At 42.5% G+C, this 72,089-nt stretch overlaps 1 protein-coding gene across 1 annotated transcript; it reads right to left on the reverse strand.

Moving 5' to 3' along the window:
- Positions 1-1,760: 1,760 nt before the first annotated feature.
- LOC111950051 (calmodulin regulator protein PCP4-like) lies at positions 1,761-35,823 on the reverse strand. Its single transcript, XM_023967382.2, has 3 exons — positions 35,647-35,823; positions 10,195-10,243; positions 1,761-2,919 (listed from the first exon to the last, which is right to left on the reverse strand). Exons 1-3 carry the CDS (start codon positions 35,653-35,655, stop codon positions 2,780-2,782), a joined length of 198 nt encoding a protein of 65 aa, XP_023823150.1. The 5' UTR covers positions 35,656-35,823; the 3' UTR covers positions 1,761-2,779.
- Positions 35,824-72,089: the final 36,266 nt, after the last annotated feature.

Raw genomic sequence — 72,089 nt, forward strand, 5'->3', positions numbered from 1 at the left:
AGCAGGGCAGAAATTTGACGAACTGACTTGTTGGAATGTTGGCATCCTATGACTGTGCTACGTTGAAAGTCATTGAGCTGTTCAGTAAGGCCATTCTACTGCCAATGTCTGTCTATGAGGATGTCATGGCTGTGTGCTTTATTTTATAAACCTGCCAGCAAAGGGTGTGGTAGAAATAGCTGAACCCGCTAATTTGAAGGGGTGTCCACATACTTCAGAAAGTATTCGGACCCCTTCAGTTTTTCCACATTTTGTTACGTTACACCCTTATTCTAAAATTGATTAAATAAAAAAAGGTTTGAAAGGTTTGCAAATGTATTGCAAATAATAAACTGAAATACCTTATTGACATAAGTATTCAGACCCTTTGCTATGAGACTCGGAATTGAGCTCAGGTGCATCCTGTTCCAATTGTTCATCCTTGAGATGTTTATACAACTTCCTTGGAGTCCACCTGTGATAAATTCAATTGATTGGACATGATTTGGAAAGGCACACACCTGTTAATATTAGGTCCAACAGTTGACAATGCAGTCCATAGAGCTCTGAGACAGTACTTTGTCGAGGCACAGATCTGGGGAAGGGTACCAAAACATTTCTGCAGTATTGAAGGTCCCCAAGAACCCAGTGTCTTCCATCATCTTTAAATGGAAGAAGTTTGGAACAACCAAGACTCTTCTTAGAGCTGGCTGCCTGGCCAAACAGAGCAATCAGGGGAGAAGGGCCTTGGTCAGGGAGGTGACCAAGAACCCGATGGTCACTCTAACAGAGCTCCAGAGTTCGTCTGTGGAGATGGGAGAACTTTCCAGAACAGCTCTGCAGCACTCCACCAATCAGGCCAATATAGTAGAGCGACCAGACGGAAGCCACTCCTCAGTAATTACCACATGACAGCCCGTTTGGAGTTTGCCAAAAGGATCAGGATCGAGGGAAAGATGATCAGAGCAAAGTACAGAGAGATCCTTGATGAAAACCTGCTCCAGAGCACTCAGGACCTCAGACTGGGGTGAAGGTTCACCTTCCAACAGGACAACGACCCTAAGCACACAGTGAAGACAACGCAGGAATGGCTTCGGGACAAGTCTCTGAATGCCCTTGAGTGACCCAGCCAGAGCCTAGACTTGAAGCCGATCGAACATCTCTGGAGAGACCTGAAAATGGCTGTGAAGCGACGCTCCCCATCCAACCTGACAGAGCTTGAGAGGATCTGCAGAGAATGGGAGAAATTCCCCAAATACAGGTGTGCCAAGCTTGTAGTGTCATACCCAAGAACACTCAAGGCTGTAATCGCTGCCAAATGTGCTTCAACAAAGTACTGAGTAAAGGGTCTGAATACTTATGTCAATGTGATATTTCAGTTATTATTATATATATATTTTTTGCAATAATTTCAAAAAATCTGTTTTTGCTTTGTCATTATGGGGTATTGTGTGTAGATACATTTTAGAATGATGCTGTTACGTAACAAAATGCGGGACAAGTGATGGGGTGTGAATACTTTCCGAATGCTCTGTATATAGTGTACTTTAAAAGTAATTTGAATTTACGTAAGGTCCTAAATCATTTAAAACATGCCTCTCATCTTATCTGGTATTATCTTATCTTACCATAAGGACATGTTGAAAATCCTTTTTTATTCTACAACCGAGTGATRCCAAAAACTCCCAGACACCACATAATCAAACATAACAATAATTAATAGCATGTTAATATGGGACCATAAACAAACACAATATTAAGAAATAACTTCTGACACAATGTTTACCTCTTTGGGATATTTATTAAGTATATATTATTTGAAGGTGTCTACTGAAGGATGATGGTATTGTACAGTATATTCTACTCATTTGGTTTTGAGCAATGACTTCAAAGGAAACAATGGGGAGTCAAATCACAAGATCAATAGAAACACAATCAAAAACAACAATGGTAAAAAAAAGTCAAAAACAGAACAAAAAAAATATTCTATTGACGTTGATGTTAAAGGGAAGCAAGGAAGAAAGAAAAGATCCACAATTTTCACATGAATAATGGAATAAGCCCTAGATTTAGTTGCCAAGTTGCAGAGAGATATCGGAGACATTGGAAAGCAAATTAGACCCATTGATTCAATTCTAAATGCTTCAGTCATAAGGTATGAAAGACAATTGGCGCTGCGCTAGCTGGGAGGGATCAAACAAAACAAGCTGTATTGTCTGGAAACACTCCACAGCGAGAGGTAAACATTAACAGACCTCCTAGGACAATAAAATCTTTCGATTTATGATGCCATAGCTGAAAAGAATGCCAATGCAATCATGACTGGAATCTGACGATCAATCATCACGAATACACGTTCCTCCTGAGGGTGATAAAACCCTAGTTCCAGTTCCTTAATTGCTTTACGAGCGAACCTACTTATTAAGCAGCTTTTTACTGTTCAAATGTGTATATTATAGCATATATGACATGAGAAATGAGAGTACTACTGAGGGTTTGGACTGCTAGAGCAACTGGACAATATAGAGAGTATAACAGTATCAATAAAACACGAAAAAAGCAAAATCATAGGAAAGATCAAGATATATCCAGAACTTAATCATAATTTATGGACACAGCAATTAATAATAAGTTACACATAATAATTTCACAAAGATATCAGTGATCCCTTGATTCTTTAACCCCACCCCCACCGTTGAGTCCATAACAATGTGGTTTGATTGACATGCAAGACCAAGCTCCCAATTGGTGCAGTCCCAGCTTATAGGAGACAGAGCTGCCTGGCCCTGTCCTGCCCACTCTAGGACTTCACTTCCTGCTTCTTCTTGCTCTGGAACTTCCTGAACTGTGATTGGATCGCCACAGCAGCCTTCTCCGTCTCAGGGGCCTTCATGTCGATGTCCGCAAAGTCCTCCTCAGGAGCATCCTTCTTGGAGTCATCTGTAGGAAGGGAGGAAAGATGGTGAGAGACTACGACAGAAAATCAATTCAAATAAAATTGTATTGTCACATGCGCCGAATACAACAGGTGTAAACCTTACCGTGAAATGCTTACTTACAAGCCCTTAACCAACAATGCAGTTCAAGAAATAGAGTTAAGAAAATATTTACTAGATAAACTAAAGTTTTCAAAAATGAACACAAGAAAATTACATAACAATAATGAGGCTATATATAGGGGGTACCGGTACTGAGTCAGTGTGCGGGGGTACAAGTTAGTCGAGGTAATTTGTAAAGTGACTATGTATAGATAATGAACAGTGAGTAGCAGCAGTGTAAAAACAAGGAGGGGGGGATCAATGTAAATAGTCTGGGTTGCCATTAATTGTTCAGCAGTCTTATGGCTTGGGGGTAGAAGCTGTTAAGGAGCCTTTTGGTCCTAGACTTGGTGCTCTGGTACCGCTTGCCGTGCGGTAGCAGAGAGAACAGTCAATGACTTGGGTAACTGGATTCTGACAATCTTTTGGGCCTTCCTCTGACACTGCCTAGTATAGAGGTCCTGGATGTCAGGAAGCTTGGCAGCAATGATGTACTGGACCGTACGCACTACCCTCTGTAGCGCCTTACAGTCAGATGCCGAGCAGTTAACATACCAGGCAGTGATGGAACCGGCCAGGATGCTTCGATGGTGCAGCTGTAGAACTTTGAGGATCTGGGGACCCATGCCAAATCTTGCAGGGGAAAAGGTGGTGTCATGCCCTCTTCACAACTGTCCTGTTGTATTTGGACCATGACAGTTTGTTGGTGATGTGGACACCAAGAATCTTGAAACTCTCGACCCGCTCCACTTCAGCCCTGTCGATGTTAATGGGGGCCTGTTTGGCCCTCCTTTTCCAATAGTCCACGATCAGCTCCTTTGTCTTGCTCAAATTAAGGGAGAGGTTGTTGTCCTGGCACCACACTGCCAGGTCTCTGACCTCCTCTCTATAGGCTGCCTCATCGTTGTCGTTGATCAGGCCTACCACTGTTGTGTCGTCAGCAAACTTAATGATGGTGTTGGAGTCGTGCTTGGCCATGCAGTCGTGGGTGAACAGGGAGAATAGGAGGGTATTTTTTATGTATTATTWTTTTTTTCACCTTTATTTAAACAGGTAGGCCAGTTGAGAACAAGTTCTCATTTACAACTGCGACCTGGCCAAGATAAAGCAAAGCAGTGCGACACGGACAACAACACAGAGTTACACATGGAATAAACAAACGTACAGTCAATACACAATAGAAAAGTCTATATACACTGTGTGCAAATGAAGTGAGATTAGAGAGGTAAGGCAATAAATAGGCCATAGTGGCGAAATAATTACAATTTAGCAATTAAACACTGGAGTGATAGATGTGCAGAAGATGAATGTTCAAGTAGAGATAATGGGGTGCAAAGGGGCAAAAAATATATATCAATGTGGGGATGAGGTAGTTGGGTGGGCTATGTACAGGTGCAATGATCTGTAAGCTGCCCTGACAACTGATGCTTAAAGTTAGGGAAGGAGATATGAGTTTCCAGCTTCTGTGATTTTTGCAATTTGTTCCAGTCATTGGCAGCAGAGAACTGGAAGGAAAGGCGGCCAAAGTAGGAATTGGCTTTGGGAGTGACCAGGGAAATATACCTGCTGGAGCGCGTGCTACGGGTGGGTGTTGCTATGGTGACCAGTGAGCTGAGCTAAGGCGGGGCTTTACCGAGCAAAGACTTAGAGGACCTGGAGCCAGTGGGTTTGGCGACGAATATGAAGTGAGGGCCAGRCAATGAGAGCATACAGGTCTCAGTGGTGGGTAGTATATGGGGCTTTGGTGAGAAAACAAATGGCACTGTGATAGACTGCATCCAATTTGCTGAGTAGAGGCTATTTTGTAAATGACATCGCCGAAGTCGAGGACCGGTAGGATAGTCAGTTTTACGAGGTTATGTTTGGCAGCATGAGTGAAGGATGCTTTGTTGCGAAATAGGAAGCTGATTCTAGATTTAATTTTGGATTGGAGATGCTTAATGTGAGTCTGGAAGGAGCGTTTACAGTCTAACCAGACACCTAGGTATTTGTAGATGTCCACATATTCTAGGTCAGAACCGTCCAGAGTAGTGATGCTAGCAGGTGCGGGCAGTGATCAGTTGAATAGCATGCATTTAGTTTTACTTGCATCTAAGAGCAGTTGGAGGCCACGAAAGGAGTGTTGTATGTTATTGAAGCTTGTTTGGAGGTTTGTTAACACAGTGTCCAAAGAAGGGCCAGAAGTATACAGAATGGTGTTGTCTGCGTAGAGGTGGATCAGAGAATCACCAGCAGCAAGAGCGACATCATTGATGTATACAGAGAAAAAGAGTCGGCCAGCGAATTGAACCCTGTGGCACCCCCATAGAGGCTGCCAGATGTCCGGACAACAGGCCCTCCGATTTGACACAATGAACTCTGTCTGAGAAGTAGTTGGTGAACCAGGCGAGGCAGTCATTTGACAAACCAAGGCTGTTGAGTCTGCCAATAAGAATGCGGTGATTGACCGAGTCGAAAGCCTTGGCCAAGTCAATGAATACGACTGCACAGTATTGTCGATGGCGGTTATGATATTGTTTAGGATTAAGCACCCCTGAGGGGCCCCAGTGTTGAAGATCAGTGTGGCAGATGTGTTGTTGCCTACCCTTACCACCTGGCGGCGGCCCATCAGGAAGTCCAGGATCCAGATGCAGAGGGAGGTGTTTAGTCCCAGGGTCCTTAGCTTAGTGATGAGCTTTGTGGGCAGTATGGTGTTGAATGCTGCGCTGTAGTCAATGAACAGCATTCTCACATAGGTGTTCCTTTTGTCCAGGTGGGAAAGGGCAGTGTGGAGCGCGATTGAGATTGCGTCACCTGTGGATCTGTTGGGGCGGAATGCAAATTGGAGTGGGTCTAGGGTTTCCATAATGATGGTGTTGATGTGAGCCATGACCAGTTTTTCAAAGCACTTCATGGCTACAGACGTGAGTGCTACAGGGCTGTAATCATTTAGGCAGGTTACCTTCGCTTTCTTGGGCACAGGGACAATGGTGGTCTGCTCGAAACATGTAAGTATTACAGACTCGGACAGGGAGAGATTGAAAAGGTCAGTGAAGACACTTGCCAGTTGGTCCGCACATGCTTTGAGTACACGACTTGGTAATCAGTCTGGCCCGCACTTTGTGAATGCTCACATCGGCTAGGGAGAGCGTAATCACACAGTCATCCGGAACAGCTGGTGCTCTCATGCATACTTTAGTGTTGCTTCCTTAAAGCGAGCATAAAAGGCATTTACCTCATCTGGTAGGCTTGTGTCACTTGGCAGCTCGTGGCTGGGTTTCCCTTTGATGTACAGAATATTTTTCAAGCCCTGCCACATCAACGAGCGTCAGAGCCAGTGTAGTAGAATTCAATCTTAGTCCAGTATTGGCGATTTGCCTGTTTGATGGTTTTTCTGAAGCCATAGTGGGATTTCTTGTAAGCTCCTTGAAAGTGGCAGTTCTAGCCTTGAGCTCGGTGTGGATGTTCCCTGTAATCCATGGCTTCTGGTTGGGAAATGTACGTACGGTCACTGTGGGGATGACGTCGTCGATGCACTTGATGAAGCCAGTGACTGAGGTGGTATACTCCTTAATGCCATTGGATGAATCCCGGAACATATTCCAGTCTGTGCTAGCAAAACAGCCCTGTAGGGTAGCATCCGTGTCATCTGACCACTTCCGTAATGAGCGAGTCACTGGTACTTCCTGCTTTTGTTTTTGCTTGTAAGCAGGAATCAGGAGAATAGAATTATGGTCAGAAGTGTCTCATTTAGGGCGAGGGAGAGCTTTGTATGCGTCCCTCGTCTTACCAGACGTAGCTGCTCTGTCCTGCCAATGCACAGAGAAACCAGCCAGCTCTATATTGTCCATGTCGTCGTTCAGCCACGTCTCGTTGAAACATAAGATATTACAGTTTTTAATGTCCCGTTGGTAGGATAGTCTTAATCATAGATAGTCCAGTTTTTTCCCCAATGATTGCACGTTGGCCAATAATATGGCGGGTAGTGGTGGTTTACCTAATCCTCAGTGAGTTCTTACATGGCACCCTGACCTCCTCCCCCTTTTCCTCCGTCTTTTCTTCACGCTGATGGCGGGGATTTGGGCCTTGTCTCGACAAGGCAGTATATCCTTCTCGTTTTACTCATTAAAGTAAAAAACTTTGTCCAGTTCGAGTTGAGTAATCGCTGTTCTAATGTTCAGAAGTGCTTTTCGGTCCAAAGAGACAGTAGCAGCAACATTATGTACAAAATTAGTTTTCAAACAATGCCAAAAAACAAACACAATAGGACAGTTGGTAAGGAGCCCGTAAACGTCAGCCTTCCCCTCCGGCACCGTTACAGCATAGAGCAACTGGGGAGTCAAACTGAATGGGTGTGTCTACCACAATTGGGGTCACTCCATTTCATCCTTGCATCATTTTTTTTTTACAGTTTTCAATTCATGAATTGACTGACATGTTTTTATAAATGGAATTAACTTCACCTCTGGCGTGCACTATTAGTCTTCCTATGAAAGAAACTTAAGACCTGTATCACCAACAGTAAGAATCAGTATCACCAACKGTATTCTGCTGCCTCCCTTAGAACAATGTAGATTATCCCAAGATGTCTGCGAACAGTAGAGCTATCTTATAGTCTGGTGAGGAGGAGGAGTTTTCCGTGTCTGAAATAGACTTCACCATTCATTTTATGGATTCAGGTTCACTCAAACATCGTTTTAAGCATTGTTTTACTATTGACAGTTACAGCTAATTTCAGGATTGTATATCGATTCCCTCTCCTTAAATATTTATCTTTGTTTCATGTAGTTATACAATCAAGAACTAAGAAATTCACTGGAAAGAAACCAGAAAATGATTGATTGATTTGGTGAAAAGTCATGACTGGTTCGAGCTATCGGTCATGTCGTAACAAAACGGTGGCGATGGATATCATTGCTACTTAACACCGATCCAAGTTCAGTTTTGAGATTCATTGGCTTAGGGTTAGCTGGAAGCTTCTGACTGGTCTTAGAAATGTGACCTCTCCCCGCTTGGCTCGATGGGATATGTAGTGATATTGCCAACACAGCCAGATATGTACACAGTCTTGTAACCTTAACCTTTTTTAAATTGACTATCATATTTGTTTATAAAAGCTGACTTTATTAGTAAAATTAGTAATTCAAGAATGTCACAAGTTAATTGACACGAGAAAACAGCAACTCTACAGAGTGCCAATGGCTACAATGAATGGCAGCGTTCCTCCTCGTCACCAGCGGAGCGCATCGGCCATATCCCCAGTGAGTGCGCGTCCTTGGATCAGTACCACTGGAAAGTTTTTTGGGGTGACAATAATTTCCTCCTCCAGGCTAGATGGGCTCCCGAGTGGTGCAGTGGTCTAAGGCACTGCATCATCTTTCCCACTGGGCACAGACGTCAAGTCAACGACTATTCCATGTTGGTTCAATGTAATTTCATTGAAATGACGTTGATTCAACCAGTGTGTGCCCAGTGGGTTGGTTGTCAGTGTCAGCAGAGTAGGCTTCTAATTTGTATCATATTAAAAAATATGTTGCTTATGTCTCCAGTCATATAGCCTAAAATGGATGTCGGCATTTGAAGTCGTCCCTGTTGTGACTTGATAGCGTGTATTATGCATCTATTTCACGCTGCACTGTATGCACCATTCCACAAGTAAATTAGTCAATTTATGATGAAGTTAAGTAGTGGTTGACATTGTATATGCTGTTCCACAGACTTTTAAACCTATGGCTGGAGTCATTATTTGTATTTTTTTTTCTTGTTTGTTTTCGTTGTTTTGTTTGAGTTGTGTAGAAATGCAGTAATTGAGCTTCAATCCTTGCAATTCACATCCCACTTTGCCATAGCCTAAGTTTAGCTGAACTGATGCCACTGGTTGGAGCTGGTGACTGAGATTTATGCTGCTCAGGGACACTGGAACAATGATTGATGAAGGTCTAGTCTCAGAACACCTAGGTGAGAGCATTCAGTATAGAGGGGTATAGCTGCAATCCAGACTACATGAAATCCTCACTACCACATATATAATCCACCAAATTTGATCTAACTTGCAATGGACTACCATAAAACATAGTCAATGTAAATCACTATGGTAAATGTATTGTACATGTGTTCAATCAACTTAAATTTAGGCATTGAAATATGACCATAGTGGGACAATTCTAGTTGCTTAGGTCACRAAAACATTTAAACGGTTAAAACAAAGAAAGTAGAACTTGACAAATGCCAAATAAATGTACTTCACACCTCAATCAAAGTCACACATTCAATTGACTACAACTATGGTAACTGGATAGATTATTCAATCATTAAAGACACTTGGGGCACAGCTGATGGATAGTATGTATGGGACTTCACATACAGTTTATTTATTTCTTTGGAATTTTTCAACCCTATACTCCTATCAGAAAGTTATATATAATATGTATATATATAATATATATATATATGTCAAAAAACAGCAAAAATGTCCAAAAAGATGTATAATATATATATGACTAAATGAATCACATTTATCTAATCTACATTATTGTACATTATTGTAAACATTATTGTAAACTTAAACTTCAGAGGTAATGAGAAAAATGTAAATGATTTGGTCCAAAATCTATTTGAAGTGTGACTTTCAATTCAATTTCTCATCTAGTCACATTCGCTTTACCCGTATAGCTGAATTCTACATTTAATGTCATTTCTGGATATCAGAGTATCCTGCCAAGTATCCTGCAAGCCTAATTTTGCGGTCTCTAACTCCAGGGATTTGAATTACATTATCATGACAACAATACCATGCCCTAGTTTTGACAGTAGTTATTTCTGTGAATCCCAGGCTTGAATGTGCCCACGGTAGATCGAAAGACTTTATTTATTATTTAATTATGGCGTCTTTTCTTTCATTAAAAAACACAAAAGAGAGCTAGTCAAGACATTATCTGTCAAGTTCTGAGAAATCTCTGCTTCTCAGTTTTTGCTGTTTTTGGACATTAAGTTCTCCATGAGTAGAAGTGGAGACTGTGGACTCTCACTCAATGTGTTCATATGTACCAACATGGATGGAGTTTTCAGTCATGAATTTCACAAGACAATTTTTGAAAGCAGGATAGTAGTTATACAGTACAGTAGGTCTACGTGGTGTATGGTTGTACAGTATGTTGTGTATTTTGTCATATTTGTCCTATATAAATCCTTTACCCACCTTGTCCAGAAGGTTTGCTGTTTCCACTCATGGCTCCAGATCCTTGTCTCTGCAAAGAAAAATAAAGAAAGTGATCAATATTCCTCCTTCAATACTTTACATAAAGGGCAAAGRTTTGAAGTAGACCAGTAGCCAGAAGGTAGCTGGTTCAAAAGTGGGAATTGAACACATACATGCATACATGTGCGAGCTTCAACTACCGTACATGAGAAAGAGTGTGTTCTACAGTAGCAGCTGAGCAGCAGAAACTTCTGCTCTGTGGAGAAACACCCTCCCCATCCTGCACATCACTACCTGAATTATTAATCCATGGCTTTCAATGAATTTCAAACACAGCAGCTCAGCTTTGATGTTAGGCAGGCTGCTGAGGAGAGAAAACACAACAAATTTCCTCAGTTCCCGTATAGAAGCCAGAGGAAGGAAAACTAATTTCGAGGCTTTGCCATCTGTCTCACTGTTAGTGTGGGGAAAAAATCACAAAGATTCACTGGGGTGTTGAGATAGCTTCCTTGTTGGGTCTCATCTGTCTGTGTTATATTCTGTCACATGGTCTGAGATTGATACTGTGGCTCACCATAGGCTACTACCACCCTATGGTGATGCTACTAACACCCCCCCTACTCTCTCAATCTCTTGTCCTTTCCCCCTCACTCCATTTCTACCTCTGTTTTCCTCCCCCCCTTCTTTCTCTCTCCACGTTTCTATCTTCCAGTCTCTTCCTGTCTGTAACATGAGCTGCTCAGTTTTGAACGATATRGCGAATAACTGCAAAAATGTTGCTAAGGCTCTCCACTTTCTGGAGGACCGAATTTTGAAATCAGTGGAATGCCCAGTGGAAGCGGAGTATGATAGCTAAGGAGAAAGTTCAGACATTTGATTGCAAATGCTAAGGGAGTCAAAAAGAGAACACAGACTGTTGTATAAAACACCGGTCTCCGGATTACATCTTCAAACTATGGACAACCATGGCATCCATGACAGAGAGGGAGAAGGGTCCATCCATGTATATGGCTAAGAGAGTCTAGCTAAGAGAGTCTAAGTACATTTTCAGATGTTATACATTTCCAATTTAGTCAGAAAGTCGTTATCATTGCAAGTTAAAGCATACTGTTAGCTAGCTAACTTTACATCTATGATATGTAGTAATATTATTCATATCTCCGAGCCATTTGCATTACTATGTATAGCCTAATGTTAGCTAGCTAGCTAACATTGAACCTAGTTGGTTAGTTTTAACATGTAGATTCATGCAGGGTAGTAACGTTATGAGTTGGGATTATGGCTAATTGTTTAGCTAGCTACATGTCTAAAAAGACGCCACTATGCAAGTAACCATTTCACTGTACCGTTTACACCTCCTGTATCCTGTGCATGTGACAAATAAACGTTGATTTTATTTAATATAGTGTGTGTTTATCAGAGACGGTAGTGTGAAGAACAACACCAAAGTCAAATTAGGATATAACGTTAGGCCAACGAGACACTGTCCAAGTTCTCCAGTAGAATGCCCTGCTTTTATTTAGTCACACGCAGAACCAATTAGCTCGCCAATCACTTGTAAATAAGGTTCTTGTTGTGAGTTTATTTTCCTGTAATAATGAATACAAATTAGCTGAAGTTAAGACGTTGTCAGCTATATGATATGGTAATTATTTGAACTGGCTAGCCAACTAACTTAACGTTAGCTAGCTAGCTAACAAGCTAGAATTGCCCCAAATTTTTTTTTAGAAAGTTGCTTTTAGTTGCCTGATTTGCTAGATTGAAAAATGTATACATTCGTTTTTAAACGGATGGGTTTATTGGTGTTAAAATAGACCAGTTATGCTACTTTGGACCAACAAGCTGCTGATTTTTGTGTTTATACTGTTTCATTACCACAATGACAAGTTTGCTGTCGGACGACAATAGAATGTTCATGATGTCACTGCAACAACTGTCTACAGACATGTCGATAGACGTAGTATTAAACCAGCCTTTAGTCTTGAAATCTTTGGTTGTTTAGTACACTACCGTACTCACTGTTTAGCACATGACCTCACATGTGAGTCATTAAAGAGATGGGTGGGGCTAAGGCTTAAGAGGATATGAACCATGATGAATGGGTGTAGCCAAAGAAGAGGTCTCCAGTAGGTGTACCAAATCATTCAAGGGCCATTTTCTCAAAAGCGGGGTAGCAAGTTCATCAAAATTCAAAGCAGAATCACTTTCCCATTGTCTCCTCAACTGTAGTGTATGATACAGTTGAAGGTGGAAGTTTACATACACTTAGGTTGGAGTCATTAAAACTAGTTTTTCAACCACTCCACAAATTTCTTGTTAACAAACTATAGTTTTGGCAAGTCGGTTAGGACATCTACTTTGTGCATGACACAAGTCATTTTCCCAACAATTGTTAACAGATTATTTCACTAAATCACAATTCCAGTGGGTCAGAAGTTTACATACACCAAGTTGAATGTGCCTTTTAACAGCTTGGAAAATTCCAGAAAATGATATCATGGCTTTAGCTTCTGATAGGCTAATTGACATCATTTGAGTCAATTGGAGGTGTACCTGTGGATGTATTTCAAGGCCTACCTTCAAACTCAGTGCCTCTTTGCTTGACATCATGGGAAAATCAAAAGAAATCAGCCAAGAAAAAAAAAAAATTGTAGACCTCCACAAGTCTGGTTCATCCTTGGGAGCAATTTCCAAACGCCTGAAGGTACCACGTTCATCTGTACAAACAATAGTATGCAAGTATAAACACCATGGGACTACGCAGCTGTCATACCGCTCAAGAAGGAGACGCGTTCTGTCTCCTAGAGATGAATGTACTTTGGTGTGAAAAGTGCAAATCAATCCCAGAACAACATCAAAGGACATTGTGAAGATGCTGGACGAAACAGGTACAAAAGTATCTATTTCCACAGTAAAACGAGTCCTATATCGACATAACCTGAAAGGCTGCTCAGCAAGGAAGAAGCCACTGCTCCAAAACCGCCATAAAAAAGCCAGACTACGGTTTGCAACTGCACATGGGGACAAAGATGGTACTTTAAAGATGGTACTTTGTAAACTTCTGACCCACTGGGAATGTGATGAAAGAAATAAAAGCTTAAATAAATAATTCTCTCTAAAAAATATTCTGACATTTCACATTCTTAAAATAAAGTGGTGATCCTAACTGACCTAAGACAGGGAATTTTTACTAGGATTAAATGTCAGGAATTGTGAAAAACTGAGTTTAAATGTATTTGGCTAAAGTGTATGTAAACTTCCGACTTCAACTGTATATAATTTTCTAGCTCTGAGTCTCTACTTTTATCCAATGTAACAAACACAATTTCAAGTTTTGCTACACAAGACCGAATCGAGCCGGTCAGTCACATTTCACAACTGGAGAGGAGAGGATACTTTTATTGCTTTTTCCGCTGGTGCTGTTGTGATTTATAGTAGAGCTGCTCAACACATATAGAGTGGTTACAGAGGTTAATACAGAAACAGTCATCGCTATCTAATCTGCTCTAATCCTGTTGTTGCTCATTGTCATTGGTGACCCTGTAATAGTTTGTTTGTTTTCTCTTTAATCACACGCAACCAGCGGCCAACAGATGTTATAGGGAGCGGCTGTGATGAAAACCATCACCATAAAGGATGGTTTCTCTTACTCTACATCAGTTTGAGGTGAATCCCTGATTCAGGATTGCATCAGCTCTTTGAGCATGCCCCAATCTCTACACCCTCCCTCCCTCCCTTCCTCCCCCTCTATCTGCCTGGATACGGTTAGAACTTACATAACCAGGCTGGTCATAATGTTCAGGAGGATTACTCTGAACAGACTGGCACATTTTCCCCACATTATTCCTCTTTTTTCTATATTTATTTATCTCCAGTGAGGCTCTTATCTCTCTCTCTTTCAGCTCTATTTTTGTTAAACAGCGCCTAATAAATGTGTAAAAAAAAATAAAAAATGTGCATCTAGACGCCATGACTGAATTTCAAATGAAAAATTTGTCACGGCCCCTTCATTTTCACATTCTCATCTCTCACTTCGGCTTAGCTCCTTGATGATTATTGTTCCCTTGCTCATGCCAGCTTTTGTCAAAGTCCTGCCAGCAACATCATCAACAAACCATTCAAATCCTCATTATGTATTCTATATAGTACATAATTATGGATCACATACTCATTGTGTTGTGGCGGCTTTACACACATTACCATTTCATTATACCAAACACAGGCGCAACGAAGTGTGGGCCGCTGTCAGATGAAGGGATGAGTCTGTATCACTCTGTTGTCCAGAATAAATAGGGTTACATGTGGGGCGCAGTCCCTATCTGAGCCACTCTACTACTGTAGGGGTAAACACTGGATTCTGTACCAGGAACCACTACAATCTCTTTAAGTGGGCACACAACAAAATACATCCTCATACACCCTCTGACTTCTTTTCCCTGTTTTTTTTTCTTTGCAGGTCTTGTCCTGGAGGCAGAACTGAGTGTTTTCCCCTTTTATCTCACAAAATGTTAGGCATGATGCAAGATAGGATTCTAAACAGATGTAAATAACAAGTATTGCATATCCAGCAAGCTAGCTAAGTTAACTAGCAATCAGTAAGGATAAACAATCATTTACTGTTGTAAATCTCTGAAACTGAAGCTGGTTTTACTATAAAAAATATTTGCCTAAGCATGCCTGATAGACATGGCTGCAGGTCAATATTGTCTGCCTACCTACCTACCATTTGTACAGTCTGGTCACTGTGCAAAGTTTCAAAGTCATATTTCATTCCATAAGGCTAGATATTGTGACTGTAATCTCTGTGCCTGTGCACATGCATGCATATTCAACTAGTCTACCCTAATATTGATGTTATGCTGGCACAGTTCAACTGTTTTTAAAACTATACAATAGAGTATAATTGTTTATTGTCTTACAGAAAATATAAAGTGCCTGGGCTTCTTCCTGGAGTGGATTCTAGATACAGAAACTGAATCCCTTTGCTTGCGTGTGTCATTGTAGCAGAACTGTATCCCTCTCGAAGGATTATACATTATGCTCGATTTCAAGCAGATGACTCATGAGGAGCTGAATGGCAGTTTGATCATGACAACACTCCCCCCACAGATATACAAATATTCCTTGAATTTACTGTATGTTTCTTTGGAATGGCCATTTCATAATGACCACCTCTCCCATCATCTGCGGATCACCAGTTATTTTAGCAACAGATTGTTACACCAGATAATGTAATTTAACCATATTTAACGTATCCATTACTGGCAGTTACAGGATAGGTACTGTTTGGTGTAACACAGAGAATTTGACCAACCTTAGTGATGCCTTCTTCGTCCTCGATTCAGGGAAACAGGAGTCTCATAAAATGTCTGTCCAGTTGCAGGTGGTCAGTTTGAATTTAGAAAAATCTCTGTTATTACAATAAAACCTTTTTTGGTCCATAAAGTTATCCAACAATATGTGCGCCGCCATCGTGTCTATTTCAAGTCTTCTCACTCATTGATCGAGACAGGTATCTGTCATCATGACATGCAGCACTTTGGGGTGGACACCCACCTGTCTCAATCAATGAGAGAAGACTTGAAATAGACATGATGTCGGCGAAAATCTTTGGGTAAATCACATTATCTGGTGTAACAATCTGTAGCTACAGTTCTCAGCACTTGTGTGTCTCTACACCAGAGACACACTCGGACACTGAACTACACTGTTCATCCAATTGTTTTTGTATGCTACTTTTACCATATAATATTTTTGATGAATACCCAGTTCTCTTGAGTTAGCATTAAATAGTGTACATTCCCCTATATTTTAGAATTTGACAAATAAACAAACATACTTTGGCTATCTGAATGTCTAGCATCTGTTTGATGCTATAGAGCCCTGTACAGCTTATATAAATATATTCAGTGTATCCATAAAGGCAGACAATTTTCAAAGATTGATAGAAAATATCCATATTTATTTTATGGTGGTTATAAATCAGGGCTCTCCAAACCTGTTCCTGGAGAGCTACTGTCCTGTAGGTTCACTCCAACCCTAATCTAACACACCTGATTCTAATTATTAGCTGTATAATAACCTGAACCAGGTTAGTTACAACTGCGATTGGAGCGAAAACCTACAGGAGGGTAGCTCTCCAGGAACCGGGTTAGAAACCCCTGTTCTACCACAGGAGGTTGGTGGCACCTTAATTGAGGAGGACGGGCTTGTGGTAATGGCTGGAGTGGAATTGTATCAAATACATCAAACACGTGGTTTCCATGTGCTAACGTGCAAGCTAGCTGACGTTAGGTTACCTCTAATCTTCTGTTTTGTTGTGAAGGAAACAAATTGATGGTATCGCACACTTCTCAGCTGTCGCCGAAATGGATTTCCCATCAGTTCAGCCTGAAAATCCCTCTGATAATCTTTGGTCACTGCATCATTCTTGATAGCCCAAGCCACCAGCAGAGTTGGGGTGAATCTCTGGTAGGTAGAACGGTGAAAGGTAACAKATTTTCACGCATGTTTGTAATTAGCCCAAGCCAGGCACAGAACACCACATGACATGATGACAAATTACAGAAAAAACAAACCTTTTCAAAAAGAATTGTCTAGAGAAGTTCAGAGATTACTACGTGTTGGTCGTTCTAAGTAAAGAACTCCATTATTCACACCCCCCTCTTCCTAGCGGGAGATATCAGCGGTTGCTATGAATGCCAGACTTTGCTGTTCACTATGAGCAGACGAATACACAGGGAGTTGAAACGTCCCGATTCTATCAGTGAAATTAAAATGTGCGAGTTCTAACTTGTGGTTTGGATAATTGTGATGTTTATGATAAAAATGTAATGTTGTTAATAAAGTATTGACTATATGCCGTGGCAGAGCCAGGGTGAAATTCCCCTTTAACATAAKAACCTGGTCAGTTGGGCTCTTTTGTGGTTGTTTCTTTGTTGTACCTCTGTGAATTGGCATCATTAGTCCACCAATAAACAGGCATGAGAAAAGAGACTGGCAGCCTGAACTTGTAAGCAGGAAAAATGTTTTGTGACATCTTCCATCAAAGTGGAGAGAAAGCAGTGGATCCTGAATATTTGGTGCTTCAGGGTTTGGTAAGACACAAACTGCCTTTTCTTTTTGTGTGAAACTCGTGCAAAATAGCAGCTTTTGCATTTTCTAGCCAAGAATCAAATACCCACACAAATTAATTTGTGACTGGCAAGAGTCTCACCACAATACAAGAGGAGACATTGACATGATCCGTACAAACATTTGAGTGCTATTAGCATTTTGTCTCATGGGGGAGGGCTTAAATTAAAATGTATGTCACAATGTGCACTGGCAGTTTGGTACTGAGGAGAGACCAGCACCTGAAACCCTGTCTCTGTATAACCCCATCATCCACACACACACACACACACACACAACACACACACCAACACACACACACACACACACACACACACACACACACACCACACACACACACCACACACACACACACCACACACACACACACACACACACACACACACACAACACCACACCACACACACACACAAATCTGCTCTCCTCTCCTCCTCTTTTGTCCCTCTACTCCTCCGCTCTCCCTCCTCTCACCTCCACTGTATTTAACTGCATTAAACAACATACCTATCATAAAGAATGACCTTGTCTCCACCTCATCTCATCTTCACTGATAGAGATGTTCATGACATAAAAGCCTAGGACACAGAGAGAGTCATGACTGGAGGACACCCCATCAGAGTAATGAATGAAAGGTGCTACGGTGAAACACTTAGGAATACAGCACCAAGAGCCAGTCTAACAAAGCTTTTACACTACGACACCTTTTGCACATTAAAATGAGAGGACAAATAAAGGTTAAAAGAAGGGGTAGAAAAAGATAAATAGTTAGAGCATGTTTTACTGTATCTACTCTACACTTTTCCCTGTCGCATAAGCTTGGTATATGAATACATTCAGTTGGACAACTGACTAGGTATCCCCTTTCTTTTCCCTATGTGGTCCTAAAAATATTAAATATCAACACTCAGCATCCCTGAAAGGTAGCGGAGCAGAGCAGGGGTGAGGGGGCAGATTTAAAAAAATGCTTAGTGATGCTGAGGCATCAATGTGAACAGTCTTCGCCCGTTCTGGGTTACAGAGGAAGAGCTTGCGGCCAGCTCCTGAACTCAGTGGCCGGGCTTTATATGGTGAACACATGTGGTTGTGGGTCAGACTCCCTGACCATGCAGTGCTGATGGTCATTCAGGAGTGCCATGCAGACACGTTGAGACATCTGTCACAACATTATGTCAGACTCACACTGAACACACCAGCTCGCCATTTATAATTTTACACTGCATGCAGGCAAAGGCATAATATATATATATAAACACAAGCCAAAACAACAACCAAAACAACAGATTCTCCTTCTGGGCCACCAAGCAGCACAGCACAGCCATTTCCAGAAATGCCACTCATTAGGAGATAGAAGAAAGAGGAACAACAACAGCAGCCATGATCCACTGAGACCATAGCATAGAGTCTTTCACCGAGACTCAGGCTGTAACATGGCCAGTTAAACTGAGTGGGCACAGTAACTGCAGGAAGTGAAAAGATAATGAGTCCATGGCATTCATTCAGTTCAGTCAATTCCCAGCTGACAGGCATCATGGGCACAGCTTGGACTGAGGCGCTAAGGCGCTGCTTGTCACGTCACGCTCCCCCCAGAGAAGACAAGATGTTAGCCTGCTCCCAGTCCCATATGTTGGAGCTGGAGAGGGAGATTAACTAATGGGACGACGGTGATGATGGTGATAGTAGTAATGATGTTTTCAGCACATAAGGATTGTTTTTCCTTACATGGTTGAGTCATAGGCTGTAAGCACACAGCTCTCACAGCTGGAAGATAACACAGCATAAAGAGCTGTGGTTCTGGTGTGTCAGTAATCCCCCTGGGCATGCCCAGCCCAGTCGGGTCCTATATCCCCATGTAGAGCTTGGCACACACAACAGCGCAGTGCGTTTAACCTGGTGCCACCCAGATGTCTGCACTCAGCACTCCACAGCCCTTTAGCCTGACTCTTCAGCCTGTATGCCTGCCTGGCATTGCCACCCAAAGTCACGCCAACCTGTGTCCTCTACTCATTGCATTTTACTTTTAGAGTTTATTTTAAAATTGCTTTGTTGATTTTTATAACACTACATGGCCTGGTACCCGAATACATGTCTGATATGCTTTTAAGGTATGTGCCCAGTCGGTCCCTCAGATCTTTTGGCACTGATCTTTAAGTCGTTCTAAATGTCAGAACCAAAACTTTTGGTGAGGCTGCCTTAAGATCCCGGACTGCATCTTTAGCTAATGTATTCATCTCATCTCTCATGATTAAACTGAGTCAGATCTCTGCTATAGTCTAAACATAGATCAGATCATCACTTACTCTTCGATGATAAAGACATGTACTGTATGTTCAATCATTAATATAATTTATATAAAGCACGCTCTCACATCCCACAGTGATGTGATCAAAGGATGCCGTGGTAGTATTAGGGGGGTTGAATTAGCCAAATAAATAAATAATATATCCTRGTGGCCGTTTCTAGGGCTATTTTGGGTGTTTCTGTGAGCTTGGTCTCTCAAGAGGGGCTCCACACTGCACTGAGTGTCTATTAACTATTCAACAAGGAGGAGAGGAGGAGACGCTAGGCGAACTAGGCCACAGACGACAATGTCGGCAACTCAGCCCCAACCAACACGTTACAACGCCTCAGCAACCCCAGCGTGGTGGGGAGTGCAGGGGAAGGGACTCAGGAGCTCAAAGAGAGAGGTGGGAGCAGAAGGGAAGCATGGTGCTGGAAGGATGGAGCCGGCTGCTGAGACAGGGTCACAGGGTGACTCAGACACTGGACCATAACAGCTATAGTTCAGTTGTGTAGCCAAACACGTTCACTCAAGCTTAGTGGGTTTTCTGCTGTCTAGCCCCCATTGTGATTTGGTACTATACATGGACACTGAAATTGTATCCACCTAAGTGTTGTGTGCTCACCTAAGCTTATCTACAGTGCATTCGGAAAGTATTCAGACCCCTTGACTTATTCCACATTTTGCTACGTTACAGCCTTATTCTAAAATGGATTAAATCATTTTTACCCCTCAATCAATCTACACACAATACCCAATAATGACAAAGCAAAAACAGATATAATTTTTTTTTGGTACATTTATTACAAATAAAAAAACGTAAATATCACATTTACATAAGCATTCAGATTCTTTACTCAGTACTTTGTTGAAGCACCTTTAGCAGCGAMTACAGCCTCGAATCTTCTTGGGTATGATGCTATAAGCTTGGCACACCAGTATTTGGGGAGTTTCTCCCATTCTTCTCTGCAGATCCTCTCAAGCTCTGTCAGGTTGCATGTGGAGCGTCGCTGCACAGCTATTTTCAGGTCTTTCCAGAGGTGTTCTATCGGTTCAAGTCTGGGCTCTGGCTTAGGGTCGTTGTCCTGTTGGAACGTGAACCTCCACCCCAGTCTGAGGTCCTGAGCGCTCTGGAGCAGGTTTTCATCAAGGATCTCTCTGTACTTTGCGCCATTCATCTTTCCCTCGATACTGACTGGTCTCCCAGTCCCTGTCGTTGAAAAACATCCCCACAGCATGATGCTGCCACCACCATGCTTCACCGTAGGGATGGTGCCAGGTTTCCTCCAGATGTGACGCTTGTCATTCAGGCCAAAGAGTTCAATCTTGGTTTCATCAGACCAGAGAATCTTGTTTCTCATGGTCTGAGAGTCCTTTAGGTGCTTTTTGGCAAACTCCAAGAGGGCTGTCATGTGCCTTTTACTGGCCACTCTACCATAAAGGCCTGATTGGTGGAGTGCTGCAGAGATGGTTGTCCTTCTGGAAAGTTCTCTCATCTCCACAGAGGAACTCTGGAGCTCTGTCAGAGTCCATCATGTTCTTGGTCACCTCCCTGACCAAGGCCCTTCTCCCCTGATTTCTCAGTTTGGCCGAGTCTTGGTGGTTCCAAACTTCCACTGTTTTCTTGAGAACCTTCAATGCTGCAGAAATGTTTTGGTACCCTTCCCCAAATCTGTGCCTTGACACAATCCTGTCTCAGAGCTCTAAAGAATATTCCTTCGACCTCATGACTTGGTTTTTGCTCTGACATGCGCTGTCAACTGTGGGACCGTATATAGACAGGTGTGTGCCTTTCCAAATCATGTTCAATTAATTTAATTTACCACAGATGGACTCTAATCAAGTTGTAGAAACATCTCAAGGATGATCAATGGAAAGAGGATGCACCTGTGCTCAATTTCAAGTCTCATAGCAAAGGGTCTGTATACTTATGTAAATSATATCCATTTTTGATTTTTAATACATTTCCAAAAATTTCTAAAAGATTGATTTTGCTTTGTCATTATGGGATATTGTGTGTAGATTGATGATAGAAAAAAGGATTTACTCCATTTTAGATTGAGGCTGTAACGTATCAAAATGTGGAAAAAGGGAAGGGGTCTGAATACTTTCCGAATGCACTGTATGTGTTTACCTACATGTTTTCTATTGGCCCCATTGTGATTTGAATTGTTGCTTGGTAAATGAAAACAAGCTATAAACCGACTGATCAGGGGAAACATAGTTATTCAAATGAACCATTTTAACCAGTGACCAATGGAACCCTCAAATTAACCTATGAAGAACTCCTCCCTCACTACATTACCAGGTGTCGAAAGCAATTAGCATACATTAACGTTCTAGACGAGACACAAGAAGAAAGTGTCCTTTGAATTTATGCTTTCAAGTAACAACTTTGAGCTGAGATGGACTTTATTGTCACTATATCAAGCTCTATGGGAGGAAAGGGAGCCAAGGTTGTACTCAGCTCAGCTGCCAACACATTAGATAACTCTGACTTGCATCACCATATCCACCTGTTTACAGCACGATATCTACCTTTAATGGTTCAGGCTTGGCAAAGTTGGATGGAGCAGTGCTAACATTCCTTACATGTGCATCCAGAAAGTATTACATAGCCTACTAGTCTCTGGAATCCTGTCAAGTATCCATCTAACTTGACGAGTAGTGCTACAATACCTGCTCACTCAGCAGACACACATCCGCCAAGTTTAGAGGATAGAGGAAGTCCATGTTGGAATGGGATAGGGTAAAGGAAAATGTCATCCTCTCATGCGTCAAGGCTCTGGTGTTGGATTGCACAGTTAGGGCGTTCAACTTGGTTTGACTTGTCCATCCAGAAGCTGAACCTGACATCGTCATTAATAAAAACAGCCTAGGTCAGTGATGCCCCTGAGAGAAGGAAAGTTAGGGGATGACCTTGGTGGTAGGAGTGACCGTGCAGAAAGACCATTCTGAGATGGCCTCATCTTCGTGACAGTGTTTTATTATTTAGTTGTTTTTGCTAGCTAACTTTAGTTCTCCGGCATTGCATTTAACTGTTTGTTAACATCAGTGTAGAAGTCAACTGTAGAAGTCAACTGAGGAGATTCTTCACTTTAGACATGGCGACGACAGATATGGCAGCTCCTAAGCAACTTTGCAGTATTTCTTTTTTTGTGTGTGTTATTTCTTACATTATTAGCCCAGACATTTTTTTGTGTTATTACATACAGAAAGAAATTACTTTTGGATATCAGAGCATGGGTAACTCACCAGCATTACGACCAGGAATACAACTTTCCCGAATTGGATCCTTTGTTCGTACCCCCCAGGGCAATCAAACTTATTCCAGAGGCTGCCCCAAAACACTGCCGGCGGAGAAGAGGTATTCGGAGTGGACTTCTAGTCTGACTCAGGAGGCGTGCACACCATCCACCGCTTCCGAGTATATTACTCGCTAATGTACAGTATCTGGATAATAAAGTAGACAAGCTCAGGGCGAGGATCTCCTTCCAGAGAAACATCTGAGATTGTAACATATTCTGTTTCACAGAAACATGGCTCTTGGGATATACTGTCCCCGTCCATACAGCCATCTGGGTTCTCAGTACATCGCGCAGACAGGAATAAAGAACTCTCCGGGAATAAGAAAGGTGGGGGTGTATGTTTCATGATTAACTACTCATGGTGTGATTGTGAAAGCATACATAAACTGAAGTCCTTTTGTTCACCAGACCTAAAATACCTCAAACGCCGACCGTATTACCTCCCAGGAGAATTCTCTTCGGTTATAGTCATAGCTGTGTATATTCCCCCTCAAGCCGATACCATGACGGCCCTCAAAGAACTACACTGGACACATTTTTTTTAGATACTACTGCACTGTGGGAGCTAGGAACACAAGCATTTCGCTACACCCGCAATAACATCTGCTAAATATATGTACAGTGGGGCAAAAAAGTATTTAGTCAGCCACCAATTGTGCAAGTTCTCCCACTTAAAAAGATGACAGAGGCCTGTAATTTTCATCATAGGTACACTTCAACTATGACAGACAAAATGAGAAAGAATTTTCCAGAAAATCACATTGTAGGATTTTTTATGAATTTATTTGCAAATTATGGTGGAAAATAAGTATTTGGTCAATAACAAAAGTTTATCTCAATACTTTGTTATATACCCTTTGTTGGCAATGACAGAGGTCAAATGTTTGCTGTTGCTGGTATTTTGGCCCATTCCTCCATGCAGATCTCCTCTAGAGCAGTGATGTTTTGGGGCTGTTGCTGGGCAACACGGACTTTCAACTCCCTCCAAAGATTTTCTATGGGGTTGAGATCTGGAGACTGGCTAGGCCACTCCAGGACCTTGAAATGCTTCTTACGAAGCCACTCCTTCGTTGCCCGGGCGGTGTGTTTGGGATCATTGTCATGCTGAAAGACCCAGCCACGTTTCATCTTCAATGCTCTTGCTGATGGAAGGAGGTTTTCACTCAAAATCTCACGATACATGGCCCCATTCATTCTTTCCTTTACACGGATCAGTCGTCCTGGTCCCTTTGCAGAAAAACAGCCCCAAAGCATGATGTTTCCACCCTCATGCTTCACAGTAGGTATGGTGTTCTTTGGATGCAACTCAGCGTTCTTTGTCCTCCAAACACGACGAGTTGAGTTTTTACCAAAAAGTTATATTTTGGTTTCATCTGACCATATGACATTCTCCCAATCTTCTTCTGGATCATCCAAATGCTCTCTAGCAAACTTCAGACGGGCCTGGACATGTACTGGCTTAAGCAGGGGGACACGTCTGGCACTGCAGGATTTGAGTCCCTGGCGGCGTAGTGTGTTACTGATGGTAGGCTTTGTTACTTTGGTCCCAGCTCTCTGCAGGTCATTCACTAGGTCCCCCCGTGTGGTTCTGGGATTTTTGCTCACCGTTCTTGTGATCATTTTGACCCCACGGGGTGAGATCTTGCGTGGAGCCCCAGATCGAGGGAGATTATCAGTGGTCTTGTATGTCTTCCATTTCCTAATAATTGCTCCCACAGTTGATTTCTTCAAACCAAGCTGCTTACCTATTGCAGATTCAGTCTTCCCAGCCTGGTGCAGGTCTACAATTTTGTTTCTGGTGTCCTTTGACAGCTCTTTGGTCTTGGCCATAGTGGAGTTTGGAGTGTGACTGTTTGAGGTTGTGGACAGGTGTCTTTTATACTGATAACAAGTTCAAACAGGTGCCATTAATACAGGTAACGAGTGGAGGACAGAGGAGCCTCTTAAAGAAGAAGTTACAGGTCTGTGAGAGCCAGAAATCTTGCTTGTTTGTAGGTGACCAAATACTTATTTTCCACCATAATTTGCAAATAAATTCATTAAAAATCCTACAATGTGATTTTCTGGATTTTTTTTCCTAATTTTGTCTGTCATAGTTGAAGTGTACCTATGATGAAAATTACAGGCCTCTCTCATCTTTTTAAGTGGGAGAACTTGCACAATTGGTGGCTGACTAAATACTTTTTTGCCCCACTGTATGTGACCAATAAAATTTGATTTGATTATGTGAGCAGAGTTTTGCCTCTGTTCATTCAGTCTACACACTGATGGAAGATTCCAATGACAATAACAAGGCTTCAGACTGAGGTAATTGTGCATTATACTTCAAAATACTGTCAAACTATAATGTCAGTTCTTTATATTTGTCTTTCCGTCCATACTTGCTGAAAAGGTAATCTCTTGTATTACTGTCTTTGTATAAAGATCATTATCATTCCATGCATTTAGTCAGGTACTTCCATTGACATCCAATCTGCCTTTGATGCCCCTCCATGACATGGTAACAGAACCATCATTCTCTCACTGACGTCTATGTGGTGTTCTAACTACAGTATTCATTATCAGACAGGCTGGCAATAAGTAACAGTTTCTCCCTGCTGGAATAATCTGAGCAAAACTAATGATACAACACAATGGTTTCCTCATAAAACATTAACAAGCATTAGCCAGACTCCAGGGCTCTCAACACATCCAACTAACTTCACTGCATCCTTAAGCAGRACATTTCTGCTCGACATCAGGGCCTGTATTCACAAAGCATCTCAGAGTAGGAGTGCTGTTTTAGGATCAGTTTTGCCTTTTAAATTATAATGAATGGACAGGGGGGACCTGATCCTGCATCCACACTCAGAGACGCTTAATGAATACAGGCCCAGAACACATGAAGGATGTTGTCTACACTGTCATTCTATGAGGATGAGTAATCAACATGAACAGTAAGTCCATACAGTAAATCCTGTCTCTCAGTCCTAGCTCGAGGGCAATATGTAGCTAAATGGTTATTGTACAGTAAGTGAAATCCTTCGGCATCACACGGACTGTGTTACGAAAGCATCATAAAAACAATGGGGTATTAGATGTTTAGGCTTTGTTATACCTAAACATCTAGCCCTATTTTGTGGACCAGGTTATAGGGAGTACACAGCATACAGGCATCAGACAATTTAGCTGGATTACATATTATTTTTGCGTAATCTCTGCTCATTGTGATGGACGATTAGGGTCATTCTTAACCAGGGCCATGTATCACCAGTGTAATGTTGCTAAAAATGCAAGCGGACATCATGTTTCATACACCGTGGAGTATTCCATCACTGAGGACCTGAAATAGTCCCAAAACACGGACACTATGGTGAAGAAGGCACAACAGCGCTTCTTCAACCTCAGGCGGCTGAAGAAATTTGGCATAACCCTCACAAACTTCTACAGATGCACCATTGAGAGCATTCTGTCAGGCAACTCCATGGCTCTCCAGAGGGTGGTGCGGTCTGCCCAACGCATCACCGGGGGCACGCTGCTTGCCCTCCAGGACATTTACAGCACCCGTTGTCAAAGGAAGGCCAAGAAGATCATTAAGGCCCTCAGCCACACGAGCCACGGTTGTTACCATCTAACAGACAAGGACGGTACAGGTGCATCAGAACCGGTACCGATAGAGTGAGAAACAGCTTCTATCACCAGGACCCAGTTTTTTWWAAAGTTATCTGGATTTCGCCTATCGGTTAGGAAAAAATGCATAGAAATAGAATGAATAGTACAGACAAATCACTCCCGTTCTACTCATTTTATTTCTATGCATTTAATCCTATCCAATAAGCGAAATCCAGATACAGTTGAAGTTGGAGGTTTATACACCTTAGCCAAAAACATTTAAACTCAGTTTTTCACAATTCCTGACATTTAATCCTAGTAAAAATTCCCTGTCTTAGGATCACCAGTTCATTTTAAGAATGTGAAATGTCAGAATAATAGGAGAGAGAATTATTTATTTCAGCTTTTATTTCTTTCATCACCCTCAGAAGATTACATACACTCAATTAGTGTTTGGTAGCATTACCTTTAAATTGTTTAACTTGGGTCAAACGATTCAGATAGCCTTCCACCAGCTTCCCACAATAAATTGGGTGAATTTTGGTACATTCCTCCTGACAGAACTGGTGTAACTGAGTCAGGTTTGTCGGCCTCCTTGCTCGCACATGCTTTTTCAGTTCTGCCCCCACATTTTTTCACACAGTATTTATGCTACAGTAGTTTATGTGTCGGGGGGCTAGGGTCAGTCTGTTATATCTGGAGTATTTCTTCTGTCTTATCCGGTGTCCTGTGTGAATTTAAGTTTGCTCTCTCTAATTCTCTCTTTCTCTCTCTCGGAGGACCCGAGCCCTAGGACCATGCCTCAGGACTACCTGGCATGATGACTCCTTGTTGTCCCCAGTCCACCTGGCCGTGCTGCTGCTCCGGTATCAAGTGTTCTGCCTGCGGCTATGGAACCCTGACCTGTTCACCGGACGTGCTACCTTCTCCCAGACCTGCTGTTTTCAACTCTCTAGAGACAGCAGGAGTGGTAGAGATACTCTCAATGATCGGCTATGAAAAGCCAACTGACATTTACTCCTGAGGTGCTGACCTGTTGCACTCTCGACAACTACTGTGATTATTATTATTTGACCATGCTGGTCATTTATGAACATCTTGGCCATGTTCTGTTATAATCTCCACCCGGCACAGCCAGAAGAGGACTGGCCACCCCTCATAGCCTGGTTCCTCTCTAGGTTTCTTCCTAGGTTTTAGCCTTTCTAGGGAGTTTTTCCTAGCCACCGTGCCTCTACACCTGCATTGCTTGCTGTTTGGGGTTTTAGGCTGGGTTTCTGTACAGTACTTTGAGATATCAGCTGATGTAAAAAGGGCTATATAAATACATTTGATTTGATTTTCTATAGGATTGAGGTCAGGGCTTTGTGATGGCCACTCCAATACTTTGACTTTGTTGTCCTTAAGCCATTTTGCCACAACTTTGGAAGTATGCTTGGGGTCATTGTCCATTTGGAAGACCCATTTGCGACCAAGCTTTAACTTCCTGACTGATGTCTTGAGATGTTGCTTAAATATATCCACATCATTTTCATTCCTCATGATGCCATCTATTTTGTGAAGTGCACCAGTCCCTCCTGAGGCAAAGCACCCCCACAACATGATGCGGGCCACCCCCGTGCTTCACGGTTGGGATGGTGTTCTTTGGCTTGCAAGCCTCCCCCTTTTTCGTCCAAACATGACAATGGTCATCATGGCCAAACAATTCTATTTTTGTTTCATCAGACCAGAGGACATATCTCCAAAAAGTACCATCTTTGTCCCCATGTGCAGTTGCAAACCGTAGTCTGGCTTTTTTTTATGGCGGTTTAGGAGCAGTGGCTTCTTCCTTGCTGAGCAGCCTTTCAGGTTATGTCGATATAGGACTRGTTTTACTGTMGATATAGATACTTTTGTACCTGTTTCCTCCAGCATCTTCACGAGGTCCGTTGCTGTTGTTCTGGGATTGATTTACACTTCTTGCACCAAAGTACGTTCATCTCTAGGATACAGAACGCGTCTCCTTCTTGAGCGGTATGACGGCTGCGTGGTCCCATGGTGTTTATACTTGCGTACTATTGTTTGTACAGATGAACGTGGTACCTTCAGGCATTTGGAAATTGCTCCCAAGGATGAACCATATTTGTGGAGGTCTATCAGAAGCTTCTGAAGCCATGACATAATTTTCTGGAATTTTCCAAGCTGTTTAAAGCCACAGTCAACTTAGTGTATGTAAACTTCTGACCCACTGGAATTGTGATACAGTGAATTATAAGTGGAAAATGACTTGTGTCATGCACAAAGTAGATGTCCTAACCAACTTGGCAAAACTATAGTTTGTTAACAAGAAATTTGTGGAGTGGTTGTAAAATTTGTTTTAATGACTCCAACCTAAGTGTATGTAAACTTCCGACTTCAACTGTAGATAACTTTTGAAAAACGGGTCCCAAGCCATCAGACTGTTGAACAGCCATCATTAGCCAGCTACCTGCCCGGTACTCTGCCCTGCACCTTGAGAATAAAGCCCCATGTATATAAAGACATTGAACACTGGTCACTTCATATACGAAAAATCATTATTTAACCTGTCTCCTCCCCTTCATCTACACTGATTGAAGTGGATTTAACAAGTGACATCAATAAGGGATCATAGCTTTCACCTGGATTCACCTGGCCAGTCTATGTCATGGAAAGAGCAGGTTTTCCTAATGTTTTGTACACTCAGTGTAGCTCAGTATTTGTATAATGTATTTTATACAGTCATTATTGCTTATCTTTATCAAGGGTGTCAATAATTTTTGACCCAACTGTATACTTTATTCTCAACATAGCCCATCCTAACTCAGAGGGCTCCCGAATGGCACAGCGGTCTAAGGCACTGCATCACAGTGCTAGAGGCATCACTACAGACCCTGGTTCGATCCTGGGCTGTATCACAACTGGCCGTGATCTGGAGTACCATAAGGCGGTGCACAATTGGTCAGGGCAGGGTTTGGCCGGGATAGGCTGTCATTGTAAATAAGAATTTGTTCGTAACTGATTTGCCTAGTTAAATAAATAAAATATACCTTCTACTGTACATACCATTTTCTTTGCAAAGAATACAGTATACTGTCTACACACACACCACATATTTATGTTCAGGAATATGAAACTACTCACTCTAATATATCTACTTCATATATACTTTGGATTGTGGACTCGTTCTGATATTTCTTGATTTTTAAAATTTTGTTTTTATTATTTGTATATTTGTATTGCATTTACTAGACATTCTACTGCACTATTGGAGATACTAACATAATKATTTTGCTGCACCTGCTATAACACCTGCAAATATGTGTACGCAACCAATCAACTTTTATTTGATTTTGAGAGGATTTTAAAGCCAATTCAAAGATTTAAAAAAATATATTTATGCACTGTCAGTTGGTCACTCAGAAGAGATTACCCCAATTAATATGACATTTCCACTAACATTAAATGTGAAAGATTCTTTGTTCAGGTCAGAGACGAGGCAAAACAACTCAAAATAGAAACGCTAAAACAAAACAAAAAGTTACTTTAGCTCATTTCCTCAGACTTCCATTGACTGAGTTCATCTCCAAATCTGTCCAACAGGCACTTCTGAGCTGAATATAATTTACTCTCGCTGACTTTAATCAGTAGATACAGAGGGTAAAAAGGACACAGAGACACTGCTCATCCTTCTACCACTCTGACCTTTTTACACTAATTGGTAGCAACCCTCTAGTTCTCCTTGTCCATTTGATGTATACTAGAGAGAAACGCTGGAGTGAAACAGAGGGCTCTATGAAGTAGACACCAAAGCCACCGTGAAGTCCCATAAGTTAGTGGTGGCAACACCATATTGGACTCTTCGTCTGATGCATTGCTTTTACTTAAACAGAGCATCAATATGTTAAGATTTTAAAAACACGAATTTCAAAAAAAGGATGGAATGGAATGGATTAAGTTTCTATATCATAGCAATGTAATAAAATGTGAAAATATCAAGTCACAGCAATACACCACTGTTAGTTGAGCAAAGCATGCATGATTGGTGGTTTTTGAACCATTTCCTTATTTTTCTGCATTTACTGTAAACACATCAACATGAATGGCACACTACAGTACTTGTCATCTTAACCTGACATTCCAGCTCATCACCACAACGTTCACACAATGTGGACATGGTTGTGATTGTTTATTCACACTTTGATGATGTTCTTCTATGTCATATATGTTCCCTGTTTTGAAACTCAGGCGTTTCTGTTTCCATCTCTATCCACATGGAAAACAACAAACCACTGGACCATGCTCTCAACGCTAATCAGACAAGGCTGACTGCACCCTGTTTTAAAGCCTGGAGGCGACACTGACTGTACTGCTGTCTGTCTATATATCTATCTATCTGCTTCCCTTCCATTCCCATGTCTCTACATCTACTTTGTCTATATGCCTGCCTGTTCACAATCGACAACTAACTCAGAGACATTGGTTAGGTTAATTTACAGCACGTTTGAGTTACGCGTCTGTTGGTTGGGTCCCTCAAGGCTCTACAGAACAGGGATAGAACCTTCTGCATCATCTACCCATCATCTTAACCACACTGCACCATCACTGTGGAGGCAGTGTCGTATCACAGCATGTTTCATACTGACATAACATCGCGCTTCAGGTACTAAAATGCTTATTTTCCCCCCCAAGATAAACTTGAAGGCAAGAGAACAAACAGGGTTGTGTTGCAGCCATTGTGAAGAGGACAAATTCAATTGAACCCAAGTGTCTCATCAAGAAGACAGATGTCATGGCTGTTGAATGTGTCTGACCTATCTCAATCTGTAAGTGATAGCAGGAGATAGATACATCGCACTACAGACAGATCCAAATATCCACCCAAGCAGTTACATAATCCTGCCTAGCAACAAAAGTATTGAACAAATCTGCATAATATCTGCGTGTTTGACGAGAGCATTCTAATCTAGCCTGCCGACGGAGGGACGGTGGCTGTCTCTAAATGTGGAGATATGTGGATTTTGTGCCCTGGTTCTAATGCTGTCACCGCGGCCTGACACAGATGTGTTTCCCAATAATACACTGGCATATACTTAAGATATTACTGAGCTTCTTTTCAAGACCACATACTCTGTAACTGTTTTAAAGTCGCCATTAGCCACATAGTGAAATCTCTGAGTGGTTTCCTTCCTCTCCAGCAAATGAGTCTGTATCGTTGTAGTGACTAGCTGCATTGATACACAATCCAAAACGTAATTAATAACTTCACCATGCTCAAATGGATATTCAATGTCTGCTTTTTTTTACGTTTACCTATCTACCAATAGGTTCCCTTCTTTGCGATGCATTGGAAAACCTTGGTATTTGTGGTTAAATCTGTGTTTGAAATTCACTGCTTGACTGAGGGACCTTACAGATAATTGTATGTGTGGGGTACAGAGATAAGGTAGTCATTCAAAAAATTATGTAAAAAATTATTATTGCGCAAAACTTATGCAACTTATTTTGTGAGTTGTTAAGCACATTTTTTGTCCTGAATTTATTTAGGCTTTCCATAAGACAGGGGTTGAATACTTATAAACATTTCCGCATTTTATTTTTGATTAAGTTGTAAACATTTCTAAAAACATATTTCCACTTTAACATTATAGGGTATTGTATGTAGGTCAGTGAAAAATATGTTTTTATTCATTTTAAGTTCAGGATGTAACACAACAAAATGTGTAAAAAGTCAAGGGGTGTGAATACTTTCTGAAGGCACTGTAACTGCATCATGGAGATGGGAAGCTAATTAATGTCCTGTATGCTGTAAGATACCACTTTGTACCCTAGAGCACACAGGACATTTGTCTTATTTATAAAATCCTGTTTATGCAGTACCGTAGAAACCTATATAAACCATGAACAGAGAAAATCAATTGTCAGATGTGTGCGCTGTGATATACAGTATGATCTCAAACCTCTGTCACCACAAGTAAATTTTGGTTGATGTTGGAAAATATTACACTAACTAAATACAGGTAACACTTAACTACACAGCCAATCCAAAATAGTGTGTAATGTGTTTTCTATTCAATGTGTTTTAGTGGGTAGGGTTGGCTGGGCAGGTTTCCCTCAGCCATACACCGAGGCAGCCACTGACCAAGCCTCTCCATTGGACCACCTATCCAGGCAGAGCGAGGTGCTAGGAGAGAGAGGGGGCAGCTGTGAAGAAGGGAGGGGGCACTGCTGTAGAGCTAAGAGGACTGGCCCCATCTGTCACTACCACAGCCAGCCCAGTCTGTCTATCTCTCTGCTTCTCTGTCTCTCTCTCTCTCTCTGTATGTCTGTCTGTCTCTGTCTCTCTCTCCGTCTCTCTCTCTGCCTGTACCGGCCTAACAAACAGCAACTGCTGCTGGAATCCATTGACTTTGATGGAAAGGCCAACTGTACTAGCCTATACATCAGGCAAGTGACCAGAAAAGAATGCAGCTCAATTGTTTCCAAGATTGGCCCATTGTTTTGAGGGAAAGAGACAGTGATAAGGTCTCCGATTGGGGGCCTCATTTATTTCCATTCCCACCTGCGCTATGCATGCAGTGACAAAACAGAATGTGTTATTTCAGTGGGTCAGCCTTTAATTATTCAGTGACAGCCAACACTCAGTGCAGTGTTTGCATATAGCGAATTCTGGGATGCTGGTGCTGTTTTTCTCTAGCAGTGTAATAAGCACAGAAACCCATTGCCTTCAGCTAAGACATGATGATTATAAACATGGCTATTATGGCTTAACTGAATTGACTGGTGCATTCAGTTGATTGGCAGACTTTGTGTCTCTAGGTCAATATCACCCCCGCTTCAGCTAACACATAAACTGTTCATGCTAGAATAAACATTAACTTACAAATGTCATGGCTCAACAATCTTGTTTATCAAACGATTCACACACGTAGACTATTCCTGTATGTAGGCTATACTCTCTCTCACACACACATCTTTCTCCTTGTCACTTGTTTTCTCTCTCTTTCTCCATTTCTCCCTCTATACTGCCCAGATCATTACTCAAGCCTAAAATTTAATGTATTCACTATAGTTACTTTTAATTGATGAAGTAGTTCTGCGTAAATCATGTGCAAAATACATTTGCTTCTTATAGTGAAATGAGAAGACTACATGCACAGGCGACTTAATTGAAACATGAAAACAAGTAGGCCATTTCAGTATGACAACAACCGTTAAATAAAGACTGCATAAAACATGTATGTACCGCCATTAGTCTACTTGTTTCCAATTTCCCGGAATATTTGTATTTTGTGCACTGGTTTGTTCTCCTGTGCAGTAGCGGATTTAGGTATAGACGACATGGGCAGCCGCCCAGGGCAGCATCTTGCCGGGGGCGGCACGGGGCGCCCACACAACATTTTTTGGAATGGTGACATTTGCGCGATCAATTTTCTATCGCTCATTTGCACGTCACATCAATGATATCATGTCACCGTGTGGGACTGTGAGTCAATTAACCTTGTCGGAGTGGGCGCCCTGATTCTAGTTTGTGAGGTAGGCAGGCTACTGTCTGGGAAGGTCTCCCACTCAGAAGTACGAGATGGAAGGGGGGCGGGGGTAGGTTGACCCCAGGTCTCCCCACTGGAAGCCCGAGGTAGGGGGGGGCGGGGGAATCTATCAAATAGCGCACCTCTAACTTTGTACAGTACTAATGCAATTAGTAAAATCAGTCACACTATGAAATGTTACCAAATAAACCACAATTCATTCATAATACTGTGAATATATAGTTTCACAGACATATTGCTGCATTTTTTTCTGGTTTGTGCAAAATCTTTAAGAATAATATAAAACCAGTCTGCACACCACCAAGGTGAATTGGTTTAGTCTTGACTCTTGGTTGACAGTGTTGGGGGACGGGTAATGCTTGAGTGCCAAATCAACACAAATTTGTTTCTATTTGTCTTTGTTACTTCTTTTTGATATTTGAGTCTTATTTTTTATATACATTTTTATATTTATATAGTTTTAAATGTTATGATAATTTATTTGTGTTGTTCCAAATGTCTGAATAAAAATTACAGTTAGTGCAGAATGGTGCATTTTTTGTTTGTTGGCGGGGGCGCTGAAGGGGTGGGGTTTGCCCAGGGAGCCATACAAGCTAGAACCGCCACTGCTCCTGTGATTGCTGCCCGATTTAACTGAAGATTAGAGGCCATACAAAACTGTATCCATTCAACAAAAGTCTTCAGTTATGTAACCACGTAAATTAATGTCTTCACTTTTAAGTGTAAAGTTAGACAGATGATTTATGTTTTTTCTAGCGTATTCCTTGTTGCAATACGTTAAAATCATAACGCACCAGAAAACAATGTGGAATTGTCTTTATTTTAACATAACTTTACCCACTGGGCAAAACCTGGTTGAATCAACGTTGTTTCCCCGTCATTTCAACCAAATAAGTCAGTGTGATCACGTTGAATCAACTTGGGAAACTATTTGGATTTGAAAAAAWTTATCAATTTATGGGAATTTCTTATTTTTTCCCCACCCATCTTTTAACCTAAATCCAATAACACGGTGACTTTTTTGTTGTTGATTTCACGTTAGTTGACAACTCAACCAAATATGAGTCAAAACTAGATCTTGAAATGAAGTCTGTACTTAGCGGGTAAGGGTTGCACAATAGCCCATGTCTAGGCTACACAAATAAGCATGCAGGCTACATTTCCAAAGCTATGCTCTCTATAGGCTACTTCCCGTCCATACCAGCAGCATACATCATTGTACAAACCATCTCTACAAAAAAAAACATCTAAGGAAGGATAACAATCACGAATGGAGGGTCAGAGATGACCGTTTGGGGTTGATTGCCCGGTAGTTGGATAGATTAATAAATAATGTTGACCTGCTGGACGCCAGTGATACTTTCTTATATTGTAGCAAATCGTTTCATATCGTTGCCATCGGCGAAACTACACACATTTTAATTTATTTCACGCTTAATGGACTCCTTTGAAACAATTTGTTTGCGCTCCGCTTGAATGCTGGAATTAGCAGTGTTGCAGCAGCAGACTATCCATGGATGCACTTATTAGCCTACCGTATGATGTGAGCGACAATTATACTTCAAAAGAAAGGCTTTTAAAAATAAAGTACACCTACCTCACTCATGATTTATAAGTGTTGTAGTTACGATGATTCCAGTACTTGATGTACACTTGTCACTCGTAAGCAGTCCTCCCGTCCGCGATGCCTGGGTCCGTTATAGAGGGGAGGTTTTATAGTATGTGGAGTAACCCTTTCATTTCCTCACGTTTCCATTAAACCAATAGGAATGTCTTCGGTATATCCCTATCTCAAGTCACCACTCAAGAGCTCAAATATTAATTATAGTCGTACATATAGGCAGGCAGCCTTATCAAGTTATTGCCACAGCTCATTGTTATATTAAACCAACCAATAGCACTTATTCTGCCACAGCACAGTGTAGACTACACACCAACGTGTGCTTTATGTAATGCAAAGCAGCTCCCCACTGGGCACAAACTGGTTGAATCAACGTTGTTTCAACGCCATTTGGAATCTACGTGGAAAATAGCCTAAAATGGATTTGAAAAAAGTTATCAATGTAAACTGTTGTTTTGAGTGTGACATTTCAACCACATGATTGTCACCGTGGTAACCACATTTCAACATAAACAAACCTAGTATAAAATATGTTGAATTTGTACCTTTACAACAAGGTCAGATCTTCCATGTTATATCCACTATCAGAAAAAAAATGTAGGCTGGGCAGGATAATTGGTGTATCTACAGGTACCATTTGGACGCCCATCCATGGTTTTAACGAAGCCCAGCTTAGCTATGATATTTGTCACTGACCATAACCAATGTAATATTGTGAGAATGATTGTTGAGTGATCTCCACTTATAAATTAAATAGATTCACTGTTGCTATTGAAGTCATTCCAAAGGGCAGGTTTACCAAAGCAAATGAAATGTGACCATACTTTATCACTCATATATCATCAATGATGATGATATAGCATTTGCAAGGTCATGATCAGCAATTGTTTCAATTTAAACCACAATTAAACTAAACATAGACAATACCTAGGGTTTCAAACTCTGGTTGATTTCAAATTGAATTATGTGATATTGAATTGTGTTTGATTGTCAACACAACCAATTATCAACGTTTGAAGGAGATATCTTCTGCTTGAATAGTTCCATCAGTACCACTGACTTAGTCTGGCTTTAATTCCAGCTTGTCTACAATTTAATAATTGATATGTGGGATTCACGTCTCCATCTCAACCAAAAAAAATTGTTTAAAGAATAGGACTAAATCAAATCAAACTTTATTTAAAGTGCATTTAAAGTTTGATTTGATTTAGTACTACTCTTTAATGTATATGTTCACAATTGCTATAATAATCTGTGCAGAATCTCAAACTACATTGATCACTTGCACCATGTACTTTTAATGTAAGTTGAACTGTAATACAGGTCATCTGGTTTTGCTATTAGATGAAGTGCAGTGATAAATTATTAATTGGGGTGGCAGGGTAGCCTAGTGGTTAGAGCGTTGGACTAGTTACCGAAAGGTTGCAAGTTCAAATCCTTGAGCTGACAAGGTACAAATCTGTCGTTCTGCTCCTGAACAGGTAGTTAACCCACTGTTCCTAGTCCATAATTGAAAATAAGATTTTGTTCTTAACTGACTTGCCTTGTTAAAGGTAAAATAAWACATTTATTGTAGTAGAAATGTATTGTAGTAGAACAGCCCCCTGCTGTTCATACCTGGGAGAACACTTCTGACAACAATCCTAAAAAAACTGCATGTAAAGTAATCCATTCAATCAAGACCTTCCCTTCACCTACTAGCCCTCACCTACTAGCCCACACCTACTAGCCCTCACCTACTAGCCCTCACCTACTAGCCCTCACCTACTAGCCCACACCTACTAGCCCTCACCTACTAGCCGACACCTACTAGCCCTCACCTACTAGCCCTCACCTACTAGCCCTCACCTACTAGCCCACACCAAATGCATGGCTGAGCTGGGATGAGTTGATACTTGTCTATTCGTAATGTAGTACTAAGCCACAACTTCTGTGTGGCTCAGTTGGTAGTGCATGGTGTGTGCAACACCAGGGTTGTGGGTTTGATTCCCATGGGGGACCAGTATGAACATTTATGCACTCATTACTTTACTGTAAGTCACTCTGGACAAGCGAGTCTGCTAAATGACTAACATGCAGTGGTGGAAAAATAACTAAATTGTCATACTTGAGTATAAATAAAGATACCTTCAGAGAAAAGTGAAAGTCACCCAGTAAAATAATACTTGAGTAAAAGTGTTTGATTTTAAATATACTTAGGTATTAAAAGTCAATGGAATTCCTAAAATGTACTTAAGTATCAAAAGTAAAAGTACAAGTATAAACCAGTCCAAATTCCTTATATTAAGCAAACCAGACAGCACAATTTTCTTATTTTTTATTGACAGATAGCCAGGGGCACACTCCAACACTCAGACATAATTTACAAACGAAGCATTTGTGTTTAGTGAGTTCACCAGATCAGAGGCAGTAGGGATGACCAGGGATGTTCTCTTGATAAGTGTGTGAATTGGACCATTTTCCTGTCAAAATATAAAGAGTACTTTTGGGTGTCAGGGAAAATGTATGGAGTAAAAAGTACCTTATTTTTTTTTAGGAATGTAGTGAAGTAAAAGTAAAACAACTACTTAAGTAGTACTTTAAAGAATTGTTATTTAAGTACTTTACACCATTGCTAAAATGTAAAATTTGTATTCCCATTTTAACATTGCTGTACTTTTAAATGGTTGAAAGCGCAGTCATAGACATTTGGGTGACAACTAAACAAAAATCAGACATTGTTTTTAAATTGGAATATGGCTGTGCTTTTAAAAGGTTGAAAGCAAAGTGATAACACTTTGGAAATTCAATTAACTTTTGGCTCTCTTTTTGAGTAGGTGAACATACTATAGGTTGTAATCTCATTTATCAACATCCCAACCAAATATTACCCAATTATCCAAATATTACCCAATTATCCAAATATTACCCAATTATCCATGTTGAAATGACGTGGTGTGCCCAGTGGGATAATGTCATCCAATGTTAATTGGCACTGCAAGATGAATAGACAATGTACAGTATACAGGGAATTCGGAAAGAATTCAGACCCCTTGATTTTTTCCACATTTTGTTACGTTACAGCCTTATTCTGAAATGGATTAAATAGTTTTATTCCCTCATCAATCTACACACAAAACCCTATAATGACAAAGGAAAACAGGTTTTAAGACATTTTTACAACAAAAAAAACAATACCAGAAAAATAACATTTACATAAGAATTCAGACCCTTTACGCAGTACTTTGTTGAAGCACCTTTGGCAGAGATTACAGCCTTGAGTCTTCTTGGGAATGACGTTACAAGCTTGGCACACCTGTATTTGGGGAGTTCCTCCCATTCTTCTCTGCAGATCCTCTCAAGCTCTGTCAGGTTGGATGGGGAGCGTCGCTGCACAGCTATTTTCAGGTCTCTCCAGAGAAGTTAGATCTGGTTCAAGTCCGGGCTCTGGTTGGGCCACTCAAAGAAATTCAGAGATTTGTCCCAAAGCCACTCCTGCTTCTCTCTCTCTCTCTCTCTCTCTCTCTCTCTCTCTCTTGTAGTGGCAGAATCAGATTTAGCTAAGTAACATAGATAAGATGGTATTTTCATCATATGCTTGTGAGATACTTGTCATTAGAATGGTGCCCTTTGGACTATAGGATTGGCAGTGCATTTTTCCCTTCTGTGATAGGGCTTAGTAACTTGGGGCCAGAGAGGGGAGAGGTCAGGCTTGTCTTCATATGTCAATGTATATGTTAAACAATGTCTGTACACCAGTCAATCCCTACTTTTCTCATAGGGGGAAGGAGTTTGGCAGTGTTTGGAACCATTGTATTTCCCCTCTGAGGTTGCCCTTATCTTGATCTAGTATATGACCTAAGAGGCTCACTGTCTTTTCTGAGCTTATCCAGGAGGGGGTGTATTTGAGATGGGAGTATCTCAAATGACAATTGATATATGCCATTGGATGAGGTAAGGTTTTGGTAGACAGTGAAGTACCAAGAATGAGATTGAAACCTTGTCTTGGGAGACCAAACTGAACGATGATTTATAGCTGATGCTGTCTAGCGATAGGATACTCCTCTTTCGGGTAAAGGATTCTTTGTAAGTTGAGAGGGGTGTATCTTGGATGTAAATTAAACTAAGAATTGTTTTGTAAGCACTCACTCTCAGAGAATTCATTTATAGACACTGAATTGATCTGAGAGTCAAAAAAGGGCTTTTGGTGATTAAAATCTCTCTTCTTCTCTCTCCTCTCCTCTCTCTCTTCTCTCTCTCTCTCTCCTCTCTCTCTTCTCTCTCTCTCTCTCTCTCTCTCCTCCTCTCTCTTCTCTCTCTCTCTCTCTCTCTCTCTCTCTCTCTCTCCTCTCTCTCTCTCTCTCTCTCTCTCTCTCTGCTCTCTCTCTCTCTCTCTCTCTCTTCTCTCTCTCTCTCTCTCTCTCTCTCCTCTCTCTCCTCTCTCTATCTCTCTCTCTCTGCTCTTCTCTCTCTCTCTCTCTCTCTCTTCTCTCTCTCTCTCTCTCTCTCTCTCTTCTCTCTCTCTCTCTCTCTCTCTCTCTCTCTCTCTCTCTCTCTCTCTCTCTCTCTCTCTCAATCTCTCTCTCTCTCTCTCTCTCCTCTTCTCCTCTCTCGCTCTCTCTCTCTCTCTCTCTCTCTCTCTCTCTCTCTTCTCTTCTCTCTCTCTCTCTCCTTCTCTCTCTCTCTCTTCTACTCTCTCTCTCTCTTCTTCTCTCTCTCTCTCTCTCTCTCTCTCTCTCTCTCTCTCAAGAGAGTCCACTGACTGCAGCTGCTCTTGGAGCACATTTAAGTGCAGTTTGAAATCAATCTCATCTTTAATACAAGAGCAGAGTGAAGCTGGTCCACTGTTAGAGTAGTGGCCAGATGTCCATATTTTTTCCTGTTTCAAGAAACACAGTCGAGCTGATTCACTGCAGTAGTACTGGATCACCCACTACCACAAATTAATGCGTTTTGCTGTCTGTGCAGCATGGAATAGTATTGTGGATGATTCCTGTCTCTGAGGGGGTTGAAGTCCCCTGATCTGCTTTGTTGTTTGTTGAGGTCTAGACGTTTATAGCTTCCATAGTGCAGCCATTTTGGCGACTTTGGTTGTCCTTATCTGTAAAATGGGATACAGAATTTATTTTTCCTTGAGAGCTACCAGGAATAATGTTTTTCTTTGCATAYTAGCTCAGTCCATAATCGATTATTCTGATTAAAAGCCACCTCACGTGTGTGTATGTGTTTATACTATAAATTAATCAGGGTATGACTGGCAAACTCTCAATCAGTCACTGTTCCCCATCACAGCCAGTTGGAGCACCCAGATGCATCAGAACCAGCAGACCCACCTTCTCCTTCTGGGCCAGGCAGGGGGAATTGGGGAATAGCACTATATGCTTTGCCTTCCATTGATCATCAGTCACTATGCTCATGGATTTAACTGGATTGCTTATGGACACAGAATACCCAATCTTCCTAGCTCCAGGAATTAAATTAGTAAACCCTACTACTCTACTATTACACACACACACACACACACACACCTGTCTCTTATACACATCTAGATGTGTATAAGAGACAGATGTTACAATTTACGATGTGAGTTCCTGGTGATTAAGTTGCTCCAATGGTGTTTGGTGGGAAGAAGTGGTGCAGGGCTGCATTTTTATCACACATCCAGTTCCCATAGCAGGATACAGAACTCTTTCTACAGCTCTGGCTCTGAAAAGAGCAATGCTCGAGTTCTCACAACCAGGCTGAATTGATGTTTTACCTCATAATATACAGGAAGTTTACTTTGAATTGTTTGTAATATTATTCAAGATCATTGGCAAGCTGCTCACTCCAGTCTCTTGGATGTATCTCTATGAGATCTATGTGGCAGATGCTTGAAATATAAATCATGACATGAAGCAACAAGATCTTTAACTTTAGTTTATAACTGTCATACTGAAGAAGTTAATTCAAGAACAACATCTACGGGGCCTCAAGAGTGGAGCAGCAGTCTAAGGCACTGCATCACAGTGTTTGAGTGGAAACTACACACCCGGGTTCGATCCCAGGCTGTGTTACAGCTGGCCGTGACCGGGAGACCCATGAGGCGGTGCACAATTGGCCCAGCATCGTCCGGGTTTGGGGAGTGTTTGGCCGGTTGGGATGTCCTTGTCCCTTAGCACTTTAGCAACTCCTTGTGGCGGGCCGGGCGCCTGCAGGCTGACTTCGGTCGCCAGCTGGACGGTGTTTCCTCCGTCACATTGGTGTGGCTGGCGTGCGGGTTAAGCGAGTAGCGTGGTGTCAAGAAACAGTGCAGTTTGGCAGGGTCATGTTTCGGACGACGCATGGCTCTTGACCTTCACCTCTCCCGAGTCCATATGGGAGTTGCAGCGATGGGACAAGACTGTAACTACCAATTGGGGAGAAAAATGGGGGGAAGGGGGAAAGAACAACATTTACTCTGCAAAACTACATATGCAGGCAGGATATCATCATTGTGCTCTTGAAACAGCCCGAATTGATAACCTCTAAATATCTTAGTGTGAGGTAAGAGGCAACACGTAAGAGGCAACACGACCGAGAAGATGATGCAAAATAAACCTCTTTGGTGTGGGGAATATTTGAATAGGCTCTCTGATGAAACAAGGCACTAAAATAGCCACCTAAAACCAGTGGTGTAAACAGAGGGAGGATTTACGCCTGATTGGCTGTTTCATTGTACTGTTCTGTATGTCTGTCTGTCTCATGGTGGCTCTGGCCTTTGGAATAGCACAGACAGCTAAAGTCAGGCTGTGAGTCACCACTCTGCTCTCCTTTTTCATGTCACATTATTGCTTTTAATAGAGGTGTCTTAATTGGAGAGGGCAATTAAATAGCACTCTGTGACACCCCCTACTCCTAACCACCTCCCAGCCCAGGCTAGTGACTCCGGGTCTGGCAGTGCAAGGGAGGGTAGACCGTGGTGCTGTCTAGAACGTCTGTCTGTCATCAGTACACTGTTAATGAAGGCTAGGTTTAGTATGCAGCYTGTACATGCATGGCTTTGTATGTGCAGCCAAATGCCAGCTAACTTCACCTCAGCCTTGTTTTAACCTCTACAGGATCAGTGCCCCCCCACAGGATGGTTAAGCTAACGTAGGCTAATGTCATTAGCATGAGGTTGTAAGTAACATGAACATTTCCCAGGACAGACATATCTGATATGGGCAGCTTAAATTCTTGTTAATCTAACTGCACTGTCCGATTTACAGTAGCTATTACAGTGAAAGAATACATGCTATTGTTTGAGGAGAGTGCACAATTATGAACCTGAAAATGTATTAATAAACCAATTAAGCACATTTGGGCAGTGTTGATACAATATTTTGAACAGATATTCAATGGTTCATTGGATCAGTCTAAAACTTTGCACATACACTGATGCCATCTAGTGGCCAACGTCTAAATTGCACCTGGGCTAGAATAATACATTATGGCCTTTCTCTTGCATTTCAAAGATGATGGTACAAAAAAAACATGTTTTTTTGTTTGTATTATCTTTAACCATATCTAATGTGTTATATTCTCCTTGGAAAAAGGGGCGGATCCTTAATTAAAGGCTATTATACTCTGCCAAGCACTGGCCCTCTCCTATGACTCCGCTCACCTCACCTGAGAAAGACACTGTTGGGTTAGTGTGTCTGAGTCCCTGCCCATATTACCAACAGTTGGCCTTCCATTCAGCTCCAGGTCATCTGGCTCTCTACTCTCTCTCTACTCTCTCTCTCTCTCTCTCTCTCTCTCTCTCTCTCTCTCTCTCTCTCTCTCTCTCTCTCTCTCTCTCTCTCTCTCTCTCTCTCTCTCTCTCTCTCTCTCTCTCTCTCTCTCTCTCTCTCTCTCTCTCTCTCGCTCTCTCTCTCTTGTGTTCATTCTCCACACTTACTCACACACTGAGTCTCCTATCGCACTCATACAAACACACCCTAATACTCATGCACACACACAAACACACTCTTACTCTACCTATAACAGAAACACCTATTTCTGTCTGTCCCTGTTTCATTCCCTACATATCAGACTCATAATATCCATATTCTCTCTCCTCTCTCTCCCTCTCTCCCTCCCCTCTCCCCTATCTCTCTCCCCTCTCTCCCTCTCTCTCCCTTCTCTCTCCCCTCTCTCCCTCCCCCTTTATCTTCCTTCCCTTCCCCTCTGTAATGCATTCTGTAAACAGCAGTAAGGGAAATGTCTGAAAGATCCTCTGTGTGTTTTTGTGTGTCAGGCTGGCGACTGGCATCTAATTCTGGTAGTCTCTCCTCTGCCTGTGGCCAGTGTGCAGAGACAGAGACAGCTGCCTGTTGACAGCCTGCCTGCCTGCATGGCTGCCTGCCTAAACGGGGAAAGTCCTCCAGCCAGCCCTGCGTTTTATGGAGTGTTAGGCTGTTGACAGAATCCTATTTCAGGCACTGCTGGTTGTTTGAGGTGCTGCATGACTCCAGGACAAGGAAGCATGCAGGAAAGATCATCACGACCAATACCTCCCGCCACCTGAACAGCTATGGCCCTTTCCAACCGACCACCTGGTCCACGTTGCTCTTCCCACTTATAGACGTTGCACTCTGCATTATTAATCCAAGAACTACGGACCCTGCACTTTCATCCCAGAAAGCACATTGCTCTGTACTGCCTTTGCACTCTGCCATGGACCGACTCCCACATACAGTTGAAGTCGGAAGTTTACATACACTTAGGTTGAAGTCATTTTAAAACTCGTTTTTCAACCACTCCACAAATTTCTTGATAACAAACTATAGTTTTGGCAAGTTGGTTAGGACATCTAATTTGTGCATGACACAAGTACTTGTTCCAACAATTGTTTACAGACAGATTATTTCACTTATAATTCACTGTATCACAACTCCAGTGGGTCAGAAGTTTACATACATTAAGTTGACTGTGGCTTTAAACAGCTTGGAAAATTCCAGAAAATGATGTCATAGCTTTAGAAGCTTCTGATAGGCTAGTTGACATAATTTGAGTCAATTGGAGGTGTACCTGTGGATGTATTTCAAGGCCTACCTTCAATCTCAGTGCCTCTTTGCTTGACATCACGGGAAAATCTAAAGATATCAGCCAAGACCTCAGAAAAAAAATTGTAGACCTCCACAAGTCTGCTTCATCCAAAAAATCGTACTTTTTGGAGAAATGTCCTCTGGTCTGATAAAAAAAAATCTAACTGTTTGGCCATAATGACCATCGTTATGTTTGGAGGAAAAAGGGGGAGGCTGGCAAGCCGAAGAACACCATCCCAACTGTGAAGCACAGGAGTGGCAGCATCATATTGTGGGGGTGCTTTGCTGCAGGAGGGACTGGCACACTTCACAAAATAGATGGCATCATGAAGAATGAAAATTATGTGGATGTATTAAAGCAACATCTCAAGACATCAGTCAGGAAGTTAAAGCTTGGTCGCAAATGGGTCTTCTAAATGGACAATGACCCCAAGCATACTTCCAAAGTTGTGGCAGAATGGCTTAAGGATGGCTTATGGCCCTGATCTCAATCCTATAGAAAATGTGTGGGCAGAACTGAAAAAGCGTGTGTGAGCAAGGAGGCCTACGAAGCTGACTCAGTTACATCAGCTCTGTCAGGAGGAACGGGCCAAAATTCACCCAATTTATTGTGGGAAGCTTGTGGAAGGCTACCTGAAACGTTTGACCCAAGTTAAACAACTTAAAGGCAATGCTATATGTAAACTTCTGACCCACTGGGAATGTGATGAAAGAAATAAAAGCTGAAATAAATCATTCTCTCAACTATTATTCTGACATTTCACATTCTTAAAATAAAGTGGTGATCCTAACTGACCTAAGACAGGGAATCTTTACTAGGATTAAATGTCAGGAATTGTGAAAAAAATGAGTTTAAATGTATTTGGCTAAGGTTTATGTAAACTTCCAGCTTCAACTGTATATATTTACCCCATTGCATATCATCCTGTTAAATTGGTTCTCTTAATTTGTTTTTATTCATCCATCTCTTCACATACAGTTGTAATGTTGCTTATAGTGTTGATAGTATAGTCAGTTGTTTTTAGCTTCAGTTCTCATAGTGTATAAATTCTGTGTCTGTATACACTGTCTGTATTTTCTGTCTATCGCCTGTGTGTTTAAATAAATAAATACATTTTTGTCTGTCTGTTATRGTCTGTCTGTAACTCTCTAGCAGAACCATTTCAGAGTCAAATTCCTGTAAATCTATTTGTCGAATAAAGGAATTGTTCTGATTCACCAGCCTGTTTAGTGGCCTTTATCGGGTTGAACAAAGGTTCATTTATGTAGTGAGTTGTTCTTGCAAATCAATTATTTGTTATACTATCTACAGTATTTCATATTTGATCATCTGTAATTCTTGGTAGATTTACTACAATGACTTAAAAAATATAGTGGCTATTGTTATTGTGGCAGCCCAGGTGAGTCAGAGGTGAAACAATAAACAATAAAATAAGACAGCGGAAGACCGTTTTGCGGTGCTCAAACAAAAGTTGTTCTTTAATAAAGGTTGGGGAGAACAGGGAGGGGAGGAATACAACTGAAAGGCCTCTCAGATAATGGGTGGGTCACTCTGTGTCCGGCGTGGCGGCTCCTCGGACCGCCTGTGTTAATGAACAGAACAGAGAGAGAGCGATGAGTCTGGGGTTTCAATACATGCACTCTACTTGCCCCGGGTGGCTGCTGTCGGGAAAGGTGGAACCAATTCAAGGTGCCAATTGGTTGCAGAACCTGGACTGGGTAGTATTGGTTTTGAATCACCAGCCCCAGTTGGTGCCTGTAGAGCTGTCCATGGTGCTGACTATCCTTGACCTCTCTAGCCCTCTGGAGCTGACCAAGGTCCTGCTCCTTCCTCGGTAACTCCCTGCTGGCCCCCGGGTTGCCGCAGAATTTACACACAAATGTAAGCTGAACAGAAATACAATAGCCTAGTGAATATGAGACTGGGACAACACACCACAATTTTTGCAATCAATTTACCAGACTGTGCTTCCTTTTGATAAATACTAATTGTGTGACACGTCAAACTAAGGCAACCAGTTCTACCCTGTTAGACGGTATGCTTGGAGGTGACCCTCGAGCCTATACGTTTCCCCAAGCTATGCCTTCTGCTGCACTGTGCAAACCAGACTCCCCAAGAAATCCACCCTAGCCAACAAACAAAGCCCAAAAGCAATGTTGGTCTCCCATTGCTAAGGTCAGGTTTGTATATGCAAGACCCATCTCCTGGTGAACGTTTGTGGTGTTCTCAGTTGTGGTAGTCTTTTGCAACATATATCAGGACATCAGTAGAGGCTGCTGAGGGGAGAACGGCTCATAATAATGTACGGAGCAAATGGAATTGCATCAAACACCTGGAAACCATGTGTTTGATGTATTTGATACCATTTCACTGATTCTGCTCCAGTCACTACCACAAGCCCATCCTCCCCAATAAAGGTGCTACTAACCTCCTGTGCAGGACATGCACCGACTGATAAGCAGTTATATTTCACTGTCAATATAATAATAGCATGCAGATACAAAATGGCTTCATGTAGAGCATTATCACGATGAAGACTCAAACTAACATGGGTTCTATTATCTCTCCCAGCACAAGGCACACAGTCTCAACTCCCTCTTCCAGGCAGTCAATTTCATGATTAAGCCTGCTCAATCATTACTTTCAGGGCCATTCCTTATGTGGTGGAACTGAACTGCTTAGGGAAGCAGACCCACTCACAAGGCAGTCCAGTCCGGCCTTTCAGAGCCTAGAGGAGTTGAGTGGCCACATTACTGATGGCCTATCAATACCCATTACCAGAACACTTTTCATTATTTCCCATCGCTCCCACCCTCCCTGTGATTGTCTATGCTGGAGAAAGCAGGGCTAGTAAATACAGTGCATTCGGAAAGTATTCAGAACCCTCGATTTCTCCCACATTTTGTTACATTAGAGCCTTATTCTAAAATGGATTAAATAAATAAAAAATCTGGATCAATCTACACACAATACTCCATAATGACAAAGTGAAAACAGGTTTTTKGAAATTTTAGCAAATGTATTACAAATCAAAACAGAAATATCTTATTTACATAATTATTCAGACCCTTTGCTATGAGATTTGAAATTGAGTACAGATGCATCCTATTTACACTGATCATCTTTGAGATGTTTCTACAACTTGATTGGAGTTCACCTGTGGTAAATTCAATTGATTAGACCTGTCTATATAAGGCCACACAGTTGACAGTGCACGTCAGAGCAAAAACCAAGCCATGAGGTTGAAGGAATTGTCTGTAGAGCTCCGAGACAGGATTATGTCGAGGCACAGATCTGGGGAAGGGTACCAAAACATTTCTGAAGCATTGACGGTCCCCAAGAACACAGTGGCCTCCATCATTCTTATATGGAAGACGTTTGGAACCACCAAGACTCTTCCTAGAGTTGGCTGTCTGGCCAAACTGAGCAATCGGGGGAGAAGTTCCTTGGTCAGAGAGGTCACTGTGAGAGTTCCTCTGTGGAGATGGGAGAACCTTCCAGAAGGACAACCATCTCTGCAGCACTCCACCAATCAGGCCTTTATGGTAGAAAGGCACATGACAGCCCGCTTGGAGTTTGCCAAAAGGAACCTAAAGGACTCTCAGACCATGAAAACGAGATTATCTGGTATGATGAAACCAAGATTGAACTCTTTGGCCTGAATGTCAAGCGCCACGTCTGGGGTAAACCTGGCACCATCCCTACGGTGAAGCATGGTGGTGGCAGCATCATGCTGTGGGGATGTTTTTCAGAGTCAGGGACTGGGAGACTAGTCAGGGTTGAGGGAAAGATGAATGGAGAAAAGTACAGAGAGATCCTTGATGAAAATCTGCTCCAGAGAGCTCGGGAACTCAGATTGGGGCAAAGGTTCACCTTCCAACAGGACAACGACCCTYAGCACACATCCAAGACAACACAGGAGTSGCTTCGGGACAAGTCTCTGAATGTCCTTGAGTGGCCCAGCCAGAGCCCGGACTTGAACCCGATCAAACATCTCTGGAGAGACCTGAAAATAGCTGTGCAGTGACACTCCCCATCCAATCTGACAGAGCTTGAGAGGATCTGCAGAGAAGAATGGGAGAAAATCCCCAAATATAGGTGTGCCAAGCTTGCAGCGTCATACCCAAGAAGACTCGATGCTGTAATCGCTGCCAAAGGTGCTTCAACAAACTACTGAGTAAAGGGTCTGAATATTTATGTAAATRTTTTCAAAAAAACTGTTTTTGCTTTGTCATTATGGGGCATTGTGTGTAAATTGATGAGGAGGAATTTTTACAAATTAATTTCACAATGAGGCTGTAACGTAACAAAATGTGGAAAAAGTCAAGGGATCTGAATAATTTCCAAATGCACTGTACCTATGTGTTTCTCATCATCAATGTTTGTCCCTAACATTTTTTGTAGACCAATCAATGTCTGAAGTAATTAGTTGTAAAACTGTGTAGTCTGGAGAAAATGAAAGATTATACAACATTCTGTAACCTCTAGAGGGCAAACAGCATGTGGGACATAGGCCTATTTGTTACAACAGAGAACGAATATCACACCGAGCTCACACGCAGGTCAGAATCAGGGGAAAGTGTCACAACAGAGGAGATTACAGAAGTGTAGATCTTTGCAGACTCATACCTAACAAAAGATCATCCAGGATTATTACGATACACTTGTATTTGTGACGACGACACTAGATTGAGTGTCTATTTGTAGCCTTGCACAAGCCTTGGCTTGGCTTGTTGAAGCCAGAACGTCTCCAAAGAGCAGGAGCCTATCTCCGGTTTCTGTAGCGTGAGGCAGCTTGATGTACAAGTACACCCCCTGTACAGGACGCTAGTCTATCGCAGGGCCTTACCCCCAATCTATCGCTATGTGTCTATTGGCTAGTCACTATTTATGGTTATAAATGGCTTGAGCCCTAGACTCTAAATCTTTAACTAGTGCTTATAGATCTCCTAGGAGAGCAGTTAAGTCATAGGCTACAACATATGCGCAAAGCTTTTAAGTCAAATAGGTCTTCTCAATTTATAAGACTGCATGAAAGCTCATAAAAACATTCCTTATTAGAGGCTATTAGGCTCCTCGACATATTAATTCAGTGCTATACATCTATCTTACAATGTTGTAAAGGGTTGTATGTATTCACCAGTGAAACATTACTAGATGAAGCTGACTAGATTCTTCCTGGCTGTGACCTATTGTGGGATGTGTTCTCTACTCTGTCCTGTCAGATGTTCCTTGTGTCAAGACAACACTGCACCAAAGTGAACTGCAGTCCATCACATGATCCGTCTCCAGATGCACCGTTTCAGAGTAATAACAGAGTGAACAATTAAGACGCTGAACTATAGATGCTCCTGTTGCTCCTGCCAATCATACCACAGGGATGGGGAGGTGTTCTGAGTGCACACATCATAAGGAAATGTTCCTGGGAAACATATGACTTGCTAAAGTATAGTCAGAATACTCTGGAGATATTACACAGTGTGATCCAGTGATGGGTATTGTACATTATCTTGCACAGACATCAGCTTTTTATTAGAAGCCTAGTTGGTACTTGGCCCACAGTAGGTCATAACTAGGATCATTTTGCAGGTTCAGAGTGTCCCGGAGGCATGATAAAATAACAACAAAAGTCCAACTACGAATTCAAATCAAACCGTTTCAATCAAAAACAATACCTGGTTGTCCCAGTGTCCCTGGTGGCTGATGATGAATCGTACTCTATAGACCCTCTATTTCCCTCGCTGAGCATTAACATTAGAGAAAACAACAGCTATATTTATGTATTAAACAGCATTGCAGAAAATGTAGACTTGATGATACTCAGTCAAGCACAGTCTGAATGTTTAATCATAGCCCTGACGGCTTTGTAAGTAGTACGTAAAATTGTGTCATAAATTATGTTTCAGAGATGAATTAATTTGCATTCAGGAGTGGTTATTAATCTGATTTTCATCTTTAGACACAGAGGGGGAATAGACATTAAACTACAGGACGTCAATGACATGGTGTGTCTCATATTGTTTTCTCATAGCTCTCTCTTCTATCACTTATAACCTAAAATGTTTCTTACTCTGTGCTTAACCTGTTCGTCATCATATTTCCCTGCAGCAAGGTTTATTTGCATTGCCATTGCTAGTGGTGTGTCTGTCTCGTGGTCACCCCTCTCATCTTGTCTAGCCTGTCCTAGAAGACACAGTCCCTGTCCACCAACAAACAGCCAGCCCAAGGCTGCAGGACATACAGCATGGTCATGTGGATAAATAAAATAAACTGTCTGACCTTCCAAAATCTCACTTCTGCAGTTATCTGCCCAAGGCAGTGGCAGCCATTTGAAAGAAATCAAATTAAATTAAACTAATTAAATTACTATCTAAACTTGCCAACATTGTCTAGTTTACTTTCCTGCCATGTACTCTCCTGCCACGTTGCTGTGAACACGCAGTCAAACTTGACGCAAGAACAGAGAGATCTTATCATCACACAAGTGTGTATGTGTGCATCTGTGTATGGTGTGAGTGGTGTGTATGTGTGTGTGTGGTGTGTGTGTGTGTGTGTGTGTGTGTGTGTGTGTGTGTGTGTGTGTGTGTGTGTGTGTGTGTGTGTGTGTGTGTGTGTGTGTGTGTGTGTGTGCTTGTTTGTGTGGAACATCGAGGCTCCTAAGAGCATTGGTGTTCGATCTGGGCCCAGACACAGGGTGATTTACTCCCTGCTGACACATTGTGGAGCACAAGCGCAGCGTTTATTGTTTGGCTGGCGGTCCCTGGGCTGCCAAGTGCAGGTCATCTGGGTTCTGACCCTGTTATACAGAAGGGAAACCAACCGCATGCTGACTAGTCAGGTTGAATTTGCTCCAATGAATACTTGTGGAGGCTTTGCATCGCTTGTGGATATCGGAATACGTTTCCATATTAAGATATTAGAATTCATTTAATTGTAATCGCAAACTAAGCATGTGCTGTCAGTAACCCGCCACTAGCACAAACCAGGCTGGCACCCTGCCTTAGAGTTTTTAGGAGAGAGCCTGGCCATGTCCGAATACCCATAGTAACGTACTACATCAAATCAAGCTTTATCTATACAGCACATTTCAGACATGGAATGCAACACAATGTGCTTTCCAGGAAAAAAAMAATAAAAAACTATGAATATAAAAGCTGAAATATTTACTACACAACAAACATAAGATAAAAAAACAATACTTACTTACTTAAACTACTTAGCATGTTGGATAACCCTTCATCTAACCCGTTAAACTAACTCCTAACCTTAACCTTAACCCTAACCTAAACCAGTAACCCCTAGCCTAGCTAACGTTAGTGTTAGCCACCTAGCCAACATTAGCCACAACAAGTTGGAATTTGTAACATCATACGTTTTGCAAATTCCTAATATATCATACGAAATGGATGATGGACATCCACAAATTAATACATACCATACGAAACGTAACATATCATACTAATTGGAGTGTCCCGGAATTATGTTTACTACACTACGTCTACCCCCGAGGCCAGGTAGACTATTTAGCACATATACCGTTTAGTAAAACTAATGCAGTAGGCCTATGCCACAGCTACAACGCAGTTTTGGCTCTTGACTGGCTGAGTAGGTGGGGCAGGGACGAGTGCAGGTGGATTTTTCCAAATTCAACAGACATGTATCGCATTAACCAGCCTGATAATAGCTCATTTCCAATTCAATCAATTTAATAGAATAGGAATGGCATAGCTCATATAGCTCATCTATCCTATTTTAAAAGGACTGAAGACAGAAACAGATCATTTGGTTACATTTCAACATATTTATTAGTGAAGCCAAAGTGCTGTAACATACAGTGAGCTATCGCGTCAGCCCAAACAACACCATTTACCTGTGACTATATTCATGATACAGTACTGCCTCTAGTGCCTTATTGCTTAAACATGACGTCAATAACCCAGCCACATGTCTTTTTTGTATATATTCCAATTTATTTTTCAATCTCTTTTTCCATTTTAAAATGAAATATACCTTCCGGTAACCCGCCTCACTCAATGTGACACGGATTCGCAATTTTTTTAGACCCTATAGCCAAAACTTTCATCAGAAGGTAGCCCGCTAATTAGCTAAGTTACTAGCTATTTAGTCATTGTTAGCCACTGCTAGCGGCCTTTACCCTCTGCTCAGGCACCAGCCGTCCCCAGCGACGGTCCCCAGTCCGGAGCCTGCAGCGACGGTCCCCAGTCCGGAGCCTCCAGCAACGGTTCCCAGTCCGGAGCCTCCAGCGACGGTTCCCAGTCCGGAGCCTCCAGCGACGGTTCCCAGTCCGGAGTCTCCAGCGACGGTCCCCAGTCCGGAGTCTCCAGCGGCGGTCTGCAGTCTAGAGCCTCCCAAGCAGAGGTCTGCAGTCCAGAGACCTCCAGCGGCGGTCTGAAGTTCAGAGCCTCCAGCGGGGGTTCCCAGTCCGGAGCCTCCAGCGACGGTTCCCAGTCCGGAGTCTCAGCGACGGTCCCCAGTCTGGAGTCTCCAGCGGCGGTCTGCAGTCTAGAGCCTCCAGCAGAGGTCGTAGTCCAGAGACTCCAGCGGCGGTCTGAAGTTCAGAGCCTCCAGCGGGGGTTCCAGTTCAGAGCCTCCGGCGACGGTCCACGATCGGGAGTCTCCCGGCGACGATCCACGGTCCGGTTCCACGGAAGCGGAGGGATCAGCGTGCAAGAGCGGGGGCTACGTCCCGAACCGGAGCCGCCACCGAGGAGAGATGCCCACAGAGTCGATTTGCGGGGGGGTGGGGGGGGGGGGGGGGGGGATACTGTCACGCCCTGACTTAGAGAGCCTTTTTTATTCTCTATTTGGTTAGGTCAGGGTGTGATTTGGGTGGGCATTCTAGTTTGTCTGTTTCTTTGTTGGCCGGGTATGGTTCCCAATCAGAGGCAGCTGTCTATCGTTGACTCTGATTGGGAATCATACCTTAGGCAGCCTTTTCCCACATGTGTTTGTGGGTAATTATGTGTTTTCTGTTTAGTGTCTTAGCCTGACAGAACTGTGCGCTTTCGTTTTCGCTTTTGTTTATTTGTTTAAGTGAACACTTTCCACGCTGCGCTTTGGTCAACTCTTCCTACCACCAACGAGAGACATTACACTCTCACTGTTGCCGCCTGTTATAGACCCCCCTCAGCTCCCAGCTGTGCCCTGGACACCATATGTGAATTGATTGCCCCCCATCTATCTTCAGAGTTCATTCTGTTAGGTGACCTAAACTGGGATATGATTAACACCCCAGCAGTCCTACAATCTAAGCTAGATGCCCTTAATCTCACACAAATTATCAAGGAACCACAGGTACAACCCTAAATCCGTAAAATGGGCCACCCTCATAGATATTATCCTGACCAACTTGCCCTCCAAATACACCTCTGCTGTTTTCAATCAGGATCTCAGCGATCACTGCCTCATTGCCTGCATCCACTATGGATCTGCGGTCAAATGACCACCCCTCATCACTGTCAAATGCTCCCTAAACACTTCTGCGAGCAGGCCTTTCTAATCAACCTGGCCCAGGTATCCTGGAAGGATATTGACCTCATCCTGCCAGTCGAGGAGGATGCCAGGTCGTTCTTTAAAAGTAATTTCCTCACCATCTTAAACAAGCATGCCCCTTTCAAAAAATATAGAACTAAGAACAGATATAGCCCTTGGTTCACTCCAGACCTGACTGCCCTTGACCAGCACAAAAACATCCTGTGGCAGACTGCAATAGCATCGAATAGTCCCCGCAATATGCAACTGTACAGGGAAGTCAGGAACTAATACACAAAGTCAGTCAGGAAAGCAAAGGCTAGCTTTTTCAAACAGAAATTTGCATCCTGTAGCGCTAACTCCAAAAAGATTTGGGACACTAAAGTCTATGGAGAACAAGAGCACCTCCTCCCAGCTGCCCACTGCACTGAGGCTAGGCGACACGGTCACCACCGATAAATCCATGATAATCGAGTATTTCAATAAGCATTTCTCTACGGCTGGCCATGCTTTCCTCCTGGCTACACCAACCCTGGCCAACAGCTCCGCACCCCTCGCAGCTACTTGCCCGAGCCTCCCCAMCTTCTCCTTCACCCAAATCCAGATAGCAGATGTTCTGAAAGAGCTGCAAAACCTCGACCCGTACAAATCAGCTGGGCTAGACAATCTGGACCCTCTCTTTCTTTAATTATCCGCCGCCATTGTTGCAACCCCTATTACCAGTCTGTTCAARCTCTCTTTCGTTTTGTCCGAGATCCCTGAAGATTGGAAAGCTGCCGCGGTCATCCCCCTCTTCAAAGGGGGTGACACTCTAGACCCAAACTGTTACAGACCTATATCCATCCTGCCCTGCCTTTCTAAAGTCTTTGAAAGCCAAGTTAACAAACAGATCACTGACCATTTCAAATCCCACCGTACCTTCCCAGCTGTGCAATCCAGTTTCCGAGCTGATCACGGGTGCACCTCAGCCACGCTCAAGGTACTAAACGATATCATAACCGCCATCGATAAAAGACAGTACTGTGCAGCCGTCTTCATCGACCTGGCCAAGGCTTTCGACTCTGTCAATCACCGTATTCTTATCGGCAGACTCAATAACCTTGGTTTCTCAAATGACTGCCTCGCCTTGTTCACCAACTACTTCGCAGACAGAGTTCAGTGTGTCAAATCGGAGGGTCTGTTGTCCGGACCTCTGGCAGTCTCTATGGGGTTAAACGCTAGCAAAACTGAATGCATGCTTTTCAACCGTTCGCTGCCCGCACCTGCCCGCCCGACTAGGATCACTACTCTGGACGTTCTGACCTAGAATACGTGGACTACTACAAAAACCTAGGTGTCTGGCTAGACTGTAAACTCTCCTTCCAGACTCATATCAAACATCTCCAATCCAAAATCAAATCTAGAATCGACTTTCTATTTCGCAACAAAGCCTCCTTCACCTACGCCGTCAAACTTACCCTAGTAAAACTGACTATCCTACCGATCCTCGACTTCGGCGATGTCATCTACAAAATAGCTTCCAATACTCTACTCAGCAAAATGGATGTAGTGTATCACAGTGCCATCCGTTTTGTTACCAAAGCGCCTTATGCCACCCACCACTGCGACCTGTATGCTCTCGTCGGCTGGCCCTCGCTACATATTCGTCGCCAGACCTACTGGCTCCAGGTCATCTATCAGTCTATGCTAGGTAAAGCTCCGCCTTATCTCAGCRCACGATTCGCGATAACAACACCCACCCGTAGAACACACTCCAGCAGGTATATCTCACTGGTCATCCCCAAAGCCAACACCTGCTTTGGCCGCCTTTCCTTCCAGTTCTCTGCTGCCAGTGACTGGAACGAATTGCAAAAATCGCTGAAGCTGGAGACTTACATTTCCCTCACTAACTTTAAACATCAGCTATCTGAGCAGATAACCGATTGCTGCAGCTGTACATAGCCCATCTGTAAATAGCACACCCAATCTACCTACCTCATCCCCATATTGTTTTTATTTACTTTGCTGCTCTTTTGCACACCAGTATCAGTACTTACACACCATCATCTGCTCATCATCATCTGCTCATCTATCACTCCAGTGTTAATCTGCTAAATTGTAATTACTTTGCTACTATGGCCTATTTATTGCCTTACCTCCTCATGCCATTTGCACACACTGTACAGTGGGGCAAAAAAGTATTTAGTCAGCCACCAATTGTGCAAGTTCTCCCACTTAAAAAGATGAGAGAGGCCTGTAATTTTCATCATAGGTACACTTCAACTATGACAGACAAAATGAGAAAAAAAAATCCAGAAAAACACATTGTAGGATTTTTTATGAATTTATTTGCAAATTATGGTGGAAAATAAGTATTTGGTCACCATACAAAACAAGCCAAAGAATTTCTGGCTCTCACAGACCTGTAACTTCTTCTTTAAGAGGCTCCTCTGTCCTCCACTCGTTACAGCTATATAAAAGACACCTGTCCACAACCTCAAACAGTCACACTCCAAACTCCACTATGGCCAAGACCAAAGAGCTGTCAAAGGACACCAGAAACAAATTGTAGACCTGCACCAGGCTGGGAAGACTGAATCTGCAATAGGTAGACAGCTTGGTTTGAAGAAATCAACTGTGGAGCAATTATTAGAAATGGAAGACATACAAGGACCACTGATAATCTCCCTCGGCCTGGGGCTCCACGCAAGATCTCACCCCCATGGGGTCAAAATGAGCACAAGAACGGTGAGCAAAAATCCAGAACCACACAGGGGGTCCTAGTGAATGACATGCAGAGTGCTGGGACCAAGATAACAAAGCCTACCATCAGTACAACACTACGCCGCCAGGGACTCAATCCTGCAGTGCCAGACGTGTCCCCCTGCTTAAGCCAGTACATGTCCAGGCCCGTCTGGAGTTTGCTAGAGAGCATTTGGATGATCCAGAAGAAGATTGGAGAATGTCATTATGTCAGATAACCAAAAATAAACATTTTGGTAAAAACTCAACTCGTCGTTGTCAGGACCCGGTGAGAGAAACAGTCACTAATAGTCGGCAGAACCCAGAAGAATGAGGCAGACTCAGCAGTACTAGAGATGGTGGTTTAATAAAAGGACAAGATCTTCAGGCAAAGATAATAAATCCACCACGTCAAAATAAGCAAGAGGCACCAAAATGGATATCCTCTAAAATACAAAACTCCACAAAGTGAAAACAGCAGGGAAAAACAACCTCAAAAGACTACTCAAAATACACAAGCACTAAACAGAGAATCTCTGGAAAATCCAATAAGAGAAATATATGTTCACAACAAGGCTGGGGCTGGGTGCTAACTAACAACACTGAGCAAAGAACTGAGGAACACACAGGTTTAAATACTAACAAGGGAACGACACACAGGTGCAAACAATAATTAGAGCAAGGAATGTAGCAAGAGGAAAAAACAAAAGGTACAAAAAAGGTGCAATGGGGACATCTAGTGACCAAAACCAGACAGTCCTGGCCAAAACCTGACGTGTTTGGAGGACAAAGAATGCTGAGTTGCATCCAAAAGACACCATACCTACTGTGAAGCACTTGGGGGTGGAAACATCATGCTTTGGGGCTGGTTTCTGCAAAGGGACCAGGACGACTGATCCGTGTAAGGAAAGAATGAATGGGGCCATGTATCGTAGATTTTTGAGTGAAAACTCCTTCCATCAGCAAGGGCATTGAAGATGAAACGTGCTGGGTCTTTCAGCATGACAATGATCCCAAAACACACCGCCCGGGCAACGAAGGAGTGGCTTCGTAAGAAGCATTTCAAGTCCTGGAGTGGCCTAGCCAGTCTCCAGATCTCAACCCCATAGAAAATCTTTGGAGGGGAGTTGAAAGTCCGGGTTGCCCAGCAACAGCCCAAAACATCACTGCTCTAGAGGAGATCTGCATGGGAGGATGGGCCAAAATACCAGAACAGGTGTGAAAACCTTGTGAAGACTTACAGAAACGTTTGACCTCTGTCATTGCCAAACAAGGGTATATAACAAAGTATTGAGAATAAACTTGTTATTGACCAAATACTTATTTTCCACCATAATTTGCAAATAAATTCATAAAAATCCTACAATGTGATTTTCTGGATTTTTTTTTTACATTTACATTTACATTTAAGTCATTTAGCTGACGCTCTTATCCAGAGCGACTTACAAATGGAAAGTTCATACATATTCATCCTGGTCCCCCGTGGGGAATGAACCCACAACCCTGGCGTTGCAAGCGCCATGCTCTACCAACTGAGCCACACGGGACCTTTTTCTCATTTTGTCTGTCATAGTTGAAGTGTACCTATGATGAAAATTACAGGCCTCTCTCATCTTTTTAAGTGGGAGAACATGCACAATTGGTGGCTGACTAAATACTTTTTTGCCCCACTGTATATAGATGGTTTTATATTTAGTTTAAAAGCTTTGACAAGGCCAAGAGAGCAATAAACACTTTTCAATGAGAAAACAGAAATCCACTTTGGGTAAAAAAAGAAAAAATACTTCTGTTTTCAAAGATGTAGCCTACGATGCAATAGTCGTGATCATTATAAAGAGAACAAAAAGTCGCTAGAAGTCGCTAAATGACATCATCACCTAATTTGCATAATTGGCCATGTGCATGTAATTGTGATGGATGCTGTAGGAGAGAGGAATAATGTCGTGGGAGAGACAAAAAGTGAGTAAAAAACACCCTAAATATGTTTAGAACTACAAATGAACTTTCTTCTGTCGATTCTTGTTTTTTTTTATGTCACAATTCCAACCCTCCTCCTTTATCCGGGCTTGGGACCGGCAAAAGTGACCCAAAAGTGACCCAAAAGTTACTTATTTAAACAATTTTTTTTTWAATGTTTTTTTTGTTGTTGTTGTTTTTTAGTTTAGTTTTCAAATTTGGTTTGGTTTTTAACCTTATGGTCCACTTAGGAGCCTACAAAAAGTCACKATTTTTTTTGTTGAAAACTCTGTTTATTCAGTTTTACACACAAGACAACACTAAACAACATAAATAATATACTCAACTAGAAAAAATACAAATAAAAAARAATAATAATTAGCTTTAAAGATACCGTACTTTAGACAAGTTAAACACACCGGGCAGAAGGGTACAAAGGTTAAAGGGCAATCTGTAGTACAGGGACAGAGCTAACACCTCACCATTGTTCCTGTAAACAGTCAAGGGATAGGGGTGGAGAAATGCAACCACTCACAGACAGTCATGGCCACAGACTGACCATCCACTGGACCAAAAATAAAGTTTACAATGCTTTAAAAGAAAAAAAATTATAATKATTTTATGTAAGCGTGAACAAAATGTAAAAAAAATAAAATAAAACTGGGCAAAACAAGCTCACATTTTAGTCTCTGACCGGGCAATATGAATAAGGCATCCGCAGGTCACAATCAATAAGCACATCATCAACCTTAATCCCCCAAAAAAACACAAAGAAATGCTCATCCAACCCATAAGTCACAGGGAGTCAATACAATCAAATCAAATCAAGTTTATTTTATATAGCCCTTCGTACATCAGCTAATATCTCGAAGTGCTGTACAGAACCCAGCCTAAACCCCAAACAGCAAGCAATGCAGGTGTAGAAGCACGGCGGCTAGGAAAAATCCCTAGAAAGGCAAAACCTAGGAGAAACCTAGAGAGGAACCAGGCTATGAGGGGTGGCCAGTGCGGGTGGAGATTAACAGAACATGGCCAAGATGTTCAAATGTTTATAATCCAGCATGGTCAATAATAATCAGGAGTAAATGTCAGTTGGCTTTTCATAGCCGATCATTAAGAGTATCTCTACCGCTGCGGTCTCTAGAGAGTTGAAAACAGCAGGTCTGGACAGGTAGCACGTCCGGTGGACAGGTCAGGGTTCCATAGCCGCAGGAGAACAGTTGAAACTGGAACAGAGCAAGGCCAGGTGGACTGGGAAAGCAAGGAATATCTGCCCGGTATTCCTGACGCATGGTCCTAGGGTAAGGTCCTCCGAGAGAGAGAGAAGAAAGAGAAGGAGAAATTGCGAGAGCATACTTATTCACAAGGACACCGGATAAGACAGGAGAAGTACTCCAGGATTAACAAACTGACCTAGCCCGCCGACACATAACATGCAGCATAAATCTTGGAGGTGAGACCGGAGGGGCTAGGAGACAACTGCTGGCTGATGATCCCCGGACAGGCCAAACGGAAAGGATATAACCACACCCTTTGCAAAGAAGCCACATCCATAGAGGGATATCTTCAACACACTGACATCCTGAGACAAGGCGAGTAAGCCCACAAGATCTCCACCACAGCACAAACCAAGAAGGGGCGCTAACCCAGACAGGAAGACCACGTCAGTAACTCAACCACTCAAGTGACGCACCTCTCCTAGGGCCGGCATGAAAGAGCACCAGTAAGCCAGTGACTCAGCCCCTGTAATAGGGTTAGAGGCAGAGAATCCGTGGAGAGAGGGAACCGGCCAGGCAGAGACAGCAAGGGCGGTTCGTTGCTCCAGAGCCTTTCCGTTCACCTTCACACTCCTGGCCAGACTACACTCATCATATGACCTACTGAAGAGATAAGTCTTCAGTAAAGACTTAAAGGTTGAGACCGAGTCTGCGTCTCTCACATGGGTAGGCGACTACTCCATAAGGAAAGATCTATAGGAAGAAAGCCCTGCCTCCAGCTGTTTCTTAGAAATTCTAGGACAATTAGGAGGCCTGCGTCTTGTGACCGTAGCGTACGTGTAGGTATTGTACGGCAGGACCAAACTCGGAAAGATAGGTATGAGCAAGCCCATGTAACGCTTTATAGGTTAACAGTAAAACTTTGAAATCAGCCCTTGCCTTAACAGGAAGCCAGTGTAGGGAAGCTAGCACTGGAGTAAATATGATCAAATTTCTTGGTTCTAGTCAGGATTCTAGCAGCCGTATTAGCACTAACTGAAGTTTATTTAGTGCTTTTCCGGGTAGCCGGAAAGTAGAGCATTGCAGTAGTCTAACCTAGAAGTAACAAAAGCATGGATTAATTTTCTGCATCATTTTTGGACAGAACATTTCAGATTTTTGCAATGTTACGTAGATGGAAAAAAGCTGTCCTTAAAACAGTCTTGATATGTTCGTCAAAAGAGAGATCAGGGTCAGAGTAACGCCGAGGTCCTTCACAGTTTTATTTGAGACGACCTTAAAACCTCAGATTAATTGTCAGATTTAACAGGATATCCTTTGTTTCTTGGGACCTAGAACAAGCATCTCTGTTTTGTCCGGGTTTAAAAAGTAGAAAGTTTTCAGCCATCCACTTCCTTATGTCTGAAACACAGGCTTCTAGCGAGTGCAATTTTGGGGCTTTCACCATGTTTCATTGAAATGTACAGCTGTTGTGTCATCCGCATAGCAGTGAAAGTTAAATTATGTTTTCGAATGACATCCCAAGAGGTAAATATATAGTGAAAACAATAGTGGTCCTAAACGGACTTGAGGAACACCGAAATGTACAGTTGATTTGTCAGAGGACAAACCATTCACAGAGACAAACTGATATCTTTCCGACAGCAAGATCTAAACCAGGCCAGAACTTCTCCGTGTAGACCAATTTGGGTTTCCAGTCTCTCCAAAAGAATGTGGTGATCGATGGTATCAAAGGCAGCACTAAGGTCTAGTAGCACGAGGACAGATGCAAACCTCGGTCTGAGCCATTAAAAGGTCATTTACACCTTCACAAGTGCAGTCTCAGTGCTATGATGGGGTCTAAACCAGACTGAAGCATTTCGTATACATTGTTTGTCTTCAGGAAGGAGTGAGTTGCTGCGCAACAGCTTTTTCTAACATTTTTGAGAGGAATGGAAGATTCGATATAGGCCGATAGTTTTTTATATTTTCTGGGTCAAGGTTTGGCTTTTTCAAGAGAGGTTTATTACTGCCACTTTTAGTGAGTTTGGTACACTTCCGGTGGTAGAGAGCCGTTTATTATTTCAACATAGGAGGGCAAGCACATGAAGCAGCTCTTTCAGTAGTTTAGTTGGAATAGGATCCAGTATGCAGCTTGAAGGTTTAGAGGCCATGATTATTTTCATCATTGTGTCAAGAGATATAGTACTAAACACTTAAGTGTCTCTCTTGATCCTAGGTCCTGGCAGAGTTGTGCAGACTCAGGACAGCTAAGCTTTGGAGGAATACGCAGATTTAAAGAGGAGTCCGTAAATTTGCTTTCTAATGATCATGATCTTTTCCTCAAAGAAGTTCATGAATTTATTACTGCTGAAGTGAAAGCCATCCTCACTTGGGGAATGCTGCTTTTTAGTTAGCTTTTGAAACAGTATCAAAATACATTTTGGATTGTTCTTATTTTCCTCAATTAAGTTGGAAAGTAGGATGATCGAGCAGCAGTGAGGGCTTTCGATACTGCACGGTACTGTCTTTCCAAGCTAGTCGAAAGACTTCCAGTTTGGTGTGGCGCCATTTCTTTCCAATTTTCTGGAAGTTGCTTCAGAGCACGGGTATTTTCTGTATACCAGGGAGCTAGTTTCTTATGACAAATGTTTTTAGTTTTTAGGGGTGCAAACTGCATCTAGGGTATTGCGCAAGGTCAAATTGAGTTCCTCAGTTAGGTGGTTAACTGATTTTTGTCCTCTGACGTCCTTGGGTAGGCAGAAGGAGTCTGGAAGGGCATCAAGAAATCTTTGTGTTGTCTGAGAATTTATAGCACGACTTTTGATGCTCCTTGGTTGGGGTCTGAGCAGATTATTTGTTGCGATTGCAAACGTATAAATGGTGGTCCGATAGTCCAGGATTATGAGGAAAAACATTAAGATCCACAACATTTATTCCATGGGACAAAACTAGGTCCAGAGTATGACTGTGGCAGTGAGTAGGTCCAGAGACATGTTGGACAAAACCCACTGAGTCGATGATGGCTCCAAAAGCCTTTTGGAGTGGGTCTGTGGACTTTTCCATATGAATATTAAAATCACAAAAAATTAGAATATTATCTGCTATGACTACAAGGTCCGATAGGAATTCAGGGAACTCAGTGAGGAACGCTGTATATGGCCCAGGAGGCCTGTAAACAGTAGCTATAAAAAGTGATTGAGTAGGCTGCATAGATTTCATGACGAAAAATTCATTTTCTTTTTTGTAAATTGAAATTTGCTACAAATACAGACCTATATTTGTTTTAATATGAATGCCATCAGAGCATGGACTGTTTAAAGTAAGACCGGAATGGAGCCCAAGCCTCATAAAGCAGTTTGGGGTTCCCACATGTATTGAATTACATTTTTTCTACTTTCAGAGAGTACAACACATCTCTCACCCAATATTTATAAGATGGGGGAGCTGCCATCTTCCAGTACTGTAGTATTAGCCGTGTAGCTAAAAGAGTTGTATAAGCAACAGTGTCCAACTGGATTCTTGACAGGGGGTACCTATGGGCAGTACACCAAAAAGGGCTGTAAGGGGAGACGGATCTACAACAGTGTCATATATATCAGAGAAACATTTAAATATTAATTCCCAGAAACCTGACAGTTTATGACAGCCCCAACATGAAAATTTTTAACCATCATTTAAAAAAYAAATACAATCTACATTAACAATCTAAATGGACCAAAAAGAGACAATAGAAAAAACTGTCAATGGTAATGTGAGAAAATTATGGTAACTAGTCTGGCCCTAATTCAGGTTAACAGTTTTTTTCCCAGACCCCCCTCCACACACACACAGGCTGTGCTGGCTCACAGAAAGTGTGGGTCATCGTCATTTTGGTCAAGGCTCTCTATGGCAGGTTCAGCAACTGAGGGAGCTGACTTAAATGAGTAAGCAGCTGATGTGCCAAAAAGCTGCAAAACATTATCAGGCAGCTGGTGCTCATAGCAAGCCTCACCAGACAGCTTCAGTCCATATCGAATGTACAGGATGGAGTTAACGGTCTGCAAGGACATCTGATTTCTAAGTTTGCTTTTTACCACTCTCATCTGGCTAAATACTCTCTCGACTTCAGCATTCGAGTGTGGCAAGGACAACACAGACACAGCAGCCATGGCAAGTTCTTTAAACGGGTTGATATCAGCTGCTCACCCTCAACTCATTAGTGAGGGAGATGGTGAAGGCTACACACCGCTTTCGGACATTGTTTTCATCCTGAGGCGCAAGGTGGAGCTCAGCTGCCTTTGACTAAAAAAGGTAACCAAGGTACGGTTTGGGACTGATGTATCCATCTATTGGCCCTTTGAGTACATCAACATTTGCCAGTGGATTCAGCACCCTGCTACTCAAATCAAATCAAATCAAATGTTATTTGTCACATGGTTAGCAGATGTTAATGCGAGTGTAGCGAAATGCTTGTGCTTCTAGTTCCGACAATGCAGTAATAACCAACGAGTAATCTAACCTAACAATTTCACAACAACTACTTTATACACACAAGTGTAAAGGAATGAAAGAATATGTACATAAAAATATATGAATGAGTGATGGTACAGAACGGCATAGGCAAGATGCAGTAGATGGTATCGAGTACAGTACATACATATGAGATGAGTAATGTAGGGTATGTAAACATATAAAAGTGAAATTGTTTAAAGTGGCTAGTGATACATGTATTACATCAAGATGGCAAGATGCAGTAGATGGTATGGAGTACAGTATATACATATGAGAAGAGTAATGTAGGGTATGTTAACATTATATGAAGTGGCATTGTTTAAAGTGGCATTTTTTTACATACATTTTTCCATTATTAAAGTGGCTGGAGTTGAGTCAGTATGTTGGCAGCAGCCACTCAATGTTAGTGGTGGCTGTTTAACAGTCTGATGGCCTTGAGATAGAAGCTGTTTTTCAGTCTCTCTGTCCCTGCTTTGATGCACCTGTACTGACCTCGACTTCTGGATTATAGCGGGGTGAAAAGGCAGTGGCTCGGGTGGTTGTTGTCCTTGATGATCTTTTTGGCCTTCCTGTGACATCGGGTGGTGTAGATGTCCTGGAGGGCAGGTAGTTTGCCCCCGGTGATGCGTTGTGCAGACCTCACTACCCTCTGGAGAGCCTTACGGTTGTGGGCGGAGCAGTTGCCGTACCAGGCGGTAATACAGCCCGACAGGATGCTCTCGATTGTGCATCTGTAGAAGTTTGTGAGTGCCAAATTTCTTCAGCCTCCTGAGGTTGAAGAGGCGCTTCTGCGCCTTCTTCACCACGCTGTCTGTGTGGGTGGACCAATTCAGTTTGTCCGTGATGTGTACGCCGAGGAACTTAAAACTTACAACCCTCTCCACTTCTGTCCCGTCGATGTGGATAGGGAGTGCTCCCTCTGCTGTTTCCTGAAGTCCACGATCATCTCCTTTGTCTTGTTGACGTTGAGTGTAAGGTTATTTTCCTGACACCACACTCCGAGGGCCCTCACCTCCTCCCTGTAGGCCGTCTCGTCGTTGTTGGTAATCAAGCCTACCACTGTAGTGTCGTCTGCAAACTTGATGATTGAGTTGGAGGCGTGCATGGCCACGCAGACGTGGGTGAACAGGGAGTACAGGAGAGGGCTCAGGACGCCACCTTGTGGGCCCAGTGTTGAGGATCAGCGGGGTGGAGATGTTGTTACCTACCCTCTCCACCTTGGGTGGCCCGTCAGGAAGTCCAGTACCAGTTGCACAGGGTGGGATCGAGACCCAGGGTCTCGAGCTTGATGACGAGTTTGGAGGGTACTATGGTGTTAAATGCTGAGCTGTAGTCGATGAACAGCATTCTCACATAGGTATTCTCTTTCCCGATGGGTTAGGGCAGTGTGCAGTGTGGTTGCGATTGCGTCGTCTGTGGACCTATTGGGGCGGTAAGCAAATTGGAGTGGGTCTAGGGTGTCAGGTAGGGTGGAGGTGATATGGTCCTTGACTAGTCTCTCAAAGCACTTCATGATGACGGAAGTGAGTGCTACGGGGCGGTAGTCGTTTAGCTCAGTTACCTTAGCTTTCTACTCACAGCTTTGATCAGGCTAACCAAGCTGTCAAGTAGCTTAAGAGGATCTACTTGCTCTCCCTCAAAAGCCTTGATGGCTAACTGTACCTCACCCAGCACTGACTTCAAAAAAGTCAGATACAATATGATTTGAGGATCACTGTACATGGAGTATAAAACCTCAGCCATGTAGCAGTGTTCACTGGACTTGGTGACTGGAAATGCAGCCTAAGCTCCTCCCACTGGTCCAATGGAGAGCCAATGTGTGGTACACACCTTGTAGGCCTCCCTGCGCTTTGGAGACACTGAAAACCAGTTATAAGTCTCTCGTACCAAGTACTCCACACTACAGGGGATGCTGTCATTGGAAGCATGACTTACAGCAAGCTGCAGAGAGTGGCACACACAGCGAATAAGAACCAGATATTTGAGGCCATACTCCTCCTTCAGCACTTTATGGACCCCATTGTTAATCCCCGTCATAACAGAGGCGTTGTCAGTCCCTATCCCCAMGAGTTTCTCTTTTTTAAGACAACACTTCGAGGAAAGCCACAACAGCACGGGCTATAGATTTCGCATCTCCTCCCTCCAACTCAACAAGCCCCAGAAATGTTGATACAATTGTCTGCTTGGTGTCACTAAAGTATCTTACCACAACCCCCAGGTACTTAGAAACACTTACARCTTTGGACTTATCGAAGAGGAGGCTGAAACGCTGGTCACCCACGTCTGTGACCAACATTTTCAGAAAGTATGGTGCTAGAACACCATTAATAATTTCTGTGCACTTTGTCCTGTGCATTTTGAAGTGGGTAGCAGCAGTGGTCTGAGAAAGAAGCTCTACATGCTTCTCCAATGTGATCACATGCCAGCATGGAACAGTGTTCAGTGATAGCTAATGCCATGGTGGCCTCAGTCTTTTTTGCAGTCAATTTTTTAAACCATAAATGGCAGCTTGTTTTGGGTGGAACCGTTATAAGGCTTTTTGCCTTTTGAGTATGTTTTTGACTATACTAGTTAGTTTTACTAACTATCACTAAGTTTGGCGTAGAAATCAGCCCGTGTATCATCTCCAATAAACGGCTTCAACCAGCCTTTGAATTCAGAGTTTGATTCCCACTCCTTTCTGTATTTTTTAGTGTATAGTTTAGACTGAGACATGATGAGCTAGCCAGCTAGATGTTTAGCTTATGTCACAGAGAGGCACATACACAGTGGACAAGGTGAGTAAGTGACTGAGGCTGTGTGAGTCAAATGCAGTGATTTATATTTGTTTTAGACAAATAACATTTCACATTTACATCAGCCAGCGACGGCTTCCCGCATGCGCGATTCATTTGAAGTCTGGACGCGGAGGGGTGAACATCTCCTGCTCTGACTGCAGCTGGGAGGGACTGCTGCGCGAGGACTGGGCCGTGAAAGAGATTTGCGTCAGTTCAAATCTGGCATCAGGACAAAATGTGATTCAGAGTCACCGAATATATTTTAAGTATTTTAATTAAACTCAAACGATAAATGGTAAATGCAATTTTCGTATATACAGGTTCACTGTATCTCCGCGCAGGGTAGATCAGAGAACTGACTGAAATAGTACAGACATCTTATTTTATACTGTGTCAGTGGTAGTTCCAACTTCAGAGTTGGCCTTTCACAGTAGAGGCTTAGCGTGGTTTAGACTTGCTAGCCTATCGGTGGTGGCCAGACACAGCACTCAGGATTCAAATGTCCGGAATGTTGTTTGTGAAGATTGAACTGATTTGTTGGTTTCTATACATTCCTCAGTTCCTGTTTTCTTGTTATTCAGCATTTTCCCTACACATTCCTCAGTTCCTGTTTTCTTGTTATTCAGCATTTTTCCATCTTGTCTCAACCTTGTGGTTTGCACCGTCGACACCCTAGATTAACAACAGCTTTTCTGCAGTCACACTATGTTTTGTGATTAACATGTCCTACTTCTATAAGGCATATATTTATGTTAAAAGAGAACAAACCCATCCTTCACAGCCGCCTGTGACTGCTTTGTTACGGGGGTGGGGCCCACGGCAGCAACCGCTGCTCGTTGAGAAGAGTAAGAACAATACGTGCTTTCACGTCAGAGTCTCCAAAAGCATCAGAAAAATTCGCTAGATTTGTTGCTAGTCGATTTTTTGAAAATGTGTCGCTAGAGGGGTCTGAACACTCGCTAAATATAGCGACAAAGTCGCTAAGTTGGCAACACTGCAGCCTATCACTCGCAGCCTACCTCTTCCAATGCATTGCAAGTGTGCATAGAATTCTACTAGATGAAGATCTAAAATGAGTACAACATCCTGGCATTTAAACCATACTTGATTTTAGAAAATTTGCATACTATAGAACTTAAGTGTTTTGCATACTGAGACTGCTTCATTCATGATTGCTTTGTTTCCAACTACTTGTTGATTTCGGTAGCCCCTCCCCATATCTAATTGATCAATTGGGCATTTAAAGTATACTTGATTTTCGAAATGTTGCATACTATTAAACTGTCTTTTTTCCCGCATGCTTAAACGGCCTACTATTTAGGATGCAAATATGGGTATTAGGACACGGCCCCTGACTAAGCTCAAACTTGAAAATGTATATGTGGGGAAATATGACTTGTTTAGTTTCTGTCCCCTTGATGTTCAGTCAGAAGTCGGTCCCTTTGATGTTCAGTCAGAAGATAGCTGTAAGATGTGCTCTGTCCTGAGGTGAGGATGAGGAGAAGGACAAGAGGCAGTGGCACGACACATAACAAGCCAAACTGGAACATCCACAAAGTCTGGCCATTCACTGTTATAGATAAGAATACAAATATGCAGAGCTACACTACATGACCAAAAGTAAGTGGACACCTGCCCATCGAACATCTCATTCCAAAATCAAGGGCATTAATATGGAGTTGGTCCCCCATTTGCTCTTATAACAGCCTCCACTCTTCTGGGAAGTCTTTCCACTAGATGTTGGAACATTGCTGCGGGGACTTGCTTCCATTCAGCCACAAGGTTGGGCACTGATGTTGTGCGATTAGGCACAATTCATTCATCCCAAAGGTGTTCGATTAGGTTGAGGTCAGGGCTCTGTGCAGGCCAGTCAAGTTCTTCCACACCAATCTCGACAAACCACTTCACGCTTTCTGCATGGGGGCATTGTCATGCTGAAAAAGTAAAGGGCCTTCCCCAAATTGTTGCCACAAAGTTGGAAGCACAGATTTGCCTAGAATGTCATTGTATACTGTAGCGTTAAGATTTCCCTTCACTGGAACTAAGGAGCCTGAACCATGAAAAACAGCCCCCGACCATTATTCCTCATCCATCAAACTTTACAGTTGACACTATGCATTTGGGCAGGTAGCATTCTCCGGTCATCCGCCAAACCCAGATTCGTCCATTGGACTGCCAGAGTGTTTTCACTGCTCCAGAGTCCAATGGCGGTGAGCTTTACCCAACTCCAGCCGACGCTTGGCATTGCACATGGTGATCTTAGGCTTTTGTGCAGCATTCTCGGCCATGGAAACCCATTTCATGAAGCTCCCGACAAAGAGTTATTGTGCTGACGTTACTTCCAGAGGCAGTTTGGAACTCGGTAGTGATTGTTGGAACCGAGGGCGGACGATTTTTACGCGTAACGCGATTCAGCACTCGGCGGTCCCGTTCTGTGAGTTTGTGTGGCCTCTCACTTCGCGGCTGAGCCGATGTTGCTCCTAGATGTTTCCATTTCACAATAACAGCACTTATAGCTGACTGGGGCAGCTCTAGCAGGGCAGAAATTTGACGAATTGACTTGTTGGAAAAGTGGCATCCAATGACGGTGCCACGTTTGAAAGTCACTGAGCTCTTCAGTAAGGCCATTCTACCGTCAATGTTTGTCTATGGAGATTGCATGGCTGTGTGCTCGATTTTATACACCTGTCATCAACGGGTGTGGATGAAATAGCCAAATTCGCTAATTTGAAGGGATGTCCAAATACTTTTGTATAATTATGCATTAGTTTGCAATTAAATATTAGCTGTGAAAATGGAAGGTGAATGAGAAAAATAATTAAAAGAAGAAAAAGAGACAGCACAACATTATGCAAAATTGTCATTGTGCAAGATTCCGGGAGGGAATCTGGGCTCAACTAGTGCTGCCTCGTCCTCAACCGTAAGGCCAACCCTCCACAGCCCCTCCCTCCCACCAGGACCAACCACCCTGGGCTCAACATGTCTCCTCATTACCCATCTGGAGTCATCAGGAGCTGGAAAGGTTTGAACTTTCCACTAAAATGTCAGTCTCTACAGACCTCAAGTGCCTACAGAGGATTCTTGCTTCCGTCTACTCATCTGTAAAGCTTTTCAGATTTATGTTGCTCTAGGGATTCCTGTATATTTGTCTGTCATAATTTCTCCTGATTATGTTATGTTTACCACCAATGTAGGGTTGCGTTGTAGCTATGAAATCTCTCACATATGTCTTATCATAACTTGATCACTCGTTTGTCGTGAGAATTTTCCTGCTGCATCAGGAAATTCAAATGAGCCTCATAGGTCCCTGAAAATGAGCAGTTCTCTTTCACTCCATGCGGGGGCAGTTGAGTCATTGGGATCAGGGCTCGCTTGCTCAAACGCTTAGGCCTAGGTCCATTCAAATGACCTTTTATGTTTCTGTGTGAAGGAAGTTGATAACTAGCGCTAGCAAAATTGCTAACTAACATTAGTATAATGACTGGAAGTCTATGGTGTCTGCTAACATGCTAGCAGATACTCATAGACTTCCAGTCAWTGTGCTAACGCTAGTTAGCATTGGCTCGTGAAACTACCTCCAACATACTTCATATTTGACACAGAGGCATACAAATGGTTAATGGTTAATCCACAAATTAATCTGACTCTGGGGAATGGCCTCATTGCCAAAATCCTGAAGTATCCCTCTAAGCCTTCCCCAAACCATATCCCTAACCTTAAAGGGGCAATCAGCAGTTGCTACATCCATTCTTGAAGAATGTAACTTAAAAATCCCTCATGAGCTTTGTTCAGCTGTCGCATCCCATCAGAACAGAAAATATAAACTTGTTTTACTCCAACATGTTTATTAAACAAAGAAAATGTAGACAAACACTATATAGCCTCAAAACATGGTTAAAACTATCATTTGGATATCATGGATGGTCAGTCCTTGCATCCATAGCTCTGTCTATGAATTTGAGAGTGGTTACATTTCTCCAGCCCTATCCCTCAGTTTTTCACTGTACCAGGGAGACTGTTTTGTTATTGTTTCTACTGTTGATTGCCGCTTTAAGCACTCGGAACTAATGCCTTAACTGTGAACCTTTTAGTTGTTTCTGTTTTAACCCTGTCACCACGAGGAATTAATGCATCAAAGGGCAGTGGGACGGATTTTAACCCATGCCGATGCTGGCAAGCAACAGGCAGAATAAATTATTTTGGTGGCCTCAATGCGCCTGGACTWGCGGTTACAGCCACTGACCCCAACATATTTCTTGCCTTCAACATATAATAAAACAATTGATTAAAAAAAAGAAGAAGATTTTCCCTAACGAAAAATACATATTTCCCTTACAAATATGTAAATGTATTATAATCCACATAAGAATTCTCATGTGGTACACTGTAGCCTGCATGTACCCTACATAAGGTAGGTACAGTACTACATTGTAAACAAACACCGCTTCCAGTTGCCCCATGGCAGCGATTCAACATTTTTCTTCAGCTATTCAAATCTTCCTGCTGTAGGATTATATTCCTCCTGCAGCAAAAGGGGTCGATTTAAGATCTGACATCTGTAGGAGCCTTCTATCAATGTCACCGAGTCCCCCGGGAAAGAGAACACATGTTCCATAGGCCCTTAGTTAGTTAGTCCACTGTTCTAGTCAGTCTCCGGGGAGACCATTAGCCTCCACATCTCTGCACACTGATCCACTGCAATCTGTCCTCACATCAAAATCAAGGTCTCATATGTTCTGGAATGTTTTAACGTAATACAGTGAATGTAAGGATA

Source organism: Salvelinus sp. IW2-2015, linkage group LG23 (genome assembly GCF_002910315.2).
Source record: "Salvelinus sp. IW2-2015 linkage group LG23, ASM291031v2, whole genome shotgun sequence".
Taxonomy (NCBI): Eukaryota; Metazoa; Chordata; class Actinopteri; order Salmoniformes; family Salmonidae; genus Salvelinus; species Salvelinus sp. IW2-2015.

Coding starts and splice junctions, on each gene's coding strand:
- LOC111950051 (XM_023967382.2), bottom strand. Junction 2,920..10,194: donor CAGCAAACCTTCTGGACAAG/GTGGGTAAAGGA, acceptor CCCTTCCTACAG/ATGACTCCAAGAAGGATGCT.